The 61773-nt window shown below is 41.7% G+C and overlaps 1 protein-coding gene across 1 annotated transcript; it reads left to right on the plus strand.

Annotated features, from left to right (window-relative positions):
* Nucleotides 1-5304: 5304 nt before the first annotated feature.
* On the plus strand, nt 5305-38897 carry LOC126457431 (lazarillo protein-like). Its single transcript, XM_050093706.1, has 6 exons — nt 5305-5428; nt 10785-10916; nt 18704-18837; nt 29516-29604; nt 30392-30481; nt 38583-38897. Exons 2-6 carry the CDS (start codon nt 10791-10793, stop codon nt 38708-38710), a joined length of 567 nt encoding a protein of 188 aa, XP_049949663.1. The 5' UTR covers nt 5305-5428; nt 10785-10790; the 3' UTR covers nt 38711-38897.
* The last annotated feature ends 22876 nt before the right edge of the window (nt 38898-61773 follow it).

Raw genomic sequence — 61773 nt, forward strand, 5'->3', positions numbered from 1 at the left:
CTGTTACAAATCGGTTACTTCAAGGACAGCTCCGAGCCCGACGCCCTGAAGTAGCGTTCATCCACCAACACAACGAGCTGTTACAAATCGGTTACTTCAAGGACAGCTCCGAGCCCGACGCCCTGAAGTAGCGTTCATCCACTGTCCCAAAACGACTGCTATTTGAGATTTCAGCGTTCTTAAGAGAGAGCTGATTTTAGGGGAAGGTGGAGTTCTATTGTATTTTCTGATGAAAGATGTTTGTGCTTCGGTACCAGTGATAGCTATCTGTCGGTTGGAAGGAGGCCTATTAATGGCCTGCAACCAACTTGTCTCTGTGCTAGCCATCCTGGACCTACAACTGGAGTCTTGATTTGGGGTGTGATTTCGTATGACACCAGGAATACTATCGTGGTTATCTCATGCACTATGACTATAAATTTGTACGTCATTCTGGTGATTTTATTTGCTGTGCTCACTTTCCTGAATAGCATTCCAGGGGGTGTTTTCCAAAGGTCTGCCCCAAAGGAGCACATAAGGGACATCACTGGACGACAACTCCAGCGTCATCCACAAACAGTGTTAACCATTCCTATATTGACCCAAAAAGTGCATCTGGCATGGAACTCCATCCCACAAACTGACATCCGGCACCTGTACAACACGGTACCTGCACGCCTGCGCGCTTGTATTAAACATTCTGGCGCTTGCACCAGTTATTAAAATACCAGCGTTATCCCTTTACAACAGCTTATCTCACGCTTGCATTAACATGTGACCTTGCAATGTTAATCACTTAAGTATGTTACCTAGACAAGCGTAATCCCGAAATTGCACCCCTATGCATTCGATGATGTGTTTTTTCCGTCCGGTGTATGTCACTAGATGGTGTGAATTACATTCGTCTGGCCAGTCCCATATTCCCTGGTCATATGTCTCAAGCGTACATGCGGATTGTTAAGTTTCACAACCAGAAGAGCTACTTCAAGTTCACTGGAAGTTGCAGACTCCGTCTGCTGTAGCGATGAACTAACTTTAACTAGTTAACTTTCGAGGAGGATGTTCCATACATGAATAGGCAGGGAAGTTCTTGTCTGACAATGGAAAGGCGAAGGTGTACAGACAAATACAAATGGAATGCCGTTGACGATACGAAGCAGATGTCCACTCTGACGAGTATCTCGATTGTCAGTACCGGCGACGAGCTGGGGATGCGGGGCGTCCAGTAACGGCTGTCGGACGGCAGTGACGTAGTATAGAAAAGACGCGAGACGTCACTGGCGGTTGGGTGATAGCAGCAGCGGCAGGCTTCATGGTTCGCGGCGTAGGCTCGCGCGCCGCTTGCGATCTGTCCGAATCCCGAAACTGAATTGGCCGTCGAGATAACTTTTTTTCTTTTATTTCACATTTCAGTTCTCTCCCTTACTCTAGAGCGTGCTGAGATTGCCCTTTGTTAACCTCTGCGTCTAAGATGACATTATTCATCTGTTAATTTTATGGTGTTTACAATGCGTGCTCTTTATCCGTTTTAGTACAATGATTGATAATAAAGGAGATTTTTGTTTTAATTAAAAAGGAAAATGGGATGTTTTCGTTGTTTCACCAATCTAGCGACAAGGGTTCTTTGGGAAACTTGGTGAGGTATTGTCGGTCGCTGCATACTGCTCATTTCGTACGGCTTTTCCAGGATAGTTTGCAGTAGTGCTCCGGCGTACGCCTACCGTCGTCACATTGTCCACCGCAATGCCTTCTGTATTCTTTATATGGTCTGCATAATCGTTGGAGTTTTTCTTGTGTTACTCGAGGATCTTGATGGTAGATGACCTCTGTGGTCTGAAACGACTTGCGGGTCGTTCTTCACCGATATGCTCGACTGTGATCTGCTCTGTTGGTCTCCGCTGTTTGCACACCGCAGTTGGTCACCATTTTCTCCTTCTTGTCTGTGGATGGCTCAGTCTCTTTGTGTCAGGGAGAACGACTTTCCGTTTGGGAGGCTGCCAAGGTGAATGTGTGTGTCTGTGGATTCCCTTTGTGACCGTCAGTGGTACGCTACTCTCAACAGAAGGCAAGGCGCCTGCATTTCGTTATGGAGCGCCACGTTCAAGCTCGACTCTGCCTCTTGTAGAGCAGCTTCGGTACCGGCGCGCTGTCTTTCCCCCCGTTCTTGCACTATCGTGTGCCCCCTTGGTGACTTCCACTTCGTGTTGTGTTGGTGCTGACGACGTCCGCTCTGCATCTCGCGGCCGGCTCTACCCACAACCACTTCCACTGGCGTTGGGGATGGCTGTCCGTGTGGGAGAGTGCGGCAGGGCGGGTTGCTCTCTCATTATCCTTTAAACAATCTGCCCACATACCTGGATAGGTTTCAGGTTGTCGGTCCCCTTCACTCAGCGATGATAGATACTGGTTCAACAGACAAAATCAATGTTGACGAAGAGTTGAGTGAAAACCTACCACATAAAGGCCGCATTACTCCAGTCCATAGATAGTAGCTGAAAGTTAGTTAAACCATCGAACGTTCGGGATTCTTGCATGAGTCATTTGAAAACAGTAAAAAATTTCCTTATAGTTGGTTTATTGTCTTTAAAACAAGAAAAGTGGCTATCAAGTCCGTATTTAGTATCCCGAAATCAATTATGCAATGATACTGACTGTCTGTGTAACAAGCTCTCACCCAAAAGCAACAAGAAGATATTTTAAACGTCCTGAACACTCACTGACCCACGACTACTTGCGAGTTAACACAGTAAGTCGTTCAGAAGGCTTCTTGTAAAGAACTGCTCACCATAATGTCTCGTTATCTGCACGAAATACGCCACGCTGAGTTTATGGACGACGTGAAATGTTCACACGCAAATATCTCCTTAAATAAGCCACTCACAGAGCTCAAACTTTCTCAAAATTCTCAACACTGTAGCCGCTTTTCAGCAACTACACGAGAACCGATCAAACGCGACAATTTGTTCATTCTGGAACAAATTTGATCAGCGTGATTTAACATAGGTTTTTACCAGAGGACTGCTCCCGAACGACTCTATCGACTCGGAGATCTGAGGCACAAAGCCCTACCCAAATGCGCGGGAAATACGGAATTCCTATTGACACCATTCAGATTATCTCGAATATTTGTAATGTCAGCTAATCAGGTTACCACAAGTAAGACTACGAATCTCTTAATTCCAAAAATAAAAAAAACTTTAACGGAAACAAAGTACGATTTCTCTCCTCAAAATAAATTGGTAATAAATCTAATATTCAACGCCCCTTCCAGCTGCCTTTACAAAATCCAGCTCACTCGGACATACGTCACAAATTCCCCTATTGCATAGCAACTTTCTCACGCATACATTTACATAGCTTTAATAAAATATCACATTTTCATTTTACGTATGAACTCCATTTACCCACTCGGTCTCTTCAAACACTCACACAACCAAAACACAATGAAATAATAACTTTCCAAAGTATTTAGAATTGCGTCAGAAATCTGTGGTAATGAAAGCAAAGAAAATTCCACAAAAATGGGCTATGCGAACCTATCTTCTTGGCTGTAGTTCCATTAGATGCTGTAGATGAATACATTACAGCTCCTAACTCAGTTTCACAATGCCAGCAAGGGTATTATGTGTTGTAGCTAATAATTTGTATCTCAGAAAGTATTGAAGTTACAGATTTGAAATTTTAACAGTATGGTTACATTATCCATAAAATTTGATGTACTAAGTGTGAAAAAGATCGTTTAATATGTAACAGTACTTCTGCAGATACATTAGAGTGTATTTGTAACGTAGTTTTCATTTAGTCGGTTAAATTATTCCCTTTTCGTAAGAATATCAATTTCGAGCAGTAGCAGTAGGCAGCTGTCATTCCGCGTTTACTCGGTTTCAACACGGCATCGAGCGCAATGTTTGTTTTCATACATATCAAAGGAGCCGCCCTCTGCTTTCCTTTCTGTATTACTGCCTATTCTGTGATCTCACAGACCGATAATACGTAACAAAAAATCTACTTCCAGAATAAAATTTTCACTGTGCAACGGAGTGTGCGCTGATATGGAACTTCCTAGCATATTAAAACTGTGTGCCGGACCGAGACTCGAACTCGGGACCTTGGCCTTTTGCGGGCAACTAGCACTCCTAGAAGAAACGATATCCTTTCTTCCAGGAGTGCTAGTTCTGTAAGGTTTGCAGAAGAGTTTCTGTGAAGTTTGGAAGGTAGGAAACGAGGTACTGGCAGGATTGAAGCTGTGAGGACGGGTCCTGAGTCGTGTTCGGGTAGCTCAGATGGTAGAGCACTTATCCGTGAAAGGCAAAAGTCCCGAGTTCGAGTCTCGGTTCGGCACACAGTTTTAACCTGCCAGGAAGTTTCAAAAAAGCTGCTTACAGGAAAGCAACTAATACGCTGACAGTGAGTTGTTGACCTGCCATTCGGAACCCAACTGAAGATTTCTCTGCTTCTCTCTTCCCTCATGCGCCATGCAGCGCTGTTAGCATTGTTAACGTCAGCTATGACGGTAGCATTCAGAGGGTTTAGAAAAAAGAGAAATTCTCAGGGTAAACGGATTCTTGATTACCGTGCCGCAGCGATCCACCGTTTCGTGTAGGATGGGGGGAATCACAGCGGTAATGACCACTACTGTATCTCGGTTACAATAACAACAAAAAATGGTTCAAATGGCTCTGAGCACTATGGGACTTAACTTCTGAGGTCATCAGTCCCCTAGAACTTAGAACTACTTAAACCTAACTAACCTAAGAACAGCACACACATCCATGCCCGAGGCAGGATTTGAACCTGCGACCGTAGCGATCGCTCGATTCCAGACTGTAGCGCCTAGAACCGCTCGGCCACCCCTGCCGGCACTTAGTTATTCTGATGCAGGATGGTTACATACAGTCTCCGGCGGTGGGCTCGACTTCAGTCCGCCAGCAATAATGGAGGGTGAATCTTAGACAATGGCAGACACTCGTGCTGGCGAAACGTCAGAAAAATAGTTAAACAAACGCCGGCAGAAGAACCCGAGACAAACGCCAACAGACCAAGTGTCTCCCTAAACCATTCGCAGTACATGTCTGCACATTTTTCCCCGAGTATTAACCTGTCCCTCTTCGTCACTTTGTACAACCCAAGCGTTAATTTATGAGATGATTATTATGCATCCTTCAGAGTACCACCACTTTCCTCAAAGCTTGAGGAATTCACTAATACTCCTTCTCGGAATTTATTTACACTACTTCGCAATACACAGCACAATGACCTAGTTCTCACATACTCATTTGCGAGACAGGAAAGATAAAAACCGCCAACGCTGTATCCGTGTTTTAGGAGAAGGCAGGCAGAAGCTAAGATAAGCCACTGCGAGAAATTGTAGCATTCTTCACCGACTCTGTCTCCTAGACACTGCCTGGCTGGAGTATACTGGTCAGTGGCGTCCATCCGTAAATCAAAGGTAAGAGCTTGTCAGCTGAACTGGACGCTCATGCAACATTCGTCGCTTGGTGTTTTCAATTATTATCGTTTTAGAAATCGGATTATGAGCCTTTGTATACCTGTGTAAACTTAGATACGTGTAACGACTTGTGTCATAGGTGAAACTAGAGAGTCGGAAAAATAAATTTAACTTTGTCATTTTGGCATTCTTCCTCATCATCAAGAACGAACAGGAACTGCAAAATTCTTCCTTTTCAGTCATTGTACGAAAAAAAGACATAATAATCAGTACAATTATTACTCTCAATTATTAAAAATATTTTGACACAGAGGCCAATGGCAACTAACACAAATTTCCATTATCAAGACACAGAGGCAGTTAAGATTTAAAGAAACTCAGTTCGTTTGTAAATATCACGAGTTCCATGATGAATATAAAACTCTGCAACTGAAGTGTTAATAATGTCCTCAAAACAGTAAATATATATTCAAATATATGGTTCAAATGGCTCTGAGCACTATGGGACTCAACTGCTACGGTCATTAGTCCCCTAGAACTTAGAACTAGTTAAACCTAACTAACCTAAGGACATCACAAACATCCATGCCCGAGGCAGGATTCGAACCTGCGACCGTAGCGGTCTTTCGGTTCCAGACTGCAGCGCCTTTAACCGCACGGCCACTTCGGCCGGCAAATATATATTGTACAGCACTGAAATACTTACAGCTCGTAATACTGACAAAGGCTGTGCAGAACACAGCCTCATGTCTCACAGCACAAAAGCAGTAGAAAATGCAGAAAACTGTTTATGGTGGTCTCTACAGGATTCTAAAGTCAGTCACTAGATGGAAACACCGACCAGAAAACACTGTGTTTTTGTAGCTGCACTATTACCCAGGTAATACACTCTCTCGCACCATAAAATTACGAAATCTGATAATGCACGATATTTACTGAATGTTTTCTTAAACTTGTCAGATATGGTGCTTTACTGGCATACAACGTCGTTGTTGCTTCTGTTTATTTTTCTTCTTTGCTTGTCAGTGGAAGATATTAAATGAGAATCGACAAACACAACTGAAGTAAACAATGTGGTGGTTAGTTGAAAGGGAAACAGGAAACAGATATTCTGCTAAGGCAACTATGGGGCATTAACCTAGTGGTATTCGCTAATTACTAACATGTCAACTGATGTATAGAAGATGTTGAAACAATTGGAATTAGAAAGGTGTGTGATAGAGCGACCTGCCATGAGCGAAGCAGTGACGGAACTATTCTTCTGGTTTCCACTAAGACCCTCCCCCACCCCTTTCTCTCCCTGTCGAGAACGTTGACCTTGTCACTGTGGGGTGACTTGCGTGCCTCAAAGGTACCATAGGTCCAACCAGACAGGAGTGCTATCTGTGGAGAGGCCACACTAGCATCATTCCTGAAGAGGGGTGGTAGCATTTGACAGTAGCATTTTGGGTAGCTACAGAGCCAACAGCCTGGATGCCCGGATGAATAACGGATCAGACTTTGTAACGTTAGCCATTATGACATTTCTGTGATAGTACTGTAGGACGACTGAAAGCAAGGTAAAACTACAGCCATAATGTCTCTTTATGTTATGCAGCTTCTCCTGGGTAAAATATTTCTGAGGTAAAGTATTTCTCCATTCAGATCTCCAGTGGTTTCCGCTCAGGAGTCAGTAATTATGAGAAAAAGCTAATTTATCGTTCTACAGATTGGAGTGTAAAATATTAGAGCCCTTCATCGTATAGGTAGGATTCAGAGTTTTAAAATGGAATTGGACAGGTTGGAGTTCGATATAGCGATAATTATTGACGTGCAGTGGCAGGAAGAAGTGAAAATCAAGTCAGGCTAGTACAGGGTTATCAACACACTTCAAATAGACGTAATGCACGAGGAATATCAAACAAGAAAATTGTAATTGTAATGCGATTACACCGTTATAAACAATTTAGTAGTGGTATTATGAGAGTAAAGACAGATACGAAGCCACGCCCGAGCACAACAATACAAATACATCTGTATGTACCTACTAGCTTCTCATGCAATGAAGAAACTGCAGATATATATGATCAGATGAAAGAAATTGTACAGTTCCAGAAAGAAAAGGAAAATTTAATTCTGATGTCAGACTGGAATTCGCTAATGGTCAAAGGAACAGAAAGAAAAACAGTAGGTTAATTTAAGTGCGAGATAAGCCATCGCAAAGGTCATACGTCGGTACATTGATAACAGGTGTAACCAGCAGAATGATGAATGCAAACGCCAGCCGCAGTGGCCGAGCGGTTCTAGGCGCTTCAGTCTGGAACCGTGCGACCGCTACGGACGCAGGTTCGAATCTTGCCTCGGGCATGGATGTGCGTGATGTCCTTGGGTTACTTAGGTTTAAGTAGTTGTAAATCTAGGGGACTGATGACCTCAGATGTTAAGTCCCATAGTGCTTAGAGACATTTGAACCAATTTTGAACAGGACCTCGTTCAAACTCATGAGGTGTTGATAATGGCTTCTTTGTTGCCTTAAAGACATACTAAATCAACTCTCCAAGTCCAGTCTCAAACTGGGAACTAGCGCTCACGATCGTTACATCGTGTATTTGAATCAAACCTGATTTGCATCCTCATAGTGGCGCTACCTGCGCTATTCTTGTGCGACTGGCGTGCAATTGGAACAGCTCTCGTCTTTCAGATGTAGAAACACGCTAACCAACTTCCGTCTACGTAGCACATCTCCTCCTTGGTGTTACCTTTTTTTCCATCACTATATAAAAGCGTGAAGAATTGTAATAATTGTAGCAACAACGTTTCTACCAATATATCAAAACTGTAACTGTAGAAACCTACAATGCAGGTTTGGGACTCAGTAGCAGTAAATTATATGACCAGAGATCGGCACTATGCAATTTCAGTGTGTTGCGTGAACTCCTTTCAAATTAACAGCGTACTGGTAAATGTAGACCAGAGGTGGCATGAACGGAAAGAAATGATATCGACAGCAGTTAAGAGATTAATAAAAAATAAAATGACAAACGACGAAGCGGATCGTCCTTGGTACACAAAACGGGTCAGAACGCTGTTGCAGAAAAAACGAGAAAGCATGCCAAATGCAAACATACACAAAATCTCCAAAATTGGCGCTCTTTTACAGAAGCTCGAAATTTAGAGTGGACTTCAATGCGAGATGCTTGTAATAGTTTCCACAGTGAAACTTTGTCTAGAAACTTGGCAGAAAATCCAGAGAGATTCTGGTTGTATGCTAGCGGCAAGACACAATCAATGCCTTCCTTGCGCAATAGCAATGAAAATACTATCCTGACAGTGCTGCTAAAGCAGAGTTACTAAACACAGCCTTCCGAAATTCCTAATTCATTCGCCAAAGAAGACGAGGTAAATATTCCAGAATTCGAATCAACAACAGCTGCCAACAGGAATAGCTTAGAAGCAGGTATCCTCGGAGTGATCAAGCCATTTAAATCTATTGATGAAAGCAAGTCTTCAGGTCCAGACTATATACCAATTAGGTTCCTTTCAGAGTATGCTGGTGCAGTAGCTCCATACTTAACAGTCATATACAGCTTCTCGTTCGACGAAAGATCCGTACCCAAAGACTGGAAAGTTGCACCAATAATAAAGAAAGACAATACGAGCAATCCACTAAATTACAGGCCCGTGTCATTAACGTCAATATGCAGCAGGATTCTGGAACCTATATCGTGTTCGAACGTTATGAATTACCTCGAAGAGGACGGTCTATTGATACATTGTCATCACGGATTTAGAAGACATCGTTCTTGTGAAAAACCATTAGCTCTTTACTCACACGAAGTGTTGAGTGCTATCGAAAAGGGATTTCAAATTCCTTCCGTGTTTCTAGATTTCCAGAAGCTTTTTGACGCAGGACCTCACAAGCGGCTTGTAGTCAATTTGCGTGCTTATGGAATATCGTCTCAATTATGCGACTGGATTCGTGATTTCCTCCCAGCGAGGTCACAATTCGTAGCAACTGGCTGAAAGTCATCGAGTAAAACAGAAGTGATTTCTGGCATTCCCCAAGGCTGTGTTATAGGCTCTGTGCTAGTCCGTATCTATATTAACGATTCAGGAGACAATCTGAGCAGCTTTCTTAGATTGTGTGCAGATGATGGTGTCATTTATCGTCTAGTAAAGTCATCAGAAGTTGAAAACAAGTTGCAAAACGGTTTAGAAAAAACTATTTGTATGGTGCGAAAAATGGGAGTTTACCCTAAATAATGAAAAGTCTGAGGTCATCCAAATGAGTGCTGAAGGGAATCCGTTAAACTTCGGTTACACGATAAATCAGTCAAATCTAAAGGCCTTAAATTCGACTTAATACCTAGAAATTACCATTACGAACTACGTAAACTGGAAAGAACACATAGAAAATGTTGTGGGGAAGACGAACGAAAGACTGTGTTTTATTGGGAGAAAGCTCAGCAGACCAACTGAGGAGACTGCCTACACTACGCGTGTTCGTCCTCTTTTGGAGTACTTTTGCGCGGTGTGGGGTCGTTACCAGCTAGGATTAACGGAGAACATTGTGAAAGTTCAAAGAAGAGCAGCACGTTTTGTGTTATCGAAAGATAGGGGAGAGGATGCAACTGAAATGACACAGGATTTGGGGTGGACGTCATTAAAACAAAGGCGTTTTCCGTTGTGGCGGAATCTTCTCACAAAAATTCAGTGACAAAATGCGAAAATATTTTGTTGACGCCAAACTACTTAAGGTGAAACGATGATCACAAAAAATTAGGGAAATCAGTGCCCTCACGGAAAGATATGGGTGTCGCTTTTTCGGCGCACTGTTGGAGACTGGAATAGAACAGAATTATTGTGAAGGTGGTTCGCTAACCCTCTGCCAGCAATTAAAGCATGATTATCAGATTATCCATGTAGATGTAGAAGTAGACAACCTCGTACTTCTGAAGGCGTTTAGTGAAGTTATGTTTAAGTGAGGATTTCTCTAAGAAAAGGCTCACAAAATAAGAAACAAAGCCACATTAAGAAAAATATGTGTAGAAGAAAGTCTGCAGAAAAATCTGCTGCATGCAGGTAAAGGTTGGTAGACTTTTGAGAAGCTAATGTGATAACTTAGTGAGCGGAAGAAGGACGAATTACAGTACAAAACGACGTTAATGTTGAGCATAGTGAAACCTTTCGAATACTTTTGTTTTTTTCCTCTGAGTTCTAGTATTGTTTTCTGTTTACATGAGATTGTCTTTTGTAGCTATTAATTTCTGTATTTTCTTTACGTAAACTTCCGACTAAAATGTAACAGATTAACCATAAACTCACACACTGAAATAAATTCTCCACTGTGATGGTGACCTGACGTTTACTGTTGTAGGGGGCCATGACTTCGAGAACAACGTCAGTACTGCTGTTGCTTATGGTGGTAGCACCTCCAGCGCTGAGTCAACTACTAGGAGTTGGGTCCTGTCCCGACGTCGTTCAGTTGAGCAAAATCGACTCGACTTCTGTGAGTATTACGGAAGTTCTCTGGCTGCGAGTGTTCAGTGGTACCTCTGTCTAGCTAACTTATCCCGTTTCACAGTAAAGACACCAGAATGTACTGCTCTTCAAACTGTAAACCGTTGCTTACTATCAGACACGCCGTATATGCCCAGTCTTCCATTCAGCAGGCCATACTAAACAGTTGAAAAATGTGTTACAGCAGTGGGAACTGGATTAGAGATACTTACTACGTCAGCGCTCTTCATGTAGCCATGGTAAATGGAATATTTCGGTGTATTAGCAACACCGACTCAAAGGAAGGCCTCGGCGCTTGTTCTTGACGTCACGTCAGCTAGGCACGGCGAACGCCAGGTCCGTTGCAGGCATACTCATAATGGTGGTGTCTCCCTCTCTGACACAGGAAAATATTAAACTATTGGCGGTAGTTGACCAACACACATTGTTCTGAGAGATTTCTGCAATCAATTAATTGTGCAATTCATTACACTTCTTAACAAATAGTGTACTTCTGAACTTAAATTTCCACCTGTTTTAAGAATTGACATACAAAAACAACTTCATGGTCCAGCAGGAACAGAATTTGTGTTTCTTTACCTTATTTGTACTGGGTTGCTTTTACAAGACACTGTGAACATATTGGTGCTCTTCTTTAAGTATCTTGGTTGACTATGGGGTGAGGAGCACTGAATGTTAATGAAATATCTTGCGATTGTACACTTTGGGGGAGGGGATGGGGGACAGAAGAAGAGGCAAAAGAGAGATACTTGTTTTATCAAATAAATTTTTGTTATCTTATAAAGTTTCTCCTTTCAGTTGCAAGAGGGGAATATTTATCTTTTCTAATGTGCATGTTTAAAAAAGTTTCAGCTCAGCAGTATTGTCCATGTATGAAGCTATTTTGTTTCCTGTTTAGAATTCCTTTCGTTGAAAACGACTGTAATCTAATGACTGGCAACAGTTGGACATTTACACATGTAAATTAATTCACATGTCCAGTGACGATGTCAAACGAAAATAAATAAATAAATAAAAGAAACGAGTTAATTGGGGTAAGTTTCGATAGCAAAATGGATCAAGTAAATATAGTTACTTGAATGTAAAATTTCCGAAGCTTGCAATGGGGCAAAGCATCCTCTCTTATTGATCTACGTTTGTTGCTACAGGATTCAGTAATACAGAACTATGATCTTCATTTGTAACTTTACGATGGTAAGAAAATCTTTCATCTAAATAAAACTGCAGAATCCAAAACAATACCAAACATTTCGTCAAAAAACAAGAGATGTATAGTGATAAACACGCCCAGGCGTTTCTGCCTGCAACAGACCTGGCGTTCGTCGTGCCTAGCTGACGTGACGTCAGCAACAAGCGCCGAGGCCTTCCTTTGAGTCAGTGTTGGCATTAGACGGATGAAACTTCCTGGCGTATGTTAACAGCAGTGGAAACTAGATTAAACATATCTGTGATGACACTTTTCATATAACCAGAGTGAATGGAATATTTCGGTGCAATAATAATTGGAACTTCGGTATGTCAGACCGGCGCTCGATCCTGTAACGTTGCCTTTCGCTGCCAATGCTCTTACCAACATTATTTACATCTAAACACATTTAGATTTAGGTCGTTTTTCAAATTAAGGGTTACAAATATTATGCAAAACCAACAGGAACACTAGTTAGTAGCTAGCAGTTGTGACATTATCCTGCAAGAACTGGAAGTACAACAAACTGAGTTAGGTGAAACACTGAAAGAGTCAACCCTAGTAGTCTTCCTTCTGAACAATTTCTGTGAAACTAACTGTGGTCTGTCCTGACCACTCCATGATATTTCAATAGCAAACTTGATTGTTGCTTTCCTTGTCAGAAGACCCGCCAATACACACTTCAAATCTTGACAAATCACCCGGGATATAGGTGAAACTGACTGTTTAGCTCCATGTATAAATTCTCATTCGGCGAGCTGTGGTACCCAGTATTTTTCAGGATTCCGAAATCTAATTTATTCATTACAATAACAAATGATTCAGGACATAAAGATATTTTGGGAACCGTTTATTTGATTTTTCATTGTGGGCGTATGTATTGTTAAAACGCCTGTAATAAAGCTACTCAAAGTTCTACTGCAATGATCAGAACGTGTATGTAATAAAGAGAAATATTGTTTTTGTGAGCAAACGCCCGAATACTTAGATGATGAGAGAAATTTCTGAAACCAACTACCACACGAGAACATCCTGAAAGGCGATTGTCCTAACACCCACGCATCAAACTTAAACCACCTCTAGAAGTCTCGTGGTAAACATAACGACTAAAACACAATTCTGCCGCAACCAAATGTACACTACTAAAATTCAATATTCTATACAGAGATCTAACGAAGGGTTCCCATCATTTCCACCATCGTGTACCAGTCATAATACATTCAACTGGACACCTACAGCAGCTACACATAACTCAAAACTTGAACGCAAATTATACGCCACATAATACATTCAGCTACACTCAAAAGCCAAAGAAACCGTAGTAGGCAAGCGTATTCTAATACAAAGCTATGTTAACAGGCAGATGACGACTCTGCGGTCGACAACGCCTATACGAGACAACAAGTCTCTGAGGCAATTGTTAGATCGGTTACTGCTGCTACAATTGCATTTTATCAAGACTTAAGTCAGTTTCAGCGTGGTGTTATAGTCGGCGCATGAGCGTTCGGACGCAGCATCTCCGAGATAGCGATGAAATGGAGATTTTCCCGTACGGCCATTTCACGAGTGTACCATGAATACGACGAATGCTGTAAAATATCAAATTTCCGACATCGCCGCGGCCGGAAAAGATCCTGCAAAAGCGGGGCCAACGACGACGGAAGAGAATCGTCCAATGTGAGAAAACTGCAACTCTTCTGCAAATTGCTGCATATTTCAAGGCTGGGCCATCAACAAGCGTCAGCGTGCGGAGTATTCAACGAAACATCATCAATATGGGCTTTCGGAGCTGAAGGACGAGTCTCGTTTCATGTTGTATCGAGCCGATGGACGTGTACGAGTATGGAGACAACATCATGAATCCGTGGTCCCTGCATGTCAGGAGGGGACTATTGAAGCTGGTGGAAGTTCTGTAATCGCGTGGGGTGTGTGTGCAATTAGAATGATATGGGCCCTTTGATATGTCTAGATATGGCTCTGACAGGTGACACGTGTGTAAGCATCCTGTCTCATCACCTGCATCCATTCATGTGCATTGTGCTTTCCGACGTACTTGGGCTATTCCAGCAGGACAATACGACACCGCAAACGTTCAGAACTGCTACAGATTGGCTCCACAAACACTCTTCTGAGTTTAAACACTTCCACTTGCCACCGAATTCCCTAGACATGAACATTATTGAGAATATCTGGGATGCCTTGCAACGTGCTGTTCAGAAGATATCACTACCCCCTCGTACTCTCACGGATTTATGGACAGCCCTGCAGGATTCATGGCGTCAATTCCCTCCAGCTCTACTTCAGACATTAGTCGAGTCCATGCCACGTCTTGTTGCGGGACTTTTGCGTGCTCGCAGGGGCCCTACACGATATTAGGTAGGTGTACCAGTTTCTTTGGCTCTTCAGTGTATATGCCAACAGACCGACGTATTGCGTTACATACACATCATTCAGGACGCCTAGTCACAGCTTTACTTCTGTCAATACCGCTGTCTTACTTTCGAAACTCTACAGAAGTTCTCCTGCATCACTTACTGGGCTAGCTCTCCTAGAAGCACTTTCTCTCAGGACAGCTAGTCCACCAAGGTACGCAGAACTTCCGTGGAGTTTGGAAAGTACGAGGTGCATTCAAGTTCTAAGGCCTCCGATTTTTTTCTAATTAACTACTCACCCGAAATCGATGAAACTGTCGTTACTTCTCGACGTAATCGCTCTGCAGACGTACACATTTTTCACAACGCTGACGCCATGATTCCATGGCAGCGGCGAAGGCTTCTTTAGGAGTCTGTTTTGACCACTGGAAAATCGCTGAGGCAATAGCAGCACGGCTGGTGAATGTGCGGCCACGGAGAGTGTCTTTCATTGTTGGAAAGAGCCAAAAGTCACTAGGAGACAGGTCAGGTGAGCAGGGAGCATGAGGAGTCAGTTCAAAGTTGTTATCACGAAGAAACTGTTGCATAACGTTAGCTCGATATGCGGGTGCGTTGCCTTGGTGAAACAGCACACGCGCAGACCTTCCCAAACGTTTTTGTTGCAGTGCAGGAAGGAATTTGTTCTTCAAAACATTTTCGTAGGATGCACCTGTTACCGTAGTGCCCTTTGGAACGCAATGGGTAAGGATTACGCCCTCGCTGTCCCAGAACATGGACACCATCATTTTTTCAGCACTGGCGGTTACCCGAAATTTTTTTGGTGGCGGTGAATCTGTGTGCTTCCATTGAGCTGACTGGCGCTTTGTTTCTGGATTGAAAAATGGCATCCACGTCTCATCCATTGTCACAACCGACGAAAAGAAAGTCCCATTCATGCTGTCGTTGCGCGTCAACATTGCTTGGCAACATGCCACTCAGGCAGCCGTGTGGTCGTCCGTCAGCATTCGTGGCACCCACCTGGATGACACTTTTCGCATTTTCAGGTCGTCATGCAGCATTGTGTGCACAGAACCCAAAGAAATGCCAACTCTGGAGGCGATCTGTTCAACAGTCATTCGGCGATCCCCCAAAACAATTCTCTCCACTTTCTCGATCATGTCGTCAGACCGGCTTGTGTGAGCCCGAGGTTGTTTCGGTTTGTTGTCACACGATGTTCTGCCTTCATTAAACTGTCGCACCCACGAACGCACTTTCGACACATCCATAACTCCATCACCACATGTCTCCTTCAACTGTCGATGAATTTCAATTGGTTTCACACCACGCAAATTCAGTAAACGAATGATTGCACGCTGTTTGAGTAAGGAAAACGACGCCATTTTAAGTATTTAAAACAGTTCTCATTCTCGCCGCTGGCGGTAAAATTCCATCTGCCGTACGGTGCTGCCATCTCTGGGACGTATTGACAATGAACGCGGCCTCATTTTAAAACAATGCGCATGTTTCTATCTCTTTCCAGTCCAGAGAAAAAAAATCGGAGGCCTTAGAACTTGAATGCACCTTGTAAGACAGCTGTACTGACAGAAGTAAAGCTGCGAGTGGGCGTCCAGAGTCGTGATTGGGTAACCAAGTTAGTAAGAGCATGACCTGAAAAACGCAAGGTCCCGGATTCGAGTACCAGTCTGACATTCCACGTTAGTCTGCCAAGAAGTTGCACAACAGCACGTATACACAACTGCAGAGTGCAAGATTCACTCACAGTCACGTCTCGTATTTGTAAATATTGTGTGATTTGCTCTATGGGACAAACTGTTAATAGCTGCTACAATACGGTATCTTTATGCCAGTAGGTAAAGATCCCTCAGTACTAGTAATAACTTATTTCCCGGCGCAGCGAACGTAAGACCTGGCCAGGATTGGAGCAATGTCATGATAACGACCCAGACACAGGGAGGGGACGACGGGTGCGATCTGTGCATACTCCAATGTTCTCGCAAGTGGAGCGCTGCTACTCGGCTATACGAGATGCGTTCAAGTTATGGCACCTTTTTTTACTGGTCTGTGCATAGGAACATGCAGCTCGTTTTAAAATAAGCGTGCACTCGCCTTGTTCTCTAGCGGGAGCTACGAGAGTTATGAATGTCTTTGATACTTAAAATGGTGGCGTTTTCATTTCATGTGCAGTGGGTAATAATTCGTCTCTTGCATTTGCGTGGTGTGATACTGACTGAAATTAATTTACAGCTGAGCGAGACACGTGGTGATACATGTCATGGATATGTCTAAAGTGCACTCGTGGGTGCTTTTCTCCAAAGATGGTAGAACATGAGTGAGAACAAACGAAGACAATCTCGGCCCGCGGTTGGACTACATGATCGAGCGAGTGGAGGAAGTTGATTTAGTGAATTTCCGAATGAGTGTGGAACAAGTCACTTCCAAAGTTGGATCCTGCGCACGCAATCCTGCATGAAGACCAGAAAAAGTGAAAACTGTCCTCCAGGTGGTTTCTGCGAATGCTGGTGTATGACCAAAAGGCTGCACACGTGCTATGTTGCCAGGCAATGTTGTTGTACGATGACAGCATGAATGAGACTTTATTTTCGTTCAAATGGCTCTGAGCGCTATGGGACTTAACTTCTGAGGTCATCAGTCCCCTAGAGCTTAGAACTACTTAAACCTAAATAACCTAAGGACATCACACACATCCATGCCCGAGGCAGGATTCGTACCTGCGACCGTAAGGGTCGCGCGGTTCCAGACTATAGCGCCTAGAACCGCTCGGCCACCTCGGCCGGCTTTATTTTCGTCGATTGCGATAATTGATAAGGCATGGAAGCCGATTTTCAATCCTGAAACGAAGCGTCAGTCAATTCAATGGAAGCACTTATCCTAACTGCCATAAAAAACAATAAGTGACAGTGCTGAAAAAAGGATGGTGACCATTTTCTGAGACAGCGATGGAGTTATCTTTACTTATTGCTTGCCAAAGGGCGTTATGGTGGCAGTTGAATACTGCCAAGATGGTTTGAAGAACAAGCTAAGAGTTGCGTGAGCAACGGCCGGAAAAGGCTGCCCGTATTCTCTTTCATCAATGCAATGCACCAGAGCATTGTCCGAACGCGGCACTGTGGTTTCCTTTGACAATATTTTTGAAGCACTTTCTCGTGCTTTCTACTCACCTAACGTGGCTCCTAGCGAGTTTCAGCTGTTTTCAATGACGAAACACGCTCTCCATGGTCGCACATTCACTAGTCATGCTGCTTTTGCATCAGCGGTTGTCCTGTTTGTCGAGCCAGACTCCAAAACAAGCATTCAGAGGAGCCATGAAATTATGGCGTTGACGTTTGAAATGTAGTGTAAGTCTCCTGGGAGATTACGCCAAGAAGTAACACAAGCTTCACTGCTTACGTGTGATTAGTTTGAGAAAAAAAATCGGGAGTGTTCATAACTTGAATGCATCTCGTATAGAGTTAGTACTAGGCAGCACTTTTGTTTAGTAATGCTCATCGGACACAATTGCTATGACATATACTCGCAGAAAAATTTGTCTGAATAAATCAATGGCTGCTTTGATTCTGATGCTTCATTTCCTCATAAAATTCTGATGTATCTTTTTTTTTTTTTTTTTTTTTTTTTTTTTTTTTTTTTGTAAATTCTTCGCCTTTTCGTTATTCTTGCACTCTCTAAAACTAAATCCCATGCACAGAACAATTTTTCTCAGAGCTTCCTTGCTAGCCTCGAGTACCGTTTCTGTGGACAAAGTCTGCCAAGTTTTCGCAAAATTTGCCTTTCTTTACATTGTTAATAACAGCGCAGAAATTACTGCCTAATATCATACTTAACTCATATAGTCAATGGATATTTATTGTGTGCACTTCGCTTCTTGTTTGGGATGGATACTTGAATCCAACTCCTCTCTCTCTCTCATATTGTGTTCCTCCTGCCTGTTTTGCAATTTCTGAGCTCTAAAATTTAATGACGTTAGCAGCAAGTTCTAGCGGCCGCTCATGAAGTCGTTTTCAGCGACAGCTTGGCAGCATGGACTACTTTGAACAGGAACGCAGCTGGACCTAGTCGTAAGATCAAGAGACTTCTCACCACCGCCACGTCTATGGTTCGCTTTGTCGTGTAACATATCACAGTTCCCTTGACAGATCTTACATTGTTTGCAGTCATTTTCAGATATTTACACCACACTCTCGCTGCCGTTGTTGACAGATGCTGGGCACGTGGTACGAGTACATGCGCTACTTCAATAACATCGAGCTGTTTAGCAAGTGCGTCACTGCAACGTTAGAACGCGCCGCCGACAACAGCACCATCCAAATCACCGCCTCCATGCTCAACTATGCGTAAGCATTTCCCCCTTCTTATCTGTCTCTTCTCATTACGAGCTCTGAACAAATCAGGCGGAGTGCTACATAAATATCTGTATAAGTATTTCTAAAATAATGCTGCCTAATAATTGTAGCTTAACAAGGACAAAATCATTTCTGATCTTCTACGGCTATTATTTATTTAATCATGAACCAGCTTTCACTTCCAGCTTCAAAGGATTTCATCAGGTGACCAATGAATATCGCAAACACAAATAAAATTATGTGTGATTTACGTAGCTATTACTGATAAAAAGAGTTTAATAAGGGAAGTATTATATTGTTTTTAATTATACATCGCTACAGTTGATAAACAGGTTAAAATAGTTCCTCTGAAATCTACAAAATTTGCGAATCCGAAACTTAATTTAACAGTGAGAATTATGAAACTGTATTTGATAATTTGATACACTAGCTTAGTTTTACATGAGAAAACACTGATTATTTTTTCTCTGTGTTGAGTTACAGTAAAGCAATAGAAAAATTCACTTTATTATTATGATTTTTTAACTGTAGTGATTTCCTTTGTAACACAAAAAAGTAATACTTTCCTTCGTTAGCAATCTGTCGCTAATATCTGCGTAAGTCAGAGGTCCTTTTATCTGTGTTTGCGACATTTAAATCTTACCCAATGATGACCGGTGAAGTCGAAAACTGGTTTGTGATTAAAAAAATAATATTTTCAGGACATTAAGAGTGTTCTACTTTTTACAAAACTGTAGAAGCTCTCGTGGCAACTTGTTAATGTCTCGGGGATCTTCGGCCAACACTTGTTTAACGCTTTTCCTGACATTTCGCCAGCAGAAATGGCTGTCTCTGTTACTGGTGGTGGACTGGAAACCTTGCTGAGAACTGCACTCAGGGAGGCGGTTTGTGAAGCCAGGTCGTCGCTGGTCACAGCGGCGCTTGTACTACGCTGCTTCGGCGCCGACAGCGGTTGTGGCGTTTTTGCTACTGGCGTGTTGCTGATGTTTATTGGGGGCCGAGTTTTCCCGCTGGGGGTTTGTCTCGCAGCTCCTCTCCCGAGCTAGCCCCAGCACACTTTCCGGCTCGCATGTGCCTTCTTCCACTGCCTCCTGGATGTTGGCCACCGTTGGGTCAGCGATCGGAGACAACATCTGCAAAACATGTTCCGCCAACGCTTGAGGGCTTTTCCTTGGTTAATGCTACTGATTATTCCATTCCTACCTGCATTGTCATAATAATTCCAATGCCAAAGAAAGCAGGTGTTGACAGATGTGAAAATTACCGAACTATCAGTTTAATAAGTCACAGCTGCAAAATACTAACGCGAATTCTTTATAAACGAATGGAAAAACTGGTAGAAACCGATCTCGGGGAAGATCAGTTTGGATTCCGTAGAAATATTGGATCACGTGAGGCAATACTGACCCTACGACTTATCTTAGAAGAAAGATTAAGGAAAGGCAAACCTACGTTTCTAGCATTTGTAGACTTAGAGAAAGCTTTTGACAATGTTGACTGGAATACTCTCTTTCAAATTCTAAAGGTGGCAGGGGTAAAATACAGGGAGCGAAAGGCTATTTACAATTTGTACAGAAACCAGATGGCAGTTATAAGAGTCAAGGGGCACGAAAGGGAAGCAGTGGTTGGGAAGGGAGTGAGACAGGGTTGTAGCCCCTCCCCGATGCTATTCAATCTGCATATTGAGCAAGCAGTAAAGGAAACGAAAGAAAAGTTCCGAGTAGGTATTAAAATCCATGGAGAAGAAATAAAAACTTTGAGGTTCGCCGATGACGTTGTAATTCTGTCAGAGACAGTAAAGGACTTGTAAGAGCAGTTGAACGGAATGGACAGTGTCTTGAAAGGAGGGTATAAGATGAACATCAACAAAAGCAAAACGAGGATAATGCAATGTAGTCGAATTAAGTCGGGTGACGCTGAGGAAATTAGATTAGGAAATGAGACACTTAAAGTAGTAAAGGAGTTTTGCTATTTGGGGAGCAAAACAACTGATGATGGTCGAAGTAGAGAGGATGTAAAATGTAGACTGGCAATGGCAAGGAAAGCGTTTCTCAAGAAGAAAAGTTTGTTAACATCGAGTATTGATTTAAGTGTCAGGAAGTCGTTTCTGAAAGTATTTGTATGGAGTTAGCCGTGTATGGAAGTCAAACATGGACGATAAATAGTTTAGACAAGAAGAGATAGAAGCTTTCGAAATGTGGTGCTACAGACGAATGCTGAAGATTAGATGGGTAGATCACGTAACTAATGAGGAGGTATTGAATAGAATTGGGGAGAAGAGGAGTTTGTGGCACAACTTGACTAGAAGTGGGGATCGGTTGGTAGGACATATTCTGAGGCATCAAGGGATCACCAATTTAGTACTGGAGGGCAGCGTGGAGAGTAAAAATCGTAGAGGGAGACCAAGAGATGAATACACTAAGCCTGATTCAGAAGGATGTAGTCTGCGGTAGGTACTGGGAGATGAAGAGGCTTGCACAAGATAGAGTAGCATGGAGTCTCAGGACTGAAGACCACAACAACAACAACCTGCATTGTCCATTTGCAGAAGTACAGAACGCAGTATCTGTTCATTGTAAGCTTTACTTCTTTTATGTTGAATTACTTGTCATGTTTGTGACTTGTATAGGGAATGAAACAACAAATTTACTGTTATCAGTCACTGGTTATTTATTTACATAAGGCATTTCGTAGGTTTAAATCTTTATATATATTAATATGTATTAGGCATTGAGCATGGGACTAATAAAGACATGCTGTAAGAAAAAAAGAATATTATGGAAATTCAGCAGAAACCTTGGGAACTGGACGGAAAACATGTATCACGACCCCGGCAATGGAAACGGATGAAGGATCTGACAACAACATCATGGAATGTGAGGACAATGCTTCAGCCTGGAAAAATGAAAGAAATAGCCAGTGAAATTTTTAAATTTAATTATGATGTCATAGGGCTACAGGAAATAAGACGGCAAGGAAATTGACAGATAGATGAAGTGGAGTACTCATTGGTACATAGTGGACCAGAAGAAAGAACAGGCCACTTCGGAACAGGGTTTATAAAAGCTAGGAAAATTAGGAAAAGCCTATAAGGATTTTAACCCATGGACGAAAGGATGTGCAGGGTCAGACTAAGAGGTAAATTTAGGAATATATCAATAGTAAATGCACATGGACTAACAGAGAAAAAACAGGATGTAAGAAAACAACAGTTCTATGAACACTTGGAAAAAGCATGCTGTGGAGTAGCTAAATAAGACCTGGTGTTAGTTGTACGAGATTTTGATGCAAAAGTATGGAGGAATGAACATTAATATAGTTTCTGGAAATATTCATCAAATGAGGAAAACAACGAGAACTGAGACTTACTACGCCAATTCGCAGCAAGGAATAACATAATTATTAAAAGTATCTGCTTCCTACACAAAAGGGTCCATCTGGGTACTTGGAATCTGCAGTCAATGGAGTGGTCAATGAGATTAACAATATTTTTAGTGATTTCACACCACTCGACGTCAGCTATAGCTGCATGGAGCTGCAGAGAACCAAACTGTGACTCAGACCACTATTTGATAAACAAAAAATGGAAATAGAACAGAAAAGAAGACGAACTGGAATTCTGACAAACAGAAAATTCCTGATGAAGTAAAAAAGTGCAAAGTAGCACTAATTAGAAAGTTGAAAAATTAAAAGACTGCAGAAGGAGTAGACGAAAGGTGGAGCAGGACTGTAAAGGCCATTAAAGATATTGCAGAAGAAATAATAGCCATAAGAAGGGACTGAAGAACTCAGGAATGATTTGATGAAGATTGCAGATCACCAATAGAGGAAAAGGACAGGGCAAGGATGGAAGTGCTGCACAGAGAAACCAAAAATACTGTGTAACAACATAGAGAATTAAGGAGAAGAGCTAACAGACTATGCAAGAGAAAGAAAATTGAGTGGACTAAGGAGAAATGCCAAGAACTAGGAGAGTTAAAGGAACAATGTGAAATAAAAAAGTTCAATTACACTGCAGGCAAAATAAAGGAGCAGATCCCAGCCAAATATAATGGCATGCTCCAGTAAAGATAGGAAAATGATAAGGGAGGAAGAACACCTAGTGGGAAGACGGGCACAGTATTTCAAAGATACACTAAATACCAGCCTAGAAGATGAAGAGACAACTGCACAGGAGGAAAGAGTGGAGCTAGAAGTAGACAATGTTGCCAATGGGGCAAGAAATCCTACACTACAATAGGTCTCTCAGGCTGCGTACAAGACCAAAAACAGTCGAGATCTTGGGAAAAAAAAGGTTCAAATGGCTCTGAGCACTATGGGACTTAACATCTTACGGCATCAGTCCCCTAGAACGTAGAACTACTTAAACCTAACTAACCTAAGGACATCACACACATCCATGCCCGAGGCAGGATTCGAACCTGCGACCGTAGCAGCCCCGCGGTTCCGGACTGCAGCGCTAGAACCGCACGGCCACCGTGGCCGGCTCTTGGGAAAGACAGCACAAGTCTCGCATTTATAAAAACTGGTGGAGAGGCTGTAATAAAGGAAATGCACACATTAATGTCAGATATGTGGGAAAAGGAAACTATGTTGGGCAAATGATAAAGTGGAGTAATAATCCCCATTTATAAGAAACCGGACAGAACAGCACGTGAAAACTGAAGAGGTATGACACTCCTAAGCAGAGTTTATAAGATCTTCACAAGTATATTAAATGAAAGGATACAGAAGTTCACAGAAGACATATTAGGGGAATATAGGTGTCGCTTTCAACCAGATAGAGGAATAACTGATCAAATATCTGTGATAAGATAAATTATGGGATATTTCTATGAATGTGACATAGAGCTGCATTTCCTATTCATCAAATTTAAACAAGCCTTTGACAGGATAAACCGACAAGGACTACACAGAGTACTGGAAAAAGTTGGCATATGTGCTAAACTAATAAGGCGAATCAAAATGACAGTGACAGAGGCAAGAGCAAAAGCAAAGGTCTTTAGCAAAACAAGTGAAAGCTTTCACATTGATAAATCAGCAAAAGATGTACCATATTTATGAAAACTATCCAGATACGTGTATTCGCTGATGACATTGATATATTAGGAAAAAATATAAGTACACTACAAGAAACATACTGGGTAGCAGAAGCATTAAAAATTGGTCTCATGGTAAATGAGTACAAAACAAAACATATGGTAACGTCACAATCTGAGACCAGAATAGCCCCTAAAGACCTAAGCATTAATAGGAAATGCCTCAAAGGCGTGTTCTCTTTTAACTACTTGGGCGCCTTAATAACAAATGATAACAGTATTGGAAAGGCTGTAATGGAAAGAATACAAGCAGGAAACAGAGCTTAATTGGTAAATATGCAGCTCTTCATAAATAGCCTTGTTACAAGAGAAACAAAACTAGAAATATATAACTCCCTAGTCCGCCTAGTTATCACATGTGGGTCAGAGGTACGGACGTTAACAGAACATGACAAAAGTGCGCTAAGAATCTTTGAGCGGAAAATACTACGCTAAATATATGGCCCAATAATGAAGGAAGAAGGCTGCATAATACGCTACTTGCCTTTCGCGGGCAAGTGCTCTACCAAAGGTCCCGATTTCGAGTCTCGGTCCGGCACACAGTTTTAATCTGCCAGGAAGTTTCATATCAGCGCACGCTCCACATTTCATTCTAGAAACATCCCCCAGGCTGTGCCTAAGCCATGTCTCCGCAATATCCTTTCTTCCGGGAGTGCTAGTTCTGCAAGGTTCGCAGGAGAGCTTCTGTAAAGTTTGGAGGGTAGGAGACGAGGTACTGGCGGAATTAAAGCTGTGAGGACGGGGCGTGAGTCGTGCTTGGGTAGCTCAGTCGGTAGAGCACTTGCCCGCGAAAGGCAAAGGTGCGGCTGGGAGAGCGGTGTGCTGACCACATGCCCCTTCATACCCGCATTTATTGACGCCTGCGGGCTGACTATGGTCGGCACCGTTGGGCCTTCATGGTCTGTTCGCGAAGAGTTTAGTTTTAGTCAGTCAATCGATAGTGAGTTCAGTTAGTATCGATCCCTGAAACAAAAGAAAATAGAGGTGACCATTGATTGGAAGAAAGCACAGGTTACACCAGTCTACGAAAAGGATAAGGTGGACCACAGAACTACAGAACTACCATCCTACCTCATAGACACCTAGCTATTGTGGAATTCTAGAACATATTCTGAGACCAGAAATAATGATTCACACGAAATGAGTGATCTCCTCCAAGCCAACCAGCCAAGGTTCCAAAACTATTTATCTAATGAAATCTAACTTGCGCTTTTCTCACATGAAATTCTAAAGTCCAATATCAAGGTAATCAGGTGGAATCAGTATTACGTGAGCTTTGAAAATCATTTGGCATGGTGCTACACTAATCATTAGTAAGAAAAGTACGACTGTATGGGCCATCAAACAAAATTTGTGACAGGACTGGGGATTTATTCGTAGGGAGGATGCATTTTGTTGTCTTTAATGGAGAATCATCGACAGAATTATCACTAACTTTAATATGGCCCAGGGGAATGTAACGCAGCCCTTATCGTTCATGCTGTATAATAATGACTCTATGGACTGTATCAATAGCAACCTCAGAGTTTTCGCGGAAAACGCAGTCGTCTGTAACGAACTATGTCTGAAAATAAGTTGCAGAAATAATCAGCCAGATCTTGATAATATTTCAGAAGATTGAAAAGGTTGGTAGCTGCCTAGTAATGTACATCTATGTGGAATTATACAATTCACAAAACGAACAACATCGCTTTGGTTCACTCTGAGACGCCTGAACACTTCTCTTGCTGATAGCCCTCCCTGTCACGAAGCAACAATGCGGACGCGATCGAACAGCGGTATTGACCGTCTAGGCATGGTTGAACTACAGACAACACGAGTCGTGTACCTGCTTCCTGATGGAGTAAATACCGGCCGCTGTGGCCGAACGGTTTTAGGTGCTTTAGTCCGGAACCCCAGCGACTGCTACGGTCGCAGGTTCGAATCCTGCCTGGGGCATGGATGTGTGTGATGTCATTAGGTTAGTTAGGTTTAAGTAGTTCTAAGTCTAGGGGATGGCTACAATATCAGTTACTCACAATCAGAATCAGTCAATTCATACAAATGCCTCAGTGCAACAAATTGTTGGGATATGAAATTGAATCATCATGCAAGTTAGGTAAGCCAAGTGGCAGACTTCGGTCCACAGGCAGGATACTTGGTAAATGCAGTTAGTCTACAAAGAGCTCTGCTAACAAATCACTTGTGCATTCCACATAAGAGTCTTGCTGAAGTGTGTGGCACCTATAACAGATAGAAGAAACAGAGAATATTTAGTACATAGAAAGAAAGGCAGCTAGAATAGTTACAGATTTGTTTGACTGATAGGAGAGATCCACGAAAATATTGAAAAACCTTAAGTGGCAAACTCTTGAAGACAGACACAAATTATTCGCAGAAAGCTCACTTACAGAATTCCGAAGACCAGTATTCAGTGAGTAGTCTAGAGACCTTCCTCGGGTTTTTGAGTGCCGCTGTCGTAGTGGGAAGAAAGACCAAATTAGATAAATTTCATTATGCACAGAGGCTTTTAAGCAGTCATTGTCTCTGTGCTCCATACGCGACGGAAGTACTCGAGCATGCGGTATTATGTTAATTAACCTGTGTCTTGCACTTCACAGTGATTTCCAGAGTATGTATTAGAAGCAGTTGTAGAATCAATACTATACTGTGATTTTAGCTAACTTAAAATATGTGATACCAAATTATATTCAACAAAAAGAGGAATAAAATGGGGAAAAGTGACTCGCCCAGATCTGGTCAAATGCCACTGTAATTTTGTACACATGCGCAGCATTGATGGTGTGTAAACATGAATTACCAAAAAGGCCATGTATTTCAGGTAATTCCCAGCAGATCACTTACGTAATTATTCACAGATGTTTTTTGACCAATAAATAGAAAATTGTTTATGTATTCCAAAAACAGACGTAATTTTTCATAAACACAATTACGTGGTAGAAAAAAATCAAATATTCATTGCCTTAAGCACGTGAAAAATTTATAAATCTCAAAAACTATATTTTTCAGTCATTTAAAGCAAACTACGTTATTAGATTTATCTTTTCATTTTTGCAAACTTTAAAAAATAGGTTCTGCTTAAATTACACACAACTCAAAAACAGAAAAGGAATTCGACTCATTGCCGTTTCTGGAACATTCGAGAATGCTATGTTCAAACGTGTAGATGAAATTGCGCGCTACAGTCGGCACTCGATGTTCGAAAATCGTTGAAACGGCATCTACTATATAACTTGTGCACGAAGTGATTTGTCTTCGGCTCAAGTAGTAATAGGCAACATGTATGAGAAAGTATTGCTTCGTGTGTTTATATCCACATTCTGTGATTTGTAGTTAACATGAAAAAAGCAGCAATTATAAACATGTTCTCTTTAGTAATAAAAGAATTTCCTTTCTGAAATGTTGGTTTGCTAACAAGAACCACGAATGTGTAATAAATTAGAAAATATTGTGATCAAACGAAATTTGGACCTATTTCACCCCTAAACAATGAAGAAAAGCGCCTCGAATCTGAAACTGTTAAACAGATGAGTACAACATCATGCCTACGGAATTATTTTATTATGAACATTATGCAATGTCTACCTTTCCGATAATATTAGAAATGTACTGTAGTAGCAGTATCCATTGTAAGAACAGTACATATTTTAATTTCAAATCTACAAAAGTGTTTATTTCATAAAAGTTGTAGGAAAGCGAGACATTATACATTGCATATTAAAAACCCTGACGACTTCCATGGTGTATCTTAAAAAATATCGCGAATCCGTCAATCGATATTTAGAAAATATCATTATCCGCCCTCCATACATCGTTAGGAAGTATCAATATATCGAAAGAAATAATACCAACTGTAATGGATCTGGGAGATGTTATTTTTTTACCGTATTTGTCGATACTGAATTGAAAATGTTTTCTTATATTTTTGTCAGAATTTATTATAATTTGTCTTATTATATGTTAATTTACTTCTGTTTTTGAGAGTAAAAGCATATTGATTACTATTAGAAAATGTATCGAAGAATAACAAAGAAACTGATTGTGTAAAATATCTTTGACGTTGGAGTAGTCTTTGACTACAGTCAGTCCGAGTCGGAAGCTAACTCTTGGTGTGTGTTGATGGAAGAACAATGTGAAGGTCGAAGTCATAAACAATTATGAATTATGTTAGTATTATTTTTGTATTATCTGAAAAGAAGAAACTACATTTGAAGAAACTGTATTTGAAACACCAAAATGAGAGAAACGCGCTGAACCACGTCATTTTCTGCTGCCGACAACGATGCATTGTGGAATCATACTTAGACAACTGAAGCCAAGACTTATATTTGCTTGCAAACGTCTAATGGAAAAGGTACTGTCACGAAATATGGCAAATTTAAGTTTATAAAAAATAGTGACCATATTTTCAACTTGTGTAATAGCCGGGAAGCCATATTTCACAACATATCTGCCTTTACTAATATCGGCTGCACGTTGTAAATATACTGCCGGTTTTAATGTTGTGTATTTAAGTAATGATTCAGTATTACGTATTCCGCACCTCAAGAAGTGAGCATCCTGCCTCAGAGCAAGAGCTGACAGTAAAACACATAATTTCAAAACGTGTAAGTTAATATTGGGGCTTTGTGTAGATGAAAAGCTTGTATTCCAATACTGTTTTGGTCGACTGTTGTCTTGTTAATTAACAATTGTTTACATGGTGCACTGTCATGCAGTATTTTATTCCAGTGAACCTCTCACACCTTATTTTATTCATTTGTAATTGGATACATGTCGGAATAATGCTTTTTTCACGCTGATGTATGAAAATTGCGTGATGAAGCTAGAAGCTGCAATTTCTGTTGGTAGCGCCGAGCAGCGATTACGTCAGCGTTTCCCCCCACACGTCTCCACCCGGCACGGAGACCAGTCTTGTCGTTTAGATTCTTGTTCATCATTTTTAGCAACTGTTTTTGAAGAATGGCATTGTGAAGAAGTAGCACACTTGTTTTTAACGTAACTGGTGTGCTACTTCTTCAGATCGAAAATCTTGTTAGTACATTCACCGCCGCCCCCACCCCTTCCCCCGTCCCAGTGAAATATGACTACTACCTTTGTGCCACCCATGCTTGTTTCACACATCAAAGAGACAGACTGTACGTGATGAAAGGTCAAAATGTAATAAGAATCTCACACAAAGTGAAAGTAAAATTATGTTCTGCTATGATTTTAAAAAAAATTCCAAATATTTACCGAAAATTGCAAGTAAATATAATATAAAATAAAAATATCGGCACTAGATAAACCCATTTTGATGTCGACATATCAATATCAATCAATATCTCGGGGGTCGATATGCTGTATTGAAAGACTTTAAGTTCTTAAAATTTGTCATATTTCATTGCCCGAATTACGTATCAGCTCGATTACAATAAAAGTAGAGTAAGAATCAATAACTGATTAAAATTTTGGTGAAATTGTTCAGAAACGCTCATAGACATTTCTGTATGTATTACTTATGTAAAATGTATACTGGTAGGGCTTTTAAATTCGACTATGCCATGTTTCTCTGTTACTATTGTTCTCAGGTTTTGGCAGCAGGATACCATCAAAGGTACTGCGATAGAGTTCGGCGGTGATGGCAGCGGACGCTTCACCGTCACCTACCCTGAGCTAAGTAAGTGGGAACCACACTTGTTGGACGATTGATACAGCGATTTGCACCATACTGACACGTAAGAGGTCTCCGCCAGTTTAGTTCAATGACAGGCTATTATGCTAAAATGCGCTACTATCTACGAATGCACTCAGGATGCACGGAAACTTTTCAAAAGAATATTTCGAGTGACGAGCGCAGTCATTTTACGCGAACAGCCCAAAGAAAAAATATTGCTACTAACCGTCTGATGAGTGTCAAACAACTAGCTGCTAATCCATGTGTTGACAGAAAAATGAAGGAAAGGTATTAATTTTTATAGTTGAAATGATCGATAATTATCAAAGATTCCCTATATCAACATGATTACTATACGGCAAATATGTCTCTCCAAAACATAGTGAAGCACATTCTCTTCCACGTTGTCTACTGCTTGATAGTTGTAAATGAAGTCTAAAACGGGAACTTGTCGCCAGTCATCTTTCATTTACATGTCTTGGCATACCCTGAGGAAACGTTGAGTGACAGTAATTTGGGATGCTGTTGGCAGGCGTTTCGTCATAGTTCCCTGAAAGGCAAGGAAATTTGGCCTATCATATGCAGAAAATAGTGAGCACAGGGAATGACACACAGTTTTGGATGGGACGGCACTGAAGCAAAATAAACTCTGTCTTGGAGGTTACGACTACACTCCGGCAATCACAGAACAAGAGAGATCCCAACGTATTCCCCAACAGTACTGTTTTTCTTGTGACTTTTATTGCGCATGAAGAAACACCTGTTCATAATAAATAAATTTCATTCGCAGATTTTGCTGGTGCGGTGATGATTCTCGAATCGGATTATGACGGCTACGCTGTTTTATGGTCATGCAACAAAATCGGACTTCTCCACAACAGTAAGTAGTTATTTATTTGTCATATGTTCCACTCTACCAGACGATAGAAGTATACTGAATAACAGATACGTCATAATGGAAACAGTGCAAACACCAACAGCATACACTGACGTGGAAAAGAATCCCAACACCAAGACAGAGTTATGCGATATAAACAGAAGATGGTAGGCGTGTTTCTACATCTGAAAGAGGATGTCTATTCAAATTTCTCGCCAGTCGTATAAGACTAACGCTAGTAGCGTCATTACGATGACGAAAAGAAGGTTTGCTTTAAATGCACGCTGTAACGGTCGTGAGCGTTAGTTACCTTTGAGATTTGACGTGATGAGCTGACGTTAGTTAGGATGCCTTCAAGGCGACAAAGACGCCGTTATCAACGCCTCGCTGAGTTTGAACGAGGTCGTGTAATAGGACTAGGAGAAGCTGTATCTTCCCTCTGCAATATTGCAGAAGACATGGCAGAAATGTAGATCCTGCACATTATTTTGGGCAGCGGCGCTCACGAGAATATTTGGTCGCAAGAAGCCCACGTCCCGAACAACCACGTGGCACAAACGGGAGGGCAAACCATGGTGTTCCGCTTATGGCTCTCGTAAATCGTACTGCATCTGCAGCAGCAATTTGAACAAGAATTGGCACTACAGTGACTCAAAGAACTATAGCAAATCTGTTACTTCAAAGACAGCACCGAGCCAGATGCGTCTAGCGTGGATTCTGCTGACCCAAAAACACCGCCATTTGCGACTTCAGTGGTGCCAAGCAAGAGCTAATTGGAGGACACGGAGGAGGTCTCTTGTGTTTTCCGATGCAAGCCGGTTCAGCATTGGAGCCAGTAATGGCTGTTTGTTGGTTCTAAGGAGGCCAGTTTAGGGCCTACAACCAATCCCTCTGCATGTTAGAGACTCTGCACCTACACCTGGAGTTATCGTCTGGAGCTGTGATTTCGTATGACAGCAGGAGCACTCACGTGATTATCCCACGCATCCGGACTGCAAATTTGTACGTCAGTCTGATGATTCGACCTAATGTGCTGCCATCCAAGAATAGCGTTCCAGGGAGTGTTTTAGAACAGCTGTTGCAGTTCAACATATTCTGCAGAGTGTTGACACATTGCCTTGACCTGCTCGATCACCCGATCTGTCTCCATCGACCAAATATGGGACGTCAGCGGACGATTACTTCAGCGCCATCTACAAACAATACTAACCGTCCTCGAATTGTCCTACGAAGAACAACAGGCATGCAAACCCATCCCACGAACTGACATCCGGCACCCTTACAACACAATTCAATTTTTGGGAGGTTAAAAATGTTCAAATGTGTGTGAAATCTTATGGGACTTAAGTGCTAAAGTCATCAGTCCCTAAGCTTACACACTACTTAACCTAAATTATCCTAAGGACAAACATACACACCCATGCCCGAGGGAGGACTCGAACCTCCACCGGGAGCAGCCGCACAGTCCATGACTGCAGCTCCCGAGACCGCACGGCTAATCCCGCGCGGCATTTGGGAGGTTAGACCAGTTTGTAATACACCAGCATAACACATTTGCCATGGCTTATCTCGCGCTTACATTAACCTGTGATCTCGTAATGTTATTCAACTAAACATGTTCACGAAATTTCATTATTATACATCAATTATTTTTTGCTGATTTGATTTTTTTCCGTTAGTGTATAAATCACATAAATTTTAATCAAAATATCCTCGTGTGTACTGCCGGTCTACGGTGTCCAACGGGCACAATATTTCGGCGATCATACATGTCGCCATCATCAGGTGTACTGACGGACTGAGCTCCTGTGAACGTGCCGGCACGGAGATCCGTACGCTATGGCTGCTCAGAGTGAACTGGGTTCGGTCGTGACGGCGGCCGATTTAAATACCCTCCGCCCGCGGCGCGCTCCATGCGCTGTCCGCGCCCCGCGCCACGGTCGCGCGGTGGAACAGATTGCGACGGCGTCTGAGATGACGTCGATGTGATGGCTCTGTCCGCCGTGGTCGTCACAACTATACGTTTGCTCGATTTAATCTTGATTAACCCAATCGCTGGTTCCCAAGCCTTGCTAAGATTATAGCCACAGTCACGGTTTATGAGGTCGTCATTGGTGCGAATTTCGATGGCCTCTCTAACAACGCTGTCCCAGTATCTCGACGTCTGTACCAGAATCCTCGTGCGTTCATACTCCATAGCGTGATTTTCCGACAAACAATGTTCAGCGAACGCCGACTTGCTCGGATACATCAGTCGAGTGTGCCTCTGGTGTTCACGGCATCGATCCTTGACGGTACGCATCGTCTGACCTATATATGACTTGCCACATTGACACGGAATCTGGTACACTCCGGCCTTCCTCAAACCGAGGTCGTCTTTGGCGCTCCCCACCAGTGCACACTCTTCAAAATGCGGGCGATTTTCCCCGAGAGTGCGCCTGTATATGGAATAAAGGCAATGCGTACCTCCTCCCTCGTGATTTCATCCATCTCCACAGGTTGTGCTGTAGTGGTTGGGCGGAGAGCACGTTGAATCTGCCACTCTGAGTACCCATTTTTTCGAAATACAGTTCCCAGGTGTTCCAATTTCTGTGGTAGACTCTCTGCGTCAGAGATAGTGCGCGTCCTATGTACTAGAGTTTTAAGTACCCCATTCCTCTGTGAAGGGTGGTGGCAGCTGTCTGCGTGTAAATTTTGGTTGTATTATTAAAAGTCATGTAACTGGAGTAAGCATTTGTACTACTTCCACCAATTAAAGGGGGGAATATTTTCATTAACACTACTCCGAAAGACCACAAAACAGGCAGTATGTTGAAATTATCCATCGGTACTGATGCAGTCTTCCTTGTGAAGACTGCTTTCGCGTATCTCTATTCTAGTCTACCCTGTTGAAGCTGCTTTACCTCTGCACTACTATTGGAACCTGCATGGATGTGAACCTTCTTACTGTAGTCAACCCTTCCTCTGCCTGTAAAAGTTTCACCCCCAGCTCTTTACTCCAGTGCCCAATCGACTTGACCTGTCAACTGATCCCTTCTTTATGTCAAACTTTGCCACACATTTCTCTTCTCACCAGTTCAATTAAGTAATTCTTCATTAATCCTGTCCACCCACATAATCCGTAACAGTCTCCTGAAACGTCACATTTCAAAAGTTTCTGTTCTCTTCATGTCTATACTGTTTGACGTCCTCGTTTCACTCAATACGAGGCTACACTACAAACCAATATTTACAGTGAAGACTTCCTACAATTTAAATTTATATTAGAAGAAACGAATTATTTTGGACCAGTAGCAGAACGCATCTACTAGGTACTTTTAGTGTATTATTTCCCAGTCTATATCTCTCAGCGACACATGATTTAATTCGACTGCATTCCATCACCATAGTTTGATTTTTATTGGCGTTCATCTTATAACTTCATTTCGTGGCGCTATGAATTTCATTCAACAATTTTTCAAAGTTCTTTACTACCTCTGCCAAAAATGTAGTATCAACAGGAAATCTTCTCACTGAACTTTAATACCAGTTCCAAATTTCTCTTTTGCCTCATTTACTGTTTGTCCCATGTCTCCTCTCTTCTCGACTACTGCTTCCCGTACATGTGTATCGACTTTTATAAGTGCACTCTGGTTTTTGTGTCGCATACAACCTTTAAGTCATGTGTTTAACCCTGCTGCCTTAAGAACTTTTTTTTAAAAAAATGTGGCTTTAAACATATGCAATAGGATCAATATTGCCTCACGTATTTCTGCATTTCTGCAGAACCCAAACTGATGTTCCCTGCATCAGTTTCAATCAGTTTTCCGACATACAGTCTAAGACATAAAAGAAGCACTACGAAGGAATTATGATAATGGGACAAATCGGAAGATGTGTCGTACATGTACAGAGAAACAAATGATACATGTCAGTCTACCTCTGGCTCTTAAGCAAGCACTAACTCAGGTTTGCGTTGACTGGCAGAGCTGTTGGACGTCCTCATGAGTGATATTGCACCAAATTCTGTCCAACCGGAGCCTTAGATTGTCAAAATCCCGAACTGGTTGAAGGGCTCTTCCTATAATGCTCCCATCGTTCTCAATTGGGAGAGATCCTGTGACCTTGCTCACCATCGTAGAGTTTCGCAGGCATGAAGGCAAGCAGTAGAAATTCTCACCGTGTGCGCACAGGCGTTATCTTGCTGAAATGTACGCCCAGGTTGTGTTGCCATGAATGACCACCAAACGGGTGGTAAAATACTCTCGACGTATTGCTGTGCTGTATAAAAATGGTTCAAAAGACTCTGAGCACTGTGGGACTTAACTTCTGAGGTCATCAGTCCCCTAGAACTTAGAACTACTTAAACCTAACTAACCTAAGGACATCACACACATCCATGCCCGAGACAGGATTCGAACCTGCGACCTAGAGGCCGCGCGGCTCCAGGCTGTAGCGCCTAGAACCGCTCGGCCACTCCGGCCGGCTGTTCTGTATAGGTGGCGCGGATGACAACCAACGGGGTCTTGCTACGAAAAGAAAGGGTACGCCAGACCATCACTCTTGGTTGTCGGACCGTATGGTAGGCGACAGTCAGGATGGTACGCCACCGCTGCCTGGGGCTTTTCCAGACACGACTTCGGAGTGGAATCTCGTTGACTGGAGTAGAATTGTTTTCAGTGGCGAGTTCCACTTCGAAGTGAGCCCTGATGACAAGACGTGTCTGGAGGCGCCCTGGACAGCGATGAGATACCAACACGACTGTCTCCCGCCATACAGCCCGACAACCAGAAGTGATGGTCTGGGGTGCCATTTCATTTCATAGCACGACCGCTTTGGTTGTCGTCCGCGTCACCATTACAGCACAGTCGAATGTCGGCGATATTCTAAGCCCCATTTGTTGCCGCTCAAGGCAAGCTACCCTGATCTTAAATTTCAACAAGGAAATGCAAGATAATGTCCGCCGACACAGCGCGAGAGTTTCTACTACTTGTCTCGGTCCTTGCCAAACCCTGCCTTGCCTAGCAGGGTCTCCAGCACTCTCCTCAATTGAGAGCGCTTGGAGGATTATGAGCGGGGCCATCCATCCAGGTCGATATTTTGACAATCTGATGCACGAATTGAACAGAATTCTTCACGATATCTTTCAGGAGAACATTCATCAACTCCATCAATCAATGCCTACCTGAATAACGGTTTGAATAAGGCCCAGAGTTGGATAAACGCTTTAGTGACTTGTTCAATTTCTGATTCTCTTAAATAAATCATCCAATTTTTCTGAAATTGTAATCATTTGTTTCTCCGCACTTGCACATCAGATCTACAGATTTCCGTCTCATTCGGATGATTCCTTCGTTGGGATTCTTTGTTTATATTGTCATAAGTGTAGTTCGTTTAGTATTTTGTAACCATGGCTTATAGCATTAATTGTTCTGTAATGTTCCTGTTAGCTATAAATATAGCGTATGTTTTTGAGTCGAGTCTGCCTTTAACGAAACACAATTTTCTTTTTTGTCCCAGACATATTTCACTGGAGTTGCAGTAGCATCAGTGTTTTTTTAATTATTATTGCTGTTAAATATAAGGAATGTTCTTTACTGTTTAAATACATATAAATATTAATTTCAGGTTTTTGAAGAGCAGATAAAATTATATATTCATACCTTCTTACCACATGGTGTGGTTTTCCTGCTGTATTACGTTTTTACAGTGATTGTTTTTCTTTACAGTTTGTCACCTGCAACTATATACCACTTAATGTAGGCTAAGCATTTATGCAAAAATTACGATTTATAAACTGTTATGGCTATGCCTGAGAATAATAATTCATGTGATAGGTTGTGTGTGTGTATCTATTTACGTTATGATTCACTTATGGTTCTATTTATTGATTTGTCACTGTCACCATCACTGTCACTGCCGCTGTTTACCAGCTGTAATAAAAAGATGGCGGACAGTGAAACAGTAGAAGGTGCGAAAACAAGACGACAGACAGTGGAACAGTTGAAGATGTCCCTGGCGGTTGTTTTGGATTTCTCAGAGAGGCGTGTGAGTGTGCGCGTGTGTGTGTGTGTGTGTGTGTGTGTGTGTGTGTGTGTGTGTGTGTGTGTGTGTGTGTGTGTCTGGGTGTGTATGAGTGTGTATGGTTCAAATGGTTCAAATGGCCCTGAGCACTATGGGACTCAACTGCTGAGGTCATTAGTCCCCTAGAACTTAGAACTAGTTAAACCTAACTAACCTAAGAACATCACACACATCCATGCCCGAGGCAGGATTCGAACCTGCGACCGTAGTGGTCTCGCGGTTCCAGACTGCAGCGCCAGAGAGTGTGTATGTGTGTGTGTGGAGAGAGAGAGAGAGAGAATAGGTTTCTGGATTTATCATTATTATTATAATTATATTTATGTATTTTTAGTTTTGTGTGTGTGTGGGGGGGGGGGGGGGAGATCTTTAGGTTGTTATTATCAAATAACTCTTTGAGGGCAGAGAACAGAGTTCCATTGCAGAGAGCTATGTATTCATTTATTATTTGCTTTCCTTCAACTATGGCTTTTTATATTTAATAATTTTCTTCAGTTACTAGTTTTGTGGGTTGATGTTGCTGCATTTGAAAACAAAAGCTAGTAATTGAAGAAAATTATCAAATACAAGAAGCCATAGTTGAAGGAAAGCAAGAAATAAATGCATACATAGCTCTCTGCAATAGAACACTGTTCTCTGCCTTCAAGGAATTATTAGATAATACCAAATTATAGAACTCTTCCTACCCCCCCCCCCCCCACAACACAGTCACATACATACTTACATACAAACACACATAAAACTAAAAATAAATATATATAATTATAATAATAATGATGTCCTCTAACCCCCCCCCCCTCTCTCTCTCTCTCTCTCTCTGTCTCACTCTTAACATACACACACACACACACACACACACACAACACACACCTTTGAGAAACTCAAAACAACCACCAATGACATCGTCAACTGTTCCACTGTCTGCCACACCTTTTACTGGGTGTGTGTGTTGCCCTTAGCGTAAGTTAGTTTAAGTTAGATGAGGTAATGTGTAAGCCTGGGAGCCAATGACCTCAGCAGTTTGGTCCTATAGGAACTTATCACTAATTTCCAAAAAAGTTTTAATTTCTCTATAGTATGGTATCCTTGGAACTCATCATTTTGACGGAAGAGAAAGTAATCACAGTAGGACAAAAGCGAAAACAGGAGATTATAAAATCGCTAATACCCTGGTGGGCAAGAAAACTGACTTGCGTGATGGTAATCTCTGTTGAATCTCGGTCCCTCAATCTCAAACGTTGAGACTATTTACAGCCCAATATCTCAAGCCATTATTTCAGCAAACAATTATTTCAGCTGGACAAGAAAGACATAAATGTTTATTTTAGTACAATGTGGTTTCATATAATGATAAATGATGTCTTTTGATATCCAAAGAAGAAACCGTTATTTTCTTCACTTCGTTTACCCAGTGGGGTTAGTTTTTTGTGAAAACCTCTTTTTCCGTAAACTTGGCAGCTCTTGAGTAATGGGTTTTTTGATCATCTTATGAATTATATAGTCTTCTATATTCGAGACATTAGAACTAACTTAAGATTAAATAACAATAAATTATTTGTAATACCTAAAATTTAAAATCACCATTATGATCAGGTTACGATATCATTGTAATATCACTAAGTGCTAAAGATTAATAACTTGCTAGTTTTTGGCATAAGGCCCTTCTAGGACAATGATAATAACATAAATACCAAGATACCAATATGGAACAATATGAGTTTGTAGTATAAGATTACATCAAAAGAATCCGTAACTTAAATGAGGGAAATTGCTTGTGGCTCTGACGCTATAGAACTGTATTGCGCAGGGTTTCATTTCAGATTTTCTGGTGAAACGTAGTGGAACAGAAGTTGGTTGGATGTACTTCGACTTCTTTGTCTACTTCGTTGTCAGCGTTTCTGTTTCGATTGGTCTAGATCTACAATAAACTCTATATATTAACAACGAAGCAATGTCACGAACATAGCCCTCGTTAGTATTTACTATATTAAAGAAATAGAATTCCATGTTACATGAACCAATATAGATGTTTCTCCTGTTTCAGAATACTCATGGATTTTAACGCGCCAGAAGAAACCAAGCAGAGAGACAGTAAAGAAGATAGAGGCCGTTCTGAGAGCCAACGGTCTGACAACGCGGCCCTACATAAAGACCGCGCAGAATTGCGACTAACTTGTGTTGGAATAGTTGCTAATGGCTCTAGTTTCATATGTGGTCCTTCTCGCATATTTAATTGGGTATTTTAGGTATCTCAGAGCTATGCAAGCTTGAGAACAAGTTTGGGTTGACCGATTTCTAAGAAATTTCATTTCAGAATGAGAAATAATAAAAAAAGTTACCCATTTCTGTATCTACTGAAGTATTATAATTTATTTAGTAAACACAGTCGTCATCACGTATAGGTTGTTACCTTTTTATTTGTGGACGACCGCTTTCGATCTGCTACAGAGATCAGCATCAGATCTACATTTCTCGGTGACTGTAGGAATCCCTGGCGGCGTGGAGCAGGCCCGTCCGTGCTGGAGTTGAGAACACAGCTGCTTTTCTGAGAATTCGCGTGCTCTGATAATTGAAGCTGTGGTCTATTGGAGAAAAAGAGTATTTCAAGATTAGCTTTGAAAATCGGATGTACAGCAACAAGGGGCACAGGTAAAGTAGCTAACTGTGTTTTGTGCTCAGGGAGATAATTTTGAAGGTTAACAGTGGTATTTTGTTAGTATCCGAGTTTACTTTGAAGAATTTTTGTATGCATAGTTGTAACTAAAATTATTTCATCACCACAGATTAGATACAGGGCAATATAGAAATGTTTATGATTACAGTACTGTTGATGATCTCTGGGAATCAGTATGGTGTGATCCCCACCCGTACCATAGAGCCTACAAACATCGTTGTAGCAATTCTATGAGGACATTGGATGCATTCATGTGAAAACTGCCACTTTGCGGTTCCTATGCAAGGCCGTGAAACCCCAGCAGTGTTTGCTGGAGGACATGATGACTATTTTACTTCAAACCTGTAAGGTTCGTGTCTGATCAACAAGAACTGGTAAGCAGTAAATAACTATGGTTTAATGTTACAATCTTATCACAGAAATACACGCATTTTCACAGTTTACAATGCGACAATGTTAGAACAGTTGTCAAACGAATGCATCTCGGCCTTCATAAAGTGAAATAATCCTAAACTCTACAATGGCAAATTTTAACTAGAGGTTTCGTTACAAAATTATTCTTATGACTTGATCGTGATGTTGGCCAGTACTACGATAAAGCATCTGATTCCGGTTCAAAGTTCGGTACTTTTTAGGATGACAATGAAGTCTATGTAGGATGGTTAGATTTGTGGCAAGTTGAGCAAAAGATTACCCAAATGGTTCAAATGGCTCTAAGCAATATGGGACTTAACATCTGAGGTCAGCAGTCCCATAGGCTTAGGACTACTTAAGCCTAACTAAGCTAAGGACATCACACACATCCATGCCCAAGGCAAGATTCGAACCTTCGACTGTAGCAGCAGTGTGGTTCCGGACTGAAGCACCTAGAACTGCTCGGCCACAGCGGCCGGCAAAAGTTACTCAAGGTTGCTCGAGTTTACAGTGGACGCAAGCGGATGACCCAACAAGTTGACACCTCTGCGTGCGGTACTTACTTTAGCTGCGATGAGCTGTTGTCTGCATGGCTGCTGTCGCCCACTGAAATTCATATAACATCTAATTAAGCCTTTGCTGATTTTTTTCCACAGAAATTTTCCCTATGTTTCTCATGATACGAGAATAAATGCACTCAACCCCAGTATTGGAATATGGCGATGTGCATGCATATGGTTGGAGCAGCATGCATATTAAAATGCCCTCTAAGTCCTCACAAGGACAATTAACCATCTGGCTGGTTCGTTTCTCCACAGTGGGAGCTCAACAACGCTACAGCTAATATCTAGCAGTGAACGCATTGTTCACTCAAATTTCTCCTCTGCACCGTACAGAGCATTATGCGCTCCATTCTGCACTTGACGCGTTCAGAGAAAAGTCCACGAAAATTTCGCTCTCGTCTATCTCGTAGCCAAACTCTCTCCCCACCTTGGTTCTTTCGATGTCCACATCATGGCTTCTTTCGACCAATAGGAGCGTTGCTCTTATTTTGTGGAAACTCTCTCTACCAATCAGAAGGGACCTACCATTGAACTGCGTTGAAATCTTGGCGCTTTACTCATTCTTAGTTCGTTTCCGCCAATCAGACGTTTTGTGCCCGCTTACATGTGTACGATTTGCTGTTCACATGATCAACTGCGTCACTGATTTTGTTTGCATCCATTTGGAACTCTGAAACGCAGTTTTCTAAAGCTTCTTTCTGTCCTACTTCTGGTGGTCCATTACTCGCTCTGCAGTATGCGTCAACTGTCTGGTCGCTGACCCCCGCCGTGAGATGCCCCCCTTAAGTGCTTTCCATAGTGCCTCCCAGGATGCGGCCTCTCATCTGCCCACACTGGCTTCCACACTAGACGTTTCCTCTCGCTGCTTGTTTCACCTTCTGCTCGTTGACATTCATTATATAGGAGTGGTGTGTTAATACTGTCGATTGAGTGTCATCCCTTTTGCATTGCATACTTATAGCCAAATCTGCTCATTACTGCCCTAGTAAGTTACAAATCATATTCACCTTCCTGTTACGATGTATAAAACTCTCATGTAAGGTGAGAAATTGTCCTTCATTTATCCTGATCCCTTACAAACCGTTCATGAGGTATGTTATGTCGAGACCATGTCGTATGTGTAGGACACAAAAGCAGAGTAACCTGTACTATTTCTACACTGTAATGATTAGACCACGGATTTTTAGGTCGTAAAAAAATGTGTTTTAGGCACCTAAAATAGGCTCCTTCAGTAGTTCATTTAGGCTATATAAAACCTAAAATAGGCTCTAATAAAAATGATGCAGAGAAAATAAAAATAAATTGAAATACACAGTGTTGACAGTATGAACATCTTATGAGTCATTAAAACAAGGAGAATGAATATTTACACAGTTACAGAGCACAGCAATCTACAGCATTAATGTTGAACATAACTCCAAATATTTTTGAGTTCCTGCAAGATAAAGATCTCCGTAAAAACGATGTGGCAATGGTTTAATTAGTACGTTCGTAGTTTCACATATTCTGACCATAGTTGGCTTCACAATAAATAACCCAAATCTTTTCTAGGTTTTCTAGGGAAAAACTGTGGCGCTTGTCAGTCAGAATCAATTTATACGCTGAAAAAGAACGTTCTACATCAACAGATGTGACAGGGGCGTACTTCATTTTCGGCACATGTTGGACAGGAATGCTGCAGTCAGGCAGGAGTGCTGGATTTTCCACTAAGTATGTCGGCAGCTGCACACAACTCCTTCAGGCCAGTGTTCTTCTGCACAACCGTTTGCATTTTTGCCCGTACATTTTCCCCTACTTCACCTGGCGCTTCATTAATTTCCATTTTGACTTCTTCAAGCAAAGAAATATTGTCGTAGATAGGTCTCCCTGAGCCTTCTAATTGTGAAATTATTCTTGCCATAAATGTGTAGTGGGCCCTAATGTAAGATAAGTTCCGTTTTAAAGAAGAATCATTGAGTAACTCCATTGCTGCAGTTACGGATGCAGCATCCTCCGGTATATTTTCAACCACCTTCTGGACAGCTGAGAGATACGTGCTATAGTATTCTGCTGCTATCAGCCACGTGCCCCAGCGGGTGACAACAGGCTCTGGCGGCAATGGGACATCTGGAATTGTTCTTTGCGTGCCTGTACTCTTGATGGTGCCTTAGCAAAAATTTTCTTCACCATAGATATTACTTTATTTACTTTAGGAAATTGTAGCCTTACTTGCTCTGCTATGCGGTTGATCCCATGCACTGGACAAGTTACGTGCAGCATCAATGGGTAGAATACTTTTAACAGTTGAAACGCTGCTATTATACATGCAGCGGCATCAGTGACGGTCAGAAGCACCTTATTCTCATCCACTCCGTTTGGGTATAGCACCTTAAGCCCATTGTTCACAAACTGTGCTATTGTTTGTTGGTTCGTTTTTGCAAGCAGTTTTGAGTAAATCACATGAGCCCTGGATGGAGCATCTGGATCTAGCTTGCCAATAATCAGGTTTGCAATGTAACGGCCAAGACTGTCAGTAGTTTCATCCACAGAAATCCATATACAAGATTCTCCAACATCTTCTCGGATTCTGTGCAGTGCAGCATTGTAAGCTGAATCCACATAATTCTTACGTAAAGTTGACTCTGCAGGGATAGACTGATCGCAGTACTTCTCAAGAAAACCTCTGAAAATAGGGTTTTCTAGTTTCCGAAAGGGGATGTTGGCTGCCACAAGTGCATGACACAAATCACTGCAGAACTTGTTTTTTTCGGAGGATTCACCAGATTTATTGGTTAAAAGAGTTTGCTTCATTTTGACTTTCGTTGAACATTGGCTTTATGTGCGATTCCATCTGCATGCTGAGTTAAGTGCGATTTCTTAACACTCGAAACCTAATACGAGAGAAAAGGGAAATGCAGATAGAATCGCATATAAAGAGTATTTAGTATTACTGAAGGATAGCGATAAAAAGGAATCCTAAGTGACAGGAAAATAAGAAGTCGAAGAAAAACATCAACTAACCTCCTTGTTGCATGCTTGTCAGAAAATAATTTTCCCATCTGTTGTATAATGCGGAAAATCTTGCAGCTACTGCCTTATATGAGTAGACTTTGAACTAGCTGTTTTCGGCATGGCGTAGTATTCTCACACAGAAACTAGAATTTATTTTGCACTTAGAACGTCAGTAACACTTAACACGTCGGTCACTACACAATGTACTGATTTGTTTTCGCTGGGAAAAAGTGAACGATGACCTGTTTTTTTTTTCTTTTACTGCGGTGCATGGGAGCGGTAGGGGAAGTACCGTACTCGTTGCTGGACATATGGCACCTGACAGATGGCCGCCCCTTCTGAACAAGCGAATGGAATCTACCGGTGCTTCAGATGAAAACATCTCACTACTGGCAAATTATTTTTCGAAGCGGAAAATTCACGTATAATAGCTTTCACGAAACAGCGCAGTCTGATAGGACTGCCTGTAGACAGCAGCGAGAAAATGCGCGAAGGGCAGTAATTTAGCTATAGAGGGCGTTTACGATTGTGATTTGATACTCCGTGCTCAGCTTAAGGCCTATGAAACCGTTTCTTTGCGAAAATACACAGCTGGCCAGAATCCTACGGACGAAATATTTTGAAATATAACATTTAGTACTCCCACGTTCGATTCTAATGCGTAACTCAAATCGTTGACCGGTTCCCATTCGCTCACCGAAGTTAAGCACTGTCGCGCTCGGCGCGTACTTGGATGGATGATCATTCAACCGTGCCGAGTGCTGTTGGCAGTAAGGCAAGCAAAGGAATTGGAAACAGTCTCTAACGACCTTCGCCTTCGACGAGACGTAAAGCCCTAAGTTTACTTCGTTTTTCTAAACTTTGAAAACACAAGAAATCTATGTCAGATAAACGAAATAGGTACTTTTTAGGATTTTGACGCCGAAATAGGCAAAATTAGGCGTCAACGTCGAAATACGCAATTTTAGGTCCTATAGAACTAACGGTATTCAGTTTAGTTAGTCATGAAACGCATAAGTACCAACTTATATGCAAATTGGAGCTCAGGAGAAAAAATAGGTTTTAACCTAAAGATCCGTGATCTATTTTTTACATATGAATAATAAAACATTAACAGGGATAGCGATATAAAAAAATAAGACCGAAGTGTTAGGCAAATACGAAGCATGAGCGCATATCAACTACCCACCTTGCTGCACGCTGGGCAGAAAATAATTTTTTTCCATCTGTCGTATAGTGTGGAAAAACTTGGAGCCACTGTCTTATATGATGAAATAGGCACTTTTTAGGATATTAAAACCGAAATAGGCAAAAATAGGCACTAACGTCGAAATAGGCTTTTTTAGGTCCTGTAGAATTAACGCTATTGAGTGTAAATAGTCATGAAAGGCATAAGTACAAATTTTTATGCAAATAGGAAGTCAGGAACAAAATAGGTTTTTACCTAAAATTCGCGGTCTAGTAATGACCACATCCATGTGGCGTCTATAGTCGCCTGTATTCAGCCAGTTGCCATGTGAATGGTGAACCGTCAGACTCACAGGGAGAATGATGTATTTCTTTTTGTTTAACACCACGCCACTAGTCCGATTATTCACCTGTGATTTGTTCTGCTGGTGTTCCATTGCTTTAGCTGCTCACTACAATGGAGAGATCATCAGCATAATTGCGCCGGACAGTTTATGCGGCAAAGTCGTAGATTCCTGAAGATAGTCTTGCAGGTTCTTCAGTAGGTGCTCTGCGTACATAACTTATAGTGAGGCCGACGAAGGACATCTCTGTCTTAGTCCCCGTAGGAGCTCAATGTGGAGCTGTGAAGGTGTGACCTATTTTTATGTTAAATCTAGCACTGTGCATACAATGTGTTACTGCGATCGTAAATTCTTTATAAAATCCCATTTTATCCATGAAGTGAGAAAGGCATTGTAACTGAGTCTATCGTACACTATTTGGAAATTTGAAAAGGCAACAGCCAGATATATGTGAGCTTTTCTTGTTGAAAGATGCCTGTTTCATTCCCGCTTTATATAACTGTAATTCGTAGTACCTAGCTTGCCAGTCTGAATTCGTCTAGCGGACTAGTCTCCTTTTTTTTATATTTCAATGTCAGGAGAAGGACTGCATAAGGAGTCATTTTTTATCTGTTACTGTTTTTGGGTTTCACATCAACAACCTGTTTAACCCTTTGACGTAATCACTACCATGAACAAATTCAGTAATGGGTGGATGTGAGGGTTATTGGATGCACATATGTACCAGTACAGATCTTTTTTCTCTTTGTGGAATCTTACGAACATTTTGTTGAACCTTCTTCAAACGTCGGTAGTGGGTTGATATGGCCGAGGACAACGAACATCTTCGGTGGGTCAAGCAAGCCATCAAACAAAGCAGTAGAAATTTCAGTTTTGATTGGGATTCGTTAAATATTCCAATGTAGGTAATCTTCGCCCTTACTTCAATTAATAATCAAGAGAATTAGTGCTCTCTGGTATCGTAAATCCATAAGCGCTTCTTCCACTGAGTGGAAGGAATACCTAGATATATATTCAAATTCATGTGTGACAAATTTTGGCAGTCTTAGCGTATTATTGGCAAGTTGACTTTGAAGTTAGTGTCCACTCACAACAGACCATACAGCCGTATCATATTCCATCTCCTGCACGAAAAGAATATTTACAAGCCAGAGAAGATGATAATGGGTTGGGATTTATTGAAAGTATTAGACCTTTATCAGCATGGTGGACTTAGCTTCTTTTGAGATAGTGCATGCTGGTACAAAAGTCCTGTGCAAGCTTCTCCTGTAACATTTTTTCCTGTTGCTGTGAGTGTCATGTGTTGCTGTGTGCAGAGGTTATTACCTTCCCAATAGCAAAGTATTCAAATCCAATTGTCTTATAGCAAAGGTCACTTGCTGATATTAAATGTAAAGTATGTTTTAAGGGGAAATGGGCGGGCCCACCTGTTAAGAAACCGCACCAGTAAGATCGTTTCTTGATATACTATGTGCAAGTCGCGTAGAAAGGTCTGTCTAGCCAATAAATGTTTATATCATGGAAAATAATTCATCCATAATTTTCCTCCCATGCAATGCCACTACTTTTCCTATATCTCCCCTGTTAAATCACTGATTAAAATATCCGTGCCTGAGGAATGAATAACAAATATTTAACGAAATGAATTCCCTCGATCGTCGTGCTGAAGTATTAATATAAATTTCCGTTACGTTTTTCAAATAATTCAAAAAAATGGTTCAAATGGCTCTGAGCACTATGGGACTTAACAGCTGTGGTCATCAGTCCCCTAGAACTTAGAACTACTTAAACCTAACTAACCTAAGGACATCACACACATCCATGCCCGAGGCAGGATTCGAACCTGCGACCGTAGAAGTCGCGCGGTTCCGGACTGAGCGCCTAGAACCGCTAAACCACAGCGGCTGGCTCAAATAATTTCTTGGGGCGAATATAAGTAAACTTTCATAGAGCCTTCATATGTCACTGCACACGGCGGAACTGGGATACAGTATGGCTTTTCCTACTGTAAATAAGAATTGTAGTAGTTTCCGAAAGTCCGTGGCACATGGCAGAAAGTGTGACCCGAGAAATAACAAATCTTACGTGAATAATAATTAGGAAAAGAAGCAGAGGGATTTAACAAGATACGGACACCTTTTAACGTGAGGTGGACAGGGTCCCGATATTCCGCTAAAATTGTGTCATTTTACGTCCAGAGACTGCTGACTTTTGATAGGATCGTAAGATTTCTTGTAACGCCATTTTAAGCGCACGTTTCTTGTTATTGTAAGTAATTTCAAATAAGTGTTGAGCAGGGCCATGGGCCAGATATTTGAAGAGCAAGTGAATTTGGTATTTTCTGGAGTTAAAATTACGGCTGCTCAGGTGAATTCAGACGGTGGCATTATCCCTTGCAGAATTTCGTTGCATGTGGGCTCCACTGTGTCAGACAGAAAATGCCAAATTTTAAAGCAAAACTGTACAGGCGGTCCTTTGAGTAGCGTAACATATTTTGAGAAGTATTTCTATTGAAAATGATTCCATTAATTCGACATTTTGCTCCCTCGAAATCGCACTCGGTTTGTCTACCTTTCCCATCCATTTCCCAGGACCCATGCGGTCATTAAGTTTGTTGGAGTAAAACTTGAGAAAATATTACTTTATGGCTGGATTGATGCTAGTTACCTTATTTACATAACGAATGCACTGTTAACCTTTTCTATACTCTGCCAAATCAGTACTTTTCGTTGCCAAGGACACCTGACATAGGCCAATGGCTCAAACGGCTCTGAGCACTATGGGACTTAACATCTGAGGTCATCAGTCCCCTAGAACTTAGAACTACGTAAACCTAACTACTGAGGTCATCAGTCCCCTAGAACTTAGAACTACGTAAACCTAGCTAACCTAAGGACATCACACACATCCATGCCCGAGGCAGGATTCGAACCTGCGACCGTAGCGGTGGCGCGCATAGGCCAATGTTTTAACCTTTTCTACGATATTCTTCCTATGAGACGCGCCGTCGCGAAATTTCAGAACTTCTCGTTTGTACGTCCTTTCCGGCGCTCTCTGGTTTATTATTAATTTTAATGGATCTTCTCGTGTTTGGTACCTTACATTCACGTACTTCGTATCACCGCGCTTTGAATGTTGGTTTAGATCTGGCTCTTGTGCAGCTGCTTTATTTTCAAGCGACTGTGCACGTCGAACTATTTGCTCGTGGCTAAGAGGCATTGTTTCTCCAGAGAAACTAGCCGAATTTCTTGTTGTCTTATCTCCCTGATCATTCGATTCAGGCGTAATTTCACATTCATAGAATGGGGTTTCTTCTGCCAATGGTCTCACATTCGGTTCCATCGTTGCAGCATCAGAGCGCATGGAAATCTGAGGTTAATTTTCATAACCTCTTCCTCCAGCCGTGATTTTCCACTCGCTTCGCTGGCTGGTGTCGACTCGGAGGGTTCGATGCTGCTGTTTGTCCTTGGGGACAAAATACATGCATGTGAGGATATGGGCTGATGATTCTTACCTTGTGCCTATGTTTGAGAGGGCTCGATCAGATACCTCTTACATACACTGTTGCTTGTGTGCCACTAGTCTCTCAAAAGGAATGTGTCGCTTACATGGATATGTTTTCTTTCCTTTTCTTTATTATGTTACAAATAATTCGACACCTCAATCGCTTCCACACTCTTGTTACATCATGCGGTGCGTGACTGAAAGGAGCGAATGTGAGTTTTCGCGAGAATACCCAGTAGCTGTATACTACTCTTGTCCCATCTGTTTCTCCAGTTTTGCCAACAGCTTTAGGCGAAGCATAAAGGCAGAGAGGTCAAGCTTGGCAATAAGGCTCCATAAGAGAAGAGGAATTCACCTACAGCGTCTGTCACAAAGAAGATCTTTACGAACACCAGGGAGACATTGTCATGTTTGTAAGGAAACGCTGACTGTCCCTCTAAGGACATAATACTTGCATGAATCTCAAAGGCTCACTAACAGGATCTTCACTGTGGAAGGTAGAGGGAAGGCCTCCAAGAACAAGTGAATCGCATCAGTAAAGTTGATTCTGGAACAGCTGGAGAACCAACTGGCGAAAACGTAAGACATACTGTGGCTCTGGCAAGCTATCAGACAGGGAATATCCCCATGTTGCTTAACAGTAACAAGACCACAAGGACTAAGTGGGTGAACAGAGGGATAACGTTCACTCACAGGTAGAATATGAAGTACTGGAAGAAGAAGAAAAAGAGTAAGCCGGCCGGAGTGGCCGTGCGGTTCTAGGCGCTACAGTCTGGAACCGCGAGACCGCTACGGTCGCAGGTTCGAATCCTGCCTCGGGCATGGATGTGTTTGTTGTCCTTAGGTTAGTTAGGTTTAAGTAGTTCTAAGTTCTAGGGGACTGATGACCTCAGAAGTTAAGTCCCATAGCGCTCAGAGCCATTTGAACCATTTTGAAAAAGAGTAAAATCCTACTGAAGAGCAGTATGAGCCCCATGGTCCTCAGTAGAGGCCAAACGACAAAAAAGAAGAAGTGGTAATATCTTTATACATCCACTGTGACCAGAAACAGCCGTCCGGGGTGGCCGAGCGGTTCTAGGCGCTACAGTCTGGAACCGCGCGACCGCTACGGTCGCAGGTTCGAACCCTGCCTCGGACATGGATGTGTGTGATGTCCTTAAATTAGTTAGGTTTAAGTAGTTCTAAGCCTAGGGGACTGATGACCTCAGAAGTTAAGTCCCATAGCGCTCAGAGCCATTTTTTATTCTTTTTACCAGAAACGCAAGGAGGGTTTAACAGCAGTGTAAATGCATTAGATCCTGCGACTGCCACGCCGCTAGTAAAACAGCTACTATGCGCCAAAATGCATGGTAGATGAGTTGTCGGCTGACGGGAGAACGGCCACCCCCACAGCCATCCAGGCACGACACTGGCTCACTGTTCATGCACGAGGACCTCAGCTCATGTTCTCACATGATTCTACGTATTGACAGCATAAAACTGGCTCTCCGACAGCCCTACACCGGTCCACACCAGGTTGTCAGTACAGGCAGGACATATAGCGAAAATCTGGCACGCGGTGTAGCTGTTTTACTAACGGCGTAGCAGAGTCGGAGCACCTAATTCATTTACACTGCGGCTGAAGTGTTGACTTCCACTAGCACACACACACATGGTAGGTGGGTCACTACATCCTTCTTTGTGATCCACGCACTATAGCGTTGCAGAGATATATGACTCCCACTGTTCACTTCCGATTACTGTTTGGATATTTGCTATGGTCGCATTAGTCCTATAAAATGATGGTCAGTAAAGGAAAATGCATAAGAGAACAACATCTTATGAGGAATTAGACAAACGCATAGCAGCGGTGTTTCACGTGTGAAATTACGGCCTGCTACCCTTAGTCGGTGAACGGAACACTCTCTTCCACACACGACATCTGTCAAGAAAATTTATACACAGGGTTTGCAGTACCTCAGAAACCCAAGTCAAACTTAGAATCACTGCAGTTATGAAAATGGGGATTTGATTTAGGTCCAAAATGTGGCAGGGAAATGGAACTCTTCGCACACATGTTCTTTCGTTTAGAGGAGGGTGCTGAAACAGGTTTCACATCTGTTTGGTGGACATGATTCATCACACAAGCGCTGGAAGTCCTTTGCTGACTGCAGTATGAATAGGATTGTTGTTAACGATCTCAGGTAGATAGCGCCCTAAGTGACACACAGAACACACTGTTGTACACGACTGCAACGCAGGTTATACCATACAGTTGATGCATCCCGAGAGAGAAACGGAAAAAATGGTTATATGTGTGATAAATGACATGCTGCAACATCTCCCTTTCTCTAGAATGCATCATATGTCTACCATTAAATCATACCTTGGTACAACCCTCTCAACCGATTATTCCATCTATTTACTATCATCTATAACAGATCCATATCAATTATAGGCAGATGGTTCTCTTTTCCCAGGAAGCATCAAAGAAAGCAATGAACTTTTATTTAATCCTGTTAGATCAACAGTCATAAAGCAGAATATTGTTGAAAACTATGCAGCAATCAATCTGTAAGGTATCTGTTAGCCAACACATGTGATGCTTCCTGTAGCTGTGTGTTGCACCCGCCAAGCTTGTAATACAGTCCTATTTGGCTTACGGTACTTTATACAAATCTACAAGGTGGTTGCGGAAAACTCTGCTGTCAAACCGGGGCTTATGATCCGACATATATAAATCTATTATTCTACATTTGGTGGTCATCCCCATTAAATGAGCTATTTCAGTTGTCTCATTGGTGTCAACGAAAAATGACTGATCCTGTTCCTGGGGCCTCCATGTGAACTTTTTCTTGTATTTCTCTTGCTGTCACATACTAGTTCCCATGTACAAGAATTTTCCTACAACAAGCAGATATGTAAGTGCTCCCTCATTCTGCCTTTAGTTCCCCACATTTTGTCCTATTTTTCCTCAGTTTGCACGTATTTTCCGTCAATTTTCACAATTTTACCACTTTCATGTCAGATCAGGTCATGTGGCCATGACATCACTTCTTGCACACATTTAAAATTTCTTATACATGTGTTCCATCTTGAATATATTTGGCAAAAATGCAGAGTCAGGTGATAGCGCCATTCTATCTTGAATAAATTTGGCAACAATGCAGCATGGGATGGTGCTGCCATTCTGTATTGAATAAATACGGCAACAATGCAGTTTGGGGTGATGCTCTCATTACCTACTAGTTCACAGGTGCTGACTTGTGATTCGCTGGTTGTCGGTCTTTTAGCGAATCTTCAAAGGAAGTTCGCATTCTCACCACTTCGTCGCCAGCAGTGCAGAAAGCTATCGTCTGCTACTTGTCTACTTTTGTTGTTTGACTTCAGTTGCATGCTAGATGGAGTGGGCTAAAGAGAATTAAATTGTTGCTGATAGAAGTATCATAACAGGGTGGACGAAAGTATGGAAACACCAAAAGCCCAATACATTATCGTGCCTAACATGGTGTAGGAAAACAGGTGGCTTTCTAAACAGCTCCAGTCGTCTCAGGATGTATAAATACAGGTCCTGTAGGGTTTTCAAGCGAATCTTTTATCCTTCTTCCTGCTAAATAGTGGCAAGTTGAAGTAGCGATGAGTGAGGCTGCAGCGATCACGCCTCTTTCTCTCCAAGGTAGATCACAAAGGCTCACTAATATTGAAGTCTAGTGACTGGTTGGGAATATAGATGCAACAATTCATCGTCGTGCTCGCAAAACCAGTCGCCGGCTACGCAGACTTTGTGAACAGCAAGGGCCTTGTTGTTAGGAACACAGCATCACGACTGGGGAACGAACATTGTATTATGGAATGGACCTGATCAGCCAAAATATTCTCATAATCCTTGGCAGCAATGTGACATTGCAGAGTAACCATGGGGCCCATGGAATAATACGACATGGATGCCCATATCATCGCCGAACCCCTGGCCTGTTCCACTGTCGGGACGTAAAGTCTGCTGCAAGTTGAAAACACTGTGAAACAAGACTCAGCCGACCGAACTACATTCTTCTGTTGCTCCACAGTTCAAGTTTTATGGCCTCGGCACCACGACATCCTTTTACGGGCATTTCATCACTGATGAGTGGTTTTGGAGTACTAGCTCGGCCTTCGTGTTCTTTTGGTGGTAACATAGTTCGCGAGTGCGACATTCAGTTCTGCAGTGAATTTTGGAGATGGTGTCCTCTTATTTTTCCTCACAATTCGCTGTAATCACCGTCTGTCACTATCGCTCAGCACACGCTTTCTTTCGGCTTGTTGCTTGGAGAATTATGTTTTGCGCTTTCCCTCTATACGTCAAAAATCTGCGATACGGTGCCTCTTCGACAACCATACACTTCTGGCTACTGTGGTTACGGAAGTACGAAAGCACCCACCATTTGAGCACCAACATTTTCCCACTTTCGAACTGACTTAGCTCCGACGTAGTACGCTCACAACAACACGAGACACAGTTCTGACCACGACTGACACTTGCAACGTATTGAGGGCATTGCTCAGGAACCATTCGTATCCAGATACAACAGTACAACCTGTAAGCTTGGTTAGCATCTGCATTTATGTTCATGCATGCATGCATGCGTTTCTCTGGTGTTTCCATGTTTTTGTCCAACCCCTGTACCTGCGTCCGCAATCGAAGAGATGTTTTTGTTGTGGTCTTCAATCCAGAGACTGGTTTTATGTAGCCCTCCATGCTACCGTATCCTATGCAGTCTTCTTGATCTCAAAGTAACTACTGCGCCCTACAGCCTTCTGAATCTGCTTAGTGTATTCATCTCTTGGTCTCCCTCTACGATTTTCACTCACCACGCTGCCCCTCATCACTAAATTGGTGATCCCTTGATGCCTCAGAACGTGTCCTAACAACAGATCCCTCCTTCTAGTCAAGTTGTGCCACAAATTGCTCCTCTTACCAATTCTATTCAGTACCATCTCAATCATCTAATCTTCCACAATCTTCATTCAGCATCTAAGAGACGAATAGCAGATGCCGAAGGAAGAGAAATATGATTGGTAGAAAACTGCCGAATCTCTCAAAGACCCAACTACGTACTTGAGAAAGACAATAAATGTATTAGATGTTTGCACCAGACGGGAACAGAGACAATAAGCACAAGCTTCGTAGTTCTTTTTCTTCTTTTTTTTAAAAAAGGGAGAGAAAAGAAGCACAATAAATTTCCGTGAAAGTAAACAAATGCGAATTTATATCTGTTGTGTTGATTAAAGTTAAAAATCTACGAAAGACCTGATCATTCTCATCATTTACTTCACGCTATCTGTAATTGCATGGATGATGTATCACTGTTAGCAATTTTTGATGAATAAAATGGTTTAACTGGGATCACACTATTAGCTCTCTCACAAACTGTACGCAGATTGTACCAAGTATGTTATGTGACAGGTCTTATGTATGTTTCACATTTCGTTAATCATATTTTATTGTATTATCTTCCTTATATGCCGTTCAAAAACATCCTTGAAGCGCTTTCCGTATGTCACTGCAGACATTAGAAACCATCTGATATATAATCACAGTAGCTACTGAAATGCGATACAGTCACTAACGTGTCACCGGTTGCTAATAATTTGAGTGTTTATATTGGCCCTTCTTCTCTTTATGTTGGTCATTGGTAATTGACGTTCTCCCTTTAAATTTCTTTCTCAGTTTTAAAGAGAAGCCAACAGAGAGCCTCAACCTACATATTTGCAGACAAGGTCGCACGTAGATTTACATATCAGGAAGGGCAAAGTATTTTACTTATGTATATGATTTAGAAATTTGTAGGACATTGTTACCTGCTTACCACTTTCTCCTACTGCTTTATACAGTGCACTTTTAGTAACCGATAAATGTTATAAACATAAAAAAGCTAACAGCATAGTTAATTATAGTAAAACTTGTTATTATGTTTTACGTTTTCCCGCCATTTAGGGCCAACGACATTTCCTTTCGTCCCGTCGTATGTCCTGTTCTCTTAAGTGCTTTCCTGCCATTAAAACTTTCGAACGGATTATAGTTCTCGCATTTTGCACTTCTAAATCACTACTACAAGCTTCAAAACCGATTTTAAAATCGTTTTACGTGTAAACTACGTCGTGTTCCCACTCAAGTACAATCTGTATGATACTGCGTGACACAGAATTGTACAGCTTCTATCAGAATCTATACCTCTTGTGTTTTATGAGAAATATCGGTCGAATCTTTAGGGACACTTTCAAAATGTTTCTGCAGTTTTTCGTCGCTTGACCACTCTAAACAGAAACAAATATTCAAAACTAGCTTATGAATTTGTTTTTCCTCTTAAAGGGGTTGGGTTGATTTGGGGGAGGAGACCAAACTGCGAGGTCATCGGTCCGCTTCGGATTAGGAAAGGATGGGAAAGGAAGTCGGCCGTACCCTTTCAAAGGAACCATCCCGGCATTTGCCTGAAGCGATTTAGGGAAATCTCTGAAAACTGAAATCAGGATGGCCGGACGCGGGATTGAACCGTCGTCCTCGCGAATGCAAGTCCAGTGTGCTAACCACTGCGCCACCTCGCTCGGTCCTCTTAAAGCCAAGTCACGTAATGCGCAAAACAATACGCGAAGCATCTGGCTTCCACTTAGTGTGATTAGTTTGTACTAGTTTCTGACGAGTTGTTCTCCACTCTTAGCTTTGTTTGTCATAAAATTAACAACAATATTAGTTACATCTTTATGCTATTCTGAATTCATAAGCTCCTTTGAAGGTCGGTGAAACGTTTTGAAATTATTGAAAGTACGTCTTATGAATTCACCATAGTGGCTACAGTGGAATAGCATACGCAACATTCAAAGTACACATTTAACTTATTTAGACTGAACCAGTCATGGAGATAATGACAGTAATCAAAATGTTCTCATTATGCCATCTTCGGCGTTTGTGAAATTATAGTTTTTGTCGGATTACGATGGATTCAATAAAATCTTATACTTTAGGAAATCGTCAGTCTCCTTTTTTCAACAAAAATCCCTACATCGGAAAAATTGGTCAGGAGACTAGTATCTTTTCCATAAAAGCACTTGCAGTCAGCAGAAGTACAGGCTAGGCCAATATGTTAGCAAACAGTTCTAGGAGATTTTACAGTGTGAAATTCAATTCTAAAAAATAACCTTGCAACATTATGAATCCGTTTCCGTTTATAATGGGTGGAAGTCGAGAGAAAGGGTGGCTAACATCTAGATTCAAAGTATATTGTGCTAAGAAGTGTTTTTTTGCGGAGAACTACAATAACCAACACTTAAGGGGGGACAAAAAACAGTATTCTAAATTTTTTTCACTATGTCTTCAATGGCGGTCTGGAGGGTTATTAAGTTGAAAGAAGCAAGCTTGATGAGACAAATTAATTTCAGTCTCTTGATAACAATAGTAGTGAGAGAGATGACACTAAATTCAAATCTTTGACCACTAAATTTAATGATTTATTTCTAATGGCAGCTGAAAATACACTGACATAATTGGTGTATTAGTTTTACTTAGCCAGATATTACATTCTCCACCACTAACATCAGTTACGGCAATCATCTGTTAACGAATTAATTAAAATCATTAGGTAACGAAAAAGCAGTAACTTTTCTGGTTATGATGGTATTTCAACCAAAGAACTAGAATGATGTGCATACTGTCCGCCCCCGGTAGCTGAGTGGTCAGCGTGCGCCAGACTCTCAATCCTAAGGGCCCGGGTTCGATTCCCGGCTGGGTCGGATATTTTCTCCGCTCAGGGACTGGGTGTTGTGTTGTCCTAATCAACATCATTTCATCCCCATCGACGTGCAAGTCGCCGAAGTGGCGTCAAATCGAAAGACTTGCACCAGGCGAGCGGTCTACCCGACTGGAGGCCCTCGTCACACGACATTTCTTTTATGTGCATACTTGGTAGCACCAATATTGAGTTAACTTTGTTAGCCAGTCAATGCGTCCAGTTGTACTCCCTCAAAGACTGAAGTTTGTACATGTGACACCCATTTATACAAGTGGAGATAAACAACTGGCCTATATTATAGACCTATTTTCTCCCTTCCTGTTTCTCAAAGAAATTTTAGATGGTGACTTACAAAACAGTGTTGGCTCAACCTTCCGAGAAAAAGTATCAACAATAATTCAGCTATACTTCTGTAGATACTATACTTCTCTACTGGAAAAGCAATATATAATCTTACGTATCAGTTCTGGTAAAACTAAACAAGAAAAAAATTTCTGTTGGTACTGTCTGATCTTCCCTAAACACTGGACTGTGTAGATCATAAAACTACTAGGGAAACTAAAAATAATTGGTATTAAATGCGCAAAAAAATTCCTTAAAAACTGTTATTTAGTGATAACAAGCATATTGATAATGTATTACCATTTATATATATATATACCATTTATATATATATATATATATATATATATATATATATATATATATATATATATATATATATGGAACAAGTGTAATCTCAACAATTTGTCAGATGATGATGGGAGTGACGCCCATCAATTCATCAAAGATCGAGGAATTTCAACACAGTTTCCTGGATAGGAACCCGAAAAAATGTCTCCATTGGGAGACAGAGTAGGTTTACAACAAGTTCGCAGCAAACAGCTCAGCCCACCGTGTTAGAAATGACGTATAGTTACAAGAAAAACAGATCGATTGGCATTAACTGCACGAGGCTCCATGCGGTAAGTTCCTTGACATCCATATCAATAATATCCTGGGGTGGCACAAGCATTTGAATAAGTATGTTAGCGAAAACTCTCAGTTCTGACCTCTTTGTCTTGGAAATCTCATTATTTTGAACTGCAGATGGCAATGCAAGCATACTTTCACTGAATACCGTCCTATGGCACAATCTTTTAGGGCATGCTGATGAGGTCAAAATGAATTTATTCTACAGAAGTGTGCTGTGTCGACATTGCGCAGAACCGATAACAAGACATCTTGTAGGATTCATTTCAGTTGCGTAGGGATTGCTATCCTCGATTACCGATATAATTATGTTCTCCCTTAATTGTGTTGATGGTTAATAACAAAGATAAATTTAGAATGAAGTGAGCAATGCAGAACTTCAATACTAAAAGTAAAAATAATTTCCATTTAAACTATAATCCCCTTTCTAGGACTCAGATTAGAGTTTTATGCTCTGGTGCCGAAGTTTATAACCGTTTGTTGGTAGACACAGGCAACAAATTGCAAATTCACAGATTTTCAGGGGAAAAAGTAGATGAATTCCTTATTAGCTTCTACTTCTATAATTAATCTTCAAAGAATATTTACCTGCAGTAGACATTACACTAATACCATGTAACACTGCCTCTGCCCTTCGTAACGGGCACAATTCGGCGAGGAAAGAGTGTGCACAAGTAACTTTTTCACGTATTCCATTTCCAGATGAAGGCACTCATTTATGATTAGATCGGCTACAGGTGTCAGATGTGGGGCTGTTGATTGCTTTATTTGAATTGCTGCTCCAAACAATATGACATGAAACCTTGAGTGCGAGGTTGCAAAAGTCCAATGATGTTTACGCATTCGACGTCCCACATATTGCCTACCATGCAACTACAATATTGGCTGCTGATGGCAACAGGGGGCGGGACTGTATTTATCGAGTGGTGAGTACGGAATGAGGCTGGAAATCTTAGTTGAAATGCTTCGTACCGAGAGGGGTAGCGCAGTGGCCAGCAACTGAACGCTCATGCGGGAGGACGATGGTTGAAACCAGCGTCCGGCGATTCCGATTTAGATTTTCCGTGATTTACCTAAATCGCTTAAGGCAAATGCCAGGATGATTCCTTCCAAAGGACACGGCAGCTTTTCTTCTCCATTCTTTCTCAATCCGAACTTGTGCTCCGTCTCTAATGACCTCGTTATCAACGGGACGTTAAACACTAATCCCCTCCTCGTCAACTACTAAGTCAACGAACAACTGCACACTGCTACAGTGATAGTGGTGTTGACACAAAACAAAGCAATGGCAACGATAAACATAGGGAACATTGCATTATATCTACAATAGTTGCCAGAGTTGATATTTCCTCAGAGAGGGACCCAAGGAGTGAGAAAAGATTAGTGTTTCTGCAAGATGCGTCAGTGTAATGTGTGGTGTCGTATAGACTCGATCGTGCGGATAATGTATGTGAGGAGTACAATTATGACGATACGTGCTTAACAAGTGAAACTGATATTGAAACACCTGAGCCATGTAGCTCATCATCCTTGTCGGACAGTGAGCCGCATATCCCGTCTGCAGTGAAACGTAGTAATGGACAATCGTTGTCCAAGGAGCGCGTGCTAAATATGGTTATGTACGTGGAACATCATCCGCAGCACAATAAAAAATTGTGAACAATTTTCAAATAAGCCCGCAGCAATATGACCGTGTAGTGCATAAGAAAAACTATGGATATTCAAGGGAGAACAAGGCACATTTCTTGCAAAAACTAGGGTATTTGAGTTTCAAGGATGCTCTGTACAATTTTCAGGGTGTGCATGACAGTGACCTAGTACGTTATGCATATCGAACTGCACACAACCGATTTTAGTGATGTCAAGGAAAGCGGTAGATGGTAGCGTAACAAGTGGAAAACCTAAGGTAACGAAATTTCAAACAAAGCATCAACATGACGATGTACAGCAAACTGCGGAATCGGCCCTAAAATTTGTAGATGAGATAAATTTATCCCATAGTTCAGTAAGCAATTTGTTTAGAACTCCGCTCTATCGGAATTTGAAGAGGAAATGCGTATGAAATGAACTCAGGAAATTAGAGGTACGAAAAGAGTTGTATCAACGTTATGACTTAATGCATTCGTATACAGTTACGCCGACTGTTAGTCTGGATGGTAAACTGGCTGGAAAGTTATTTATTGTGCTGCAAGATGTTGGAGGTGCTCTGGCCCCTACGATTCTTTCCCGTGTGAGTGATCCTGCACTGGTTGAAGGGATTATTTACGTCACAGTAAGCAAGAGTGGAAACATAGCCATAACAGAAATACAACTATGATATAAACACTGCTTCTGGTCAGTATCTCGTCAAAATAACTTGCTTTTGCTTCATTTCTGGTCTGCGTACAAAAATCATACTCCTTTAGAGCAAACTATCCCTCCTTCGTGACATTGCGATTAATACCATCTGGAACAACTGGACAGATTCAACCTCTGAATGTCTGCTTTCTGCGTGCCTATAAAACATATTATCGCACTGTAGCTACGCCTTAAAGGATAACCAGTTTCATGATAAGTTCAACGACAGACTGTTTCGCATTCGGCTGCTTGGCGTCACATTCCATCAGTTCTCATCACCCCGTTACACTAGGATGACTATATGCATTGTTTAAGAGTGGATGCCTATCTGAACGTCCTACACGGTTTCTAACTCCCAAGGAGTTCGCCATCGATTTTGATTGTACGAACGTTTGTGATCACTGCGACGCGCCATTTTCCATTCAGCTTTCATGGTGGAAGATAATGATTTGTTTTGAAGATTTCTTGAATGTCAGCGCTGTCACATTTTTTGAAATGTAATACATGCATCACATAGGATATTAATCTCTGCACCTCCTGGACGCTCATTTTCTGTCGCCACCCGGCACCTTCCCCCCCCCCCCCCCCCCCCATCATCAATGCACGTGGTACGTCATTATCAGCTAATCTTTCCTGTCATTTTTGTTAATATATCACTCGAAAATGAACATTTCAAAAGATTGACCTCGTGAGCTCGCACCACGGGGGTTCCTTGTGAGAAATTTTATTTGGGATTGAGATAGGGTGATTTAGCGAGCAAGTAGAGTTGAAATACGGTGCATGAGGTTCCTTAGACAACGAATTATGCAAGCAGCTCTGTGAATATAGCTGTTGTCATCCTGGACGACATGATCATCTACTACATACCCACCACGAAGATGAAGACATAGGCGAAGCGGAAACACTTTCTCATCAATAATGTTGTAATAAACATCCTAGTTTATGTTCCCGGTAACCTAAATGATGAGTGGGTGAAGGTAGGATACGAAAACCTCGCCATCCTTTTCCTAAAAAAAGAAGAGTAGAAAGAGTCACCTTCGGTTAGGGGCATACTCTCGATGCACATCAGTGCAGTGTTGCCTTGCATTATTTAAAAACCGGCAAAATCGCGACTTTTCGGACTCCATTCCACGCCTCCAATCAGATAGTGTCCATTTTCTGTACTGTTTTGTCCACTGCGGACATGCAGCTTTATGTGCCTCTGTGAGCAATGATGGTTTGCATGGTACCCTACTCATAATATCTATTTCACAGAGTTTCCTTTGCAATGTCATCTCCGAAACCGGTTGAGATTGACCTTCCATTTACTGACGCAATATTCAAATTCAAATTGCTCTGAGCACTATGGGACTTAACCTCTGAGGTCATCAGTCCCCTAGAACTTAGAACTACTTAAACCTGACTAACCTAAAGACATCACACACATCCATGCCCGAGGCAGGATTCGAACCTGCGACCGTAGCGGTCACTCGGTTCCAGACTGAAGCGCCTAGAACCGCTCGTCCACACCGGCCGGCTTACTGACGCAATAATTCGAACCAGATTCAAGACGAAGTACCACTGGCATGACGTATCCTTGTCGGTATATTTTCCGGCAATTGTTCTTACACGGTGTCACATAGCTGCACGTAGTAGATCTACACCACTCCCTATAGACACTTGGTCAGTGCGCATTACTGAGTTTCAAACTGGGGAACATGATTCATATTCAGATCATGGCCACCTCCAAACACGATAGCCTCAATCTGTAAAAACGGAACCCTTAGAGGGTCGCTTTGTCGTCTGTCTGTCCAATTATTAAGTACCCTTTTTCTCAGAACAAGTAGATGTGTGAAGTTAAAATTTATATTACATATTAATATCTACGATTCCTTGGCGGTGTAAAAGCTTTAAGTTCCTAATTCAATGCAACGAAAACAGACGGCCATTTATGTCACATATTTTGATACTTGAGAACTCATTCATCAAAACCTATAGGTTACTTCATGTTGACCTAAACTCATGAAATTTGGGAAGAAGCAAGGTTTCGCGGTACAAGTAAAGGAAAATATCCTAAAATTCTTAATTCTAATCATAAAACACGAAAAATTGTTCTTTTTTTTGTAAATTTTTATCAATCTGTGTCTATTCGTCTGTTACCACCCTATTTCGCTGGAACACATTGACTTATCAAGTACAAATCTATGTCACATATGAAGATCTATGGTACCTTGGCGCAATAAAACTTTTAAGCTATTAAATCAATGCAATGAAATGTTTAGCCATTTCGTCACATATTTTGATACGCTAAAACTGACTCATCGAAACCTATAGGGTGCTTCCCGTTGACCCACAATCACGAAATTTGCCAAACAGAAAGATATCACAATACTAATAAAGTAAAAAAAAATCTGAAACTTGTTAAACTGTAATTATATGACATAAAAATATCTATAGCCATTTCTACACAATTGCATTCATCATCCGACTAAAGCATAATGGACGAACATTACTGCATGCAAACATA

The sequence above is a fragment of the Schistocerca serialis genome, chromosome 1, assembly GCF_023864345.2.
Source record: "Schistocerca serialis cubense isolate TAMUIC-IGC-003099 chromosome 1, iqSchSeri2.2, whole genome shotgun sequence".
Taxonomy (NCBI): domain Eukaryota; kingdom Metazoa; phylum Arthropoda; class Insecta; order Orthoptera; family Acrididae; genus Schistocerca; species Schistocerca serialis.

Bases quoted from the DNA above. Each gene is read 5' to 3' on its own strand.
- LOC126457431 (XM_050093706.1), top strand. From the start codon at position 10,791: ATGACTTCGAGAACAACGTCAGTACTGCTGTTGCTTATGGTGGTAGCA. The intron at 18,838-29,515 runs GTAAGCATTTCC...TATTGTTCTCAG, and splicing joins GCCTCCATGCTCAACTATGC to GTTTTGGCAGCAGGATACCA. The intron at 29,605-30,391 runs GTAAGTGGGAAC...TTTCATTCGCAG, and splicing joins CGTCACCTACCCTGAGCTAA to ATTTTGCTGGTGCGGTGATG.